The 70,104-nt window shown below is 37.8% G+C and overlaps 7 protein-coding genes and 1 long non-coding RNA gene across 13 annotated transcripts in view; 4 read left to right on the forward strand and 4 right to left on the reverse strand.

Annotated features, from left to right (window-relative positions):
• Positions 1–2,470, forward strand: part of LOC103716957 (GDSL esterase/lipase 5-like) — a 2,779-nt gene extending 309 nt beyond the window's left edge. The window contains exons 1-5 of the mRNA XM_008805176.5: positions 1–249; positions 621–739; positions 1,079–1,309; positions 1,436–1,691; positions 1,928–2,470. The exon at positions 1–249 is cut by the window's left edge and continues 309 nt beyond it. Coding sequence (XP_008803398.3) covers positions 1–249; positions 621–739; positions 1,079–1,309; positions 1,436–1,691; positions 1,928–2,292 — 1,220 coding nt within the window. The 3' untranslated portion in view covers positions 2,293–2,470. The remainder of the gene's footprint in view (positions 250–620; positions 740–1,078; positions 1,310–1,435; positions 1,692–1,927) is intronic.
• Positions 2,471–9,570: 7,100 nt separating this feature from the next.
• LOC103716956 (uncharacterized) lies at positions 9,571–10,356 on the reverse strand. The gene has a single exon (XM_008805175.5). The coding sequence runs from the start codon at positions 10,252–10,254 to the stop codon at positions 9,655–9,657; it is 600 nt and encodes a 199-aa protein (XP_008803397.2). The 5' UTR covers positions 10,255–10,356; the 3' UTR covers positions 9,571–9,654.
• A 2,237-nt stretch (positions 10,357–12,593) lies between these two features.
• LOC103716955 (putative ethanolamine kinase) lies at positions 12,594–26,602 on the forward strand. 4 transcript variants are annotated; one of them, XM_088721339.2, is made up of 12 exons: positions 12,598–12,966; positions 16,324–16,415; positions 17,030–17,136; positions 19,540–19,645; positions 20,414–20,536; positions 20,700–20,791; positions 21,363–21,447; positions 21,611–21,716; positions 21,824–21,890; positions 23,718–23,810; positions 23,897–23,989; positions 26,375–26,602. In XM_088721339.2, exons 1-12 carry the CDS (start codon positions 12,785–12,787, stop codon positions 26,600–26,602), a joined length of 1,374 nt encoding a protein of 457 aa, XP_088577465.1. In that variant the 5' UTR covers positions 12,598–12,784. The 4 variants fall into 4 exon arrangements, with proteins under 4 accessions (XP_088577468.1, XP_088577467.1, XP_088577465.1 ...); XM_088721340.2 differs by lacking the exon at positions 26,375–26,602 and adding an exon at positions 24,126–24,317 and having other exon boundaries at positions 12,599–12,966; XM_088721341.2 differs by lacking the exons at positions 23,718–23,810; positions 23,897–23,989 and having other exon boundaries at positions 12,595–12,966.
• LOC103716954 (peroxiredoxin Q, chloroplastic-like) lies at positions 25,249–29,447 on the reverse strand. Of its 2 annotated transcripts, none has more exons than XM_008805172.5 (4): positions 29,056–29,447; positions 27,909–28,046; positions 27,116–27,205; positions 25,249–25,617 (listed from the first exon to the last, which is right to left on the reverse strand). In XM_008805172.5, the coding sequence occupies exons 1-4, from the start codon at positions 29,248–29,250 to the stop codon at positions 25,399–25,401; spliced, it is 642 nt and encodes a 213-aa protein (XP_008803394.3). In that variant the 5' UTR covers positions 29,251–29,447; the 3' UTR covers positions 25,249–25,398. The 2 variants fall into 2 exon arrangements, with proteins under 2 accessions (XP_008803394.3, XP_088577469.1); XM_088721343.1 differs by lacking the exon at positions 25,249–25,617 and adding an exon at positions 26,594–26,752.
• A 4,568-nt stretch (positions 29,448–34,015) lies between these two features.
• Positions 34,016–38,542, reverse strand: LOC103716953 (uncharacterized). Of its 2 annotated transcripts, none has more exons than XM_008805171.4 (4): positions 37,434–38,542; positions 35,189–36,497; positions 34,480–34,563; positions 34,016–34,393 (listed from the first exon to the last, which is right to left on the reverse strand). In XM_008805171.4, exons 1-4 carry the CDS (start codon positions 38,052–38,054, stop codon positions 34,329–34,331), a joined length of 2,079 nt encoding a protein of 692 aa, XP_008803393.3. In that variant the 5' UTR covers positions 38,055–38,542; the 3' UTR covers positions 34,016–34,328. The 2 variants fall into 2 exon arrangements, with proteins under 2 accessions (XP_008803393.3, XP_088577470.1); XM_088721344.2 differs by having other exon boundaries at positions 35,189–36,494; positions 37,434–38,190.
• A 7,484-nt stretch (positions 38,543–46,026) lies between these two features.
• On the forward strand, positions 46,027–54,136 carry LOC103716952 (uncharacterized). Its single transcript, XM_008805169.5, has 8 exons — positions 46,027–46,484; positions 51,810–51,957; positions 52,043–52,193; positions 52,676–52,801; positions 52,887–52,967; positions 53,080–53,272; positions 53,354–53,621; positions 53,710–54,136. The coding sequence occupies exons 1-8, from the start codon at positions 46,260–46,262 to the stop codon at positions 53,949–53,951; spliced, it is 1,434 nt and encodes a 477-aa protein (XP_008803391.3). The 5' UTR covers positions 46,027–46,259; the 3' UTR covers positions 53,952–54,136.
• Positions 54,137–55,019: 883 nt separating this feature from the next.
• LOC103716951 (trihelix transcription factor ASIL2) lies at positions 55,020–56,508 on the reverse strand. The gene has a single exon (XM_008805168.6). It carries the CDS (start codon positions 56,378–56,380, stop codon positions 55,235–55,237), a length of 1,146 nt encoding a protein of 381 aa, XP_008803390.3. The 5' UTR covers positions 56,381–56,508; the 3' UTR covers positions 55,020–55,234.
• Positions 56,509–56,636: 128 nt separating this feature from the next.
• LOC148703309 (uncharacterized) lies at positions 56,637–56,978 on the forward strand. Its single transcript, XR_015986846.1, has 2 exons — positions 56,637–56,745; positions 56,851–56,978. It is a non-coding gene; the product is annotated as an uncharacterized LOC148703309 (long non-coding RNA).
• Positions 56,979–70,104: the final 13,126 nt, after the last annotated feature.

Below are 70,104 nucleotides of genomic sequence, written 5' to 3' on the forward strand. Positions count from 1 at the left end.
TCATCTTTCTAATCCTTCTCCTATCAATCAACTCCATTAGCTCATCCAGCGGCTCCCCGGAGGACTTGGCGGCGGCGGCGGCGGCGGCGTTGTTCATCTTTGGCGACTCCACTATTGATCCAGGCAACAACAACTACATCGAGACCACCTCGGATATGAAGGCGAACCACCAACCGTATGGGCAGAATGGGTTCTTTGACAAGCCCACCGGACGCTTCACTGATGGCCGGGTGATTGTAGATTTTATTGGTAAGAAACTTGAAAGAGATGCATATATATCTCAAGATTTATTCACATCAAGGACTTGCTTGACCCGATCCCAACTCGATCAGCAAGCAAACAAGTCTTGATCTCCTATTTCCACCTGAGCTATTTGAGATAAAGCCAGTTGAGATTGATTGAACTAACCTAGTAGTGTTTCCAGCTACCGGAGTCATATATATTTGTCGGTCGGTCCGATCATGTTAAGAGTTGAATCCGATGGTTCATGTGGGTCTAAATTTCAGGACTACATCTTGAATACTGGATTTTAGGTCATGCTTGTTTAGGATTCAAGCCAAATTTATATATGGTTCAGTTTGTGCTATTCTCCTAGGAAGTATCTTATTACTTTAATGCAGCTGAATTTGCAAAGCTTCCAATCATTCCTCCATTCTTGCAACCTTCTGCTTCGTTCGTTAATGGTGCTAATTTCGGATCTGGTGGAGCTGGGGTCCTGCCTGAAACCAATCAAGGCCTGGTAAGAACCATTTTAGCACTTGCACAATCTCATTATGCTACTCTTTATTGTAACAAGTAATGAATAAATATTCTCATCCCATATTTTGAATATTGTTTGGCCTGATCTCATTAGGCCTTCAATCAAATAACCATAATATTTCAATCCATTATTTATGCTTCATTCTATAATCATAGTCCAAAACTTTTCTTGCGCTTTGTTGATGGCAGAGATTGTGGAGAGAATAAATGAAATAACAATGGAGTATGCCCATATATGCATGATTGGCCTTCTAGATAAGTTACTTAGTAGTGAGATAACCCAATTGTCTTAATTTTTTGTTTTAATCCATTGCTATAGGTAATTGACCTTCAAACACAACTCAAGCAATTCGATGAGGTTCGGAGCAACTTAATAGAAGGGTTGGGTGATAAGAAAGCAAGAGAGCTTATCTCACAAGCTGTTTATTTTATTAGTATAGGCAGCAATGACTACATGGCAGGATACGTACTCAACCCTAAAATAAGTGAGGCATACCGTCCCGAGGAGTTTGTTAGTATGGTGATTGGCAACTTATCACAATCAATCCAAGTGGGTAATCTCAAATTCGTTGATTTTCTTATAATTTGATGACAATAACAATATATCTTTTGGCAATTCAGTGAGGTTATATGTATTTAATATTGCTAATGATTGTTATTTGGTAACTTTGAGCAGGCATTGTATGATAAAGGAGCAAGAAAGTTTTGTTTTCTGAGCTTATGCCCCTTGGGCTGCTTACCTATCCTTAGAGCAGCAAACCCTAAGGCAGATGGAGGATGTTTTGAGGATATCTCTGCACTCGCATCAGCTCATAACAATGCATTGGCAGCTGTGCTCACCAGCCTAGCACATATTCTTAAAGGGTTTAAGTATGCTAATTCTGATTTCTACAGTTGGCTCGATGATAGAATCCAACATCCATCCAAATACGGTAAATTCGTGTTTTACTCTTTTTTTAACTATCGTATATTTCATCATCATCATCGAAACCACCACCACCACCACCACCACCACCACCGTTATAATTTGTTTTAAGTAATAGTATTATCGCTACTATTGCTAGGAACCAGGAAACAAAATATCCAATGTCCTCAAATTTAACTCCATAATTTTGCTCAACTTGAGTTTTTTTTTTGGCTTGACTCGATCTATTTCTTTTGGTTAAAGGTTTCAAGGATGGAGTGAGTGCTTGCTGCGGGTCAGGGCCATATGGAGGAGTCTACAGTTGTGGGAGGACCAAAGAAGCGAGTGGCTACCAAGTATGCGAGAACCCGGAGGACTTCGTTTGGTGGGATTCCTTCCATGCATCCGAGAGGATCCATGAGCAAATCGCAAAGACACTATGGAGTGATCCACCCTCCTCAGTGGGGCCATACAATCTGGAGAAGCTATTCTTGGGTGAGGAGGAGCTCAGAATTGCTGATGTGGTCGACGTGGAAGATGGCTGGGGGGATTTTGGCACCACAGCAAATGGTGTGCCGTGTTTCTCTCTATATTATCAACTACTAGTAAGGTGTTTTAGCACCTCATAATAAAGATATAGAAACTCCTATTTAACTTCCAACGTGCTTTGATTGGATCATAGCATGGGGTTCTTATCAAAGAAATATGGTTGGAGTTTCCTATCTAGACCTTTACATTTTAAAAAGCTCAAAGTTTGAACAATCAAAAATTTCAAGACAAGGAGCTATCGTTGAGATTTTTGGTTCAGATCTCTATATTGTTCTTCTTCTATTTTCTTTTCATTATGTAAGATTTTTGGTTCGGATCTTGCACTGCTTGGGCTCGACAACATTGGAAATATATATAATCACTCACCACCATGGCAATATATTTTGCTGCATAGTTCCATTGAACCCATGGACATCTAGGTGCAATCTGAGATGAATCATTTTTAAAATCTAGAACCGATTAAACTGAAAGAAAATAAAATCAAATAGATCAACCGATCCTTGAACCGCAGCCATGATACAAATTTGGGTGCAGCTCATGTGTGACATAGCATGGTTCGGACACAAGTTGATATAATCATTTGGCTAGTTGAGACAGCATTTGTAGACATGAAATGTTAATATTGATAATAACATGAAAGGTCTATAGGTCATTGTCTAAAATGCATTCATTGATATAATTGAGACCGGTACCTAATCTATTTGACTACTGCTACACTAGAGGGTTGTTTGATAACACTAGTTTATAGAGTACATAAAACTTTCTTTTTGTTTAGGCTTGTGAATCATACATCAAATGTCAGTTTCTTGAAAAACAGGGCTCTCCCAATTTTTCACAAAATCCTTTTTGCAGGAAAAATATTGTGTTATAATTACTTGCCTCAAAAGAACTCACAGGCAGCCAAAGATCCCCTTAACCTACTCCGAAATCAATCACCTTATACCAACCCCAAGACCAATCAAAGTTTAGTCATGTGATGATTAAGCTTTTGGGTTACTCTGTAATTAACTTGTAGGCAAAATATCAATAGGTCCATTGGCCCAACTTGCAATGTCCAGGTCAAGGTGTAATGGTGCATTTATGTTATGGTTCCTATCAATTTTCAAGGAAACTTATGGCCTACCCACTGCAAAGACTAATGTGAACAAGCTTGTGCAGTGATTCAATTACTGGAGCTAAGAAACAGCTAGTGCTGAGTGCGAAGAGTGAAGACTGATGTCGGCAGCACTAGGAAAGTCACCATGTTTCAATATCCTACAGAGATCTCATCAAAAGTTAGGTACAGTATCCTACTGAGAAGTTGCTCCACTGAGGATCTGTTTGAATATTTCTGTAGAATTAGGCTAAAAATTCTACAGAAATTCGGCATGGCCCATCCAAAATATATCTTCTAAACAATGTGTGCAGATTACGTCTAATGTCACCGAATATGAAGCCTAGCCCAGCCCATGTCAATTACACCTCTTCCACTCTGTTTCTGAATGGTGTTAAAAAAAAGATCCAGAGAGATTTTTTTTTCTTCCCTATAGGATTCGGACCATCCTACTCTGAAAAGTTTACGTCAATACTAAACAATAAGCCTTGCTTGGTCTGTATTTATGTGAATCATGTTGGATTGCACAGGATTATCCAAACAAACCTTTAGTTTCTATGGCTCATTAATGTTGGTTTGGGATATGTGCAAAGTCTCCCTCTTGGGTCAAGATGAGTACTTTTCGATAGGGTTGATTAGTAACGAGAGAGATTTATTGGTCTCCCTTAGATAGATTAGCTAGCAGAATAACTCTTAGCATGATATCTTACGTGCCCCATTTTTAAATTAGATTTTTTGCATGTATACCCTCTAAAATATACAAAATTATATGAATACTCTCGTAAAATTGCTATTCGCATGTATACCCTCATAAATGCTTATTTTGCATGTATATTCTTTATTTTTTTTTTTATGTGTACTCATACCATCTAATGTTGTTAAAAAATAAATGATTTACATTTGAAATGATTGAAATATTCTTGCAGGTAGGCACACAAAAAGAAAACTTTATAAGGATACACATATAAATAACAACTTTGCAATGGTATTCACGCAATTACACATATTTAGGAGGGCATACACTAAAAAAAATTAATAAAAATGATCAAAATTCAGTAAAGATAATTCACTTGTTTTTAATTAAGAAAAGGTGGCAAAAAAAATTAATATCATCACATCACATGATCTCATAATGTCAACTTTTATAGAATAAATTATGTTGACTTTATGAAATTCTTGCTTCAAAAACAAACAACAGCTCAATATTACAAATCACTAAAAAATATTTTACTAATCTAAGCATATATAATTAATTTAAATTCGATATGCTTTAATGTTTTAAAAATAATGAAGAATATATAGATGTCATAGATTTAATAATGATAATTATATCAAAATCTAATAGAGAATATCATTACCAAAACGATCACCTAATATTCCAACTTGACCGAGACTTTAAAAAAGAAAATTGACAATGTGGCTCGATCTTTTTTTCACTTATCGATCCAACTAAATTATAAAAGACTTAGCAAGGTTCCAGCTGAATTTTGATCCTTTTCTTAACAAATTTTTTGAATGTATACCTTTCTAAATATGAGAAATTACATGAATACCCTCATAAAGTTGTTATTTGCTTGTATACTCTTTTTCTTTTTTTTTTTTGGCATATCTACCCATTAGGATATTTCAACCATTTTAGTTTTAAGCCATTTATTTTTTAACGATGTTAGATGGTACAGGTACATATGTTAAAAAACAAGAAAAATATACATGTAAATAATAATTTTACGAGAGTATTCATGCAATTTTATATATTGATGAGGGTATATATGCAAAAAAAAATTTAATTAAGCTCATCAGGACTTGAAAGCTGAGAAAATATTATATGATTTGTTGGGTTTGAATACCTAAACGAACCGCAAAAAGTGACTTTGTGATGCATAGGAAAGCTGATAAGTAGGATGGATTTGATTATAGAAATATTTGTTTGTAAAGTCTAGAAAATTTCGTACGTAATTAGAAGAAAACATATTCAGTACATATTCTCTCGGTAGAAAGAGTGACAATGGTTGCCTACAGACATAACTACATACACCCAGTCTTTTGGGTTTTTTTCTATTCTATTCTATTCTATTAGAAATGGTCATATAAATCTTGACTTTATGAGAAAATGTGATAGCAAGATCCTAGGGTAAAAATCTCACCACCATTATGAGGTTTTAAAATTTAAAAAATTTAGACATAGATGCTTCGATCATGAGTGGCATAGCCATCAAATATTACCAATATATTTGGGATAAAATATAAGAATAAATTTTCTTGGTAGTATATATGGTTGGATTGGCTGATAGGGTCTCCTTGTCGTAATAGTCTAAAATCTGGTTTAGGTTGTTGAATTTGGATAAGTTTAGATCTTTAGAGAGCTCTAAGGGTTACAAGAAGATTTTTATGGGAATTTTTGTTATTATACTGTATAAAATTATTGAATATGCATGGTGGATCTCACATATCTTCCTTTTTCTTGGGGCTTTTTCTTCTTTGAAATACTTATTCTGAAGAGCTTTTCATGCTTATTCTATGTTTGATCAATCATAGAGGATATCAGTTGTTGTACCTCGAACCTCACCTTTGTGTGAGAAGCACACACACCTACCTAATTCTGTAAACAATTGTAGAACTTTGGCGACTGCTACATTGTAATTTTTTTTATAAATATTATTTCCCTTCCAATTGCAAAAGAACACAATTAATTAAGCAACATATAGGCAACTTTTACTGTGTCTTATGTGGGCTCCACTCTAAACAAATAAAAAATAAAATAGCATAAAAAAGTTATGTGGATTTAAGTCAGCCTATTAGCACTGAGTTTAGTCATATCTCATATTTCATTGACAACTATTGTCTTACAAGGCTACTTGATGAACAAGGTCTTCCTTTCTCAAAAACAAAAAAATAAAAATAAAAATGGAAACTTGATGAATGAGCTAAAGTACAAAACTCTTGTTCACCTAGAGCTAATTAGGTAGTTAAAAAGAAACATAAAGTGAATAACTAGAGAAGGGAAGACAATCTGATAGAATGGGCCTTGGCTGTCTTCTAATTCCAGATACCGATCGACCAAAGGAAGGTTTTAAGCCAGAGCAAACTGGTGGTTGAAACGCATTCCATTCAGCATCTAGTGTTTTGTCTCCATGGCTGCTGCTTGGCCAACATGCTTGCAGATTGGTGGCAATGGGAAAACAAAAGGTCCATCTGGTTAAATCTCTTGGCTCTTTAGCTTCTAAAACTTTCATAACAAAGTCCTTTTCTCTTCCTTCTTCCTCTTATTGCATTACAGAATTCCAGAGTGCCGAGATATCGATTCAGGAGACTTGGACTAAGATGTTGTGATCAACCATTTATTAAAACACATAATTAGCAACCAAAGAAGTTGTACCAAACTAGTGGCATGAATGCATCAGTGTTGGATTGCAACTCCTCCATCGTTTGGAGCTAGTCCAGCTGGAGGGCTTGGAGACAATGTTATTCAGAATCCTTACAGCAGACAAAAGCCTAGCCATGAAACTCCTAGACATTTTAAGGGACAATGATTCTTGCATTTAAGCCCATGGGCAACTTGAACTTACCATGTATGGGTGAAATTTTCCTTTCAACTCCAAGTTAGATGATCAATAACTACAAAATAATTACATTTACCTTTCCCCTAGAGCTGTCTGTTGTATATTAATTTCAAGTTGCTAATATTGTTATAGTCAACTCAAGTATGATTACCCATTCACAAGTGCATGTAAATTGACTTTAAGGGAGTTGTTTGAAAATATTGACAAGTTGTATCATTCTAGTTCACATTTTTATAGCAAGTATGATGTGTAAAAACAGCAAGTTAAATGTAAAAGGTGCAGCTTATTTTTTATTTGAAAAATGCGAATTACACAAAAGTTTAATGGACAAGGTGATGGAGATAGCTTGAATTTTATCTATTATACAACAGATTGCTTAATCAGCATATTCTATCCTTGGAGAGAGGAATCGATGATCAAATAGTATTACCACTACATCAATTGTGAAGATGAATTTTCTCATTTTTATCATGTCTGGTTCCAAACATAAATCTCCATTAGTTGGAAAGTTTTCTCTAACAATGGATGGTTACAGAAGCTTGTGTATCACCAAACAAATTGTTATTTGGGCTCTTGTGCACTAACCTAAAGGGATCAATAACCAGATCTTGTCTCTATATTTTAAATAAACAACCACCCCTTCTCTCAAAAAATAAATAAATATCAACCATCCCATGGACCACATCTTACTACATAATGGCCTGATGAAACATCAATTTTGTAGGTAGTAGATGTCCCTTTGTTCAACAACAAATTTTTAATTCATGGTCTCATCAATTAGGGCTATGAGTTTGAGTTTGCATGGGAACTTAGCCAAATATTTATTGGTTGCAGAAGATTTAAGTGAATAAAAATTGCAGATAATGAGATCTCTATTGGCAAAAAGTAACTTCTACTTATCCTAACTCTCTCACCACTATTTCCAAACCAGCCCAAGCCTTTGCCTTCTCTTCCCTTCATGCAGAGACTTCCACTCAACTTTTACCAAAAACGCTACGTTAATTAGCTCCAAGTATCTGGGCCTCAGGCCTCCTTCCAACTAAGGCTCACATACCGGCTCCCACGAAATCAGATAGATGCCTTTGGATTCGATATTCCACTCCAAAAGAAATCTCCTCTAGATCTTCTCATACTGATATTAGCTTTCCTATGGTGTAATGCCGACTTAACAAGCTTCAGGTATTACTTGCTTGTAAGATTAGCTAAAGCATCATATTTTGAGGACCATAAAGGCTATTCTCCCATAAAACATTATTATCCTTTTCATTATGCTACAATTCAAATAAAATTTAAACCAATGTGGTAAGTGGGGACTTAGTCTTCACACAAGAATATCATGGTGATCCTTAATAATGAAAAAGAAAAAAAAAAAGAAGAAGGGAATCTCTAGCATCAGCCTTTTTTCTAGTAGTGGGACAATTCTTGGATAGGGACAGACATGAGTAGTGGTTACCAATAGTTGGTGCATTAATGAAACCTAGAACCGACCGATGATGCCCTAGTTTGGCAAGTTCCCACTTCATATTTCAGACCATTAATTATTTTGGCTTCTTTGGTTGGATTAAATATGCCAAATGGTGGCCACAGGTTATGATTGGGGTCTAGGCAAGTCTACCAAGCTAGCTGTTCCAAGCTGTAAAATTTCTCTTAAGATATGAGGCATGTTTAACTCATGCAAGTTCTTACAATTTATATCTTCAAGCCTCTCTCTTCATCAAGTTCAAAGTTCTCCACCTTCAATTTTATAAGACAAGTTAAGTGGACTAAAAATTAGTATAATTGCCATGTAATCATGCAAGGGACAAGCTTCTCTCTTATCCTCATTCCATTTATCTTTTCATTTTAAGTGAAAATTTTTCTAAACTTGCTAAGATTTTTTTTCTCTGCCTTTGGAATTCTGACCGGTCCATTCCAAAACTATTTTTGAGTACTTATGAAGATTTTGCTAGTTGTACTGTTCAAATCCATGATCTAATAGAATTTTCAGTCCATTCATGCAAACAAGCTTTAAAAGCCATTGATAGCCTCATGATGGGGATATAAAATGGTAGTACATATTATCACATGAACCCATCAAGCAAGTTACTACTATGTGTGCATAGAAATTATATCCATATGAGATATCATGAGAAAAAAAATACAAACGTAACATGGGGAAAAAATAAACTACTGGAACCAATAAACCCTTAAGCCTCAATCGGTGATGAAGCTTATATAACACAGACAAACATATACTACTTAGTTAAGAATAGATATGTATGTAAACTAAGAATGTCACAATAAATTATTCTTCCACCAAAGGATGTAAAATTAATCTAAAATAGCACTCGTATTAACATTTTAAAGAAAAAGAAGATACTAAACTTACATCAAGCATCTCGGTTTGATAATTTACGCATAGACCTATTGATAAAATTTTAAATTAATTGTGTAAGCATATAATTTTCTCTTGGTTGGTAACCTGATATTAATTAACAGGTGTGACATTATTTGCAACTTTTGTAACCACAATTGGGACAGATCACCAACCAAACAAACGCAAGACCATTTTCATCATGATACCCCTAAAATCTCCATAAATTTTATTTTTCTATTTACTGAAAACCCCCTTCTAGAAGTGCCCAGGAATTGAGTAAATTACCTCTATGTCCTACCACTCTAATTTGTTAGAAGGTAAGAAGCTTATCAGGAGAAGAAGAAAGATATGAGAAGAAGATAAAAGGGCAAAATTATAATTATATAAAAATTATATACATTTCGCAAATTCCCTCCAAATTCCCGTTATACCCCTACAGTCCCATCGGCGACCTCCTCCGTGACGTCGCCGTCCAAACACTGTCGCCGTCCCACAACCGGACGACGCTGCCGTTAAGGGCCGTCAGGTCCTGGTAACGGTACCACCCAAGGTCCCCCCGTCTCCTAACCATCAAACCCTCCCACCCAAATCCCTCCAACGGCGCTATCGGCGCCGTCAAACGAGCCCGAACGAGACTAGCGCCGTCATTCTTCCGTCCGTTATCGACCTCCGCTTGCTCGTCACCGTCATCCTCCACGTCGAACCGGTCGCAGGAGCCGTAGTACGCCGTGAACCGGGCCTTGGGAGTGCCGGCGTCCTCCACGTGGCAGTGCAGGGCCCGTGCGGTCGGCTCGGGAGACCTCGGCACCGGCGCCGGCGCCGGAGCCGGGGCTTGGGCCGGCTCGGGCTTGGGAGGAGTGGGGGAGTGAGGTAGAGAGACGTCGGATCGGGATCCCACGGCCCGGATGCGCCAGAGGCCGAGGGCAGCTGCGAGGACGGCGAGGCCGGCGCAGAGGGAGCCGGCAGCGACAGCGGCGGGGAGGGAGTGGAAGCGGAGCACGATATCCTCCAGGGGCATTTCGAGGAGGTCCATTTCGGGAAGAGAACCCCAAAAAGTTGGTGGGCGAAATGGGAACAATATTTCGAGAGCCAGAGACCTTTGGCCTTGGGAGTTGGAGCAGGAGGTGGGAACGGGTAGGATATATAAAGAGAGGAGTGAGTAAATATGGGCCGTTGGATATGAAGGGAATCTGATGGGAAGATGCCAGGAATCGAGGGCGGGAGAAGGGAGATGCCACGGTAGATCCTATTCATCGGGGGAATAACCTTGAACGTCGGTTTCACCCACGAGGTTCACGACGGCTGATATGGACGCGTCGACGGCTGAGATTTGGAGATCGAATCACTTAGTGTGCCAGCCAGAGGGGTCCACCGGTTTAGTGGTGAGGATTAGTTTATCTTGGGGACGGATGTGAGGTTACTCGGATAGGGGATAAGGGATGAGCTATTGAGGTTCTATCAGAGGTTGCACGTCAGGGTGGGGACAAGAGATGTAGGGCTATGATTCTGTGGTGGACGATTTACGAACGCTAGAAGTGGATTTAGTCGACGTAAGGTAATTATATTAACGGGTTCAATTCTTTCACGTTTCGGGGCCAAAAGAATTAAACTGAAGAACGTAACCTTGGGAACATCCTATCTTTAAGAAATGATGAAGTGCAAAGGATCTCTCGCTGCGGCGATTTAGCCAAGGACTTCTTAGATTTTGTCAGTCGCTATATTTTTTTAAGAAAACCACTGCTGCCGAGAATATAGAAAAAGAAATTCTTTGATGTAGATATCCGGACCACTTAAAAATGAGTCAGTATATTTGAATGAACAAAAATGATATGGGGTGGACATCGGAGAAGGAGATAGGCTTTTCTATTTTGCCATGTAAAGCAAGAAACTTTTTCTACCAATGGAGCAGTCAATTTCATGATTTAAAAAAATCAAAAAATAAAAAAAAATCACATACCACATCTTCTTGCCTCCTCGGCAAGTCTTTCATATGTCATTTTCCTCATCAAGCTATCTTTCTTGTCCACGGTTTTTTTTTCCTTTTCGAGCCTATTTTTCCTCTTTCAAATTCTTTTCCTTTTTAGGATTTTGTATTTAAGAGTTTATAAAACCTAAAAAATTATATATATATATATATATATATATATATATATATATATATATATATAATTTTTTATACTAGATAAAGCAAAAAAACTATATACCATGTATTGGCACTGATAAACGCAATATTTTGGAAATATGTATTAATTTATCTGCATATGTGCATTAGCTTGCTAAATAACTAATTTGCTTAGTGTGTATCATATAGTCATGTTTGTGTACTGGTAAAATGTATGTTTTAAAAATTATGTACCAATTTATTTGGAAGTGTATTAGATTATTGCTGAATGTGCATCAAAAAAGCTTACAATATGTATCAAAAAGTTAACAAGTGCGTACCACCTACCTACGTACTATATATTAGTAAATATGATGCTCTAGAAATTATGTATCAATTTAATTAAAGTTATGTATTGAATTGCTAAATGACTAATTTATTAAATATATATCATTTGGCTATATACTGTATACTAATAAACATTATGTTCTGAAAACTGCATATCATTTTACTTATATATATATATATATATATATATATATATAATATTTTATTAGATAATTAATTTACTTTATATATATATACATATATATATATTATTTTTTTAATCATGTGACCGACAATATTCTTAGAAGAAATCCGAATTTGTGGATTCTCTTCTACGGAAATGAGCCCAAATAGGAGCCCCTTCAACTTGTGGCCCATGTACCATGTATGCCCGCCTCCTGGCCGAACACCTGTCAGTGACTCAGTTTGCGAACGCTAAAATCAAGTGGGGCCCACCCGGGTGCTTTTGGTGCTCCTCCAGATGGAGCTTTCCTTTCTACCACCACACAAGGCCCAAACAAGAAGACAGAATGAGCGACATAAATGGCACGAGGGAAATCCGACGGTGGATCTGAAATCGTAGCATACGGCCACTCCTGTGTACCGCTCTACTTTACGCTGACGTGTTCAACGGTTATTGGAAGAAGCGGCAGAGATCTTCCGCCGAGACTTACAGACGGCTCTGGAGCCCAAACATGGTACCAAATGCGCTTTACGACACGCTTTACGATCTTGCGCGGTGGCATCTGTACCAATATTCACGTGCCACATGGCGTACAAGGCTGCGTTCCCCAACCGCCAGCTTTCGGAGCGGATCTTAGACGGTCAGCGATGCAACAAAAGACTGACATGGGCGGCCGATATTAGTCCTGTATATAAATTTTTATGCGACACGGACCACCAACGAAAAGCTGTTTCCTGTTCGAGATAATTAGCCGATCCGGAGTGACCCCACGAGGAGGAGCACGAGGGCTTGGGAAGCCAGATCTCCGGTGGGAGAAGCTCCGGTCCTATCGGACCTGGTCTCGCGCTTCCTTTTCTCTCTTGTTCTTCTCTTCCTTCTCCCAGCGGACAAGCTCTCTTCCTTCTCCCAGCGGACAAGCAACGAGAGAGATAAGGGCGAGGGAGGGAGGAGATGGGGGCCGAGGAGAAAGGCTGGAATCCGGCGGCGGCCATGGCGGAAGAGAGAGAAGTGGGAGGTGGAGCTCCGGAGGGGCGGCGGAAGGAGAAGGAGAAGGATGGCGTTACGGCGATCCCTTCGTCTACGAAGGAGATCGATATCTCCCTCCCGCTCCCCGAAATGAAGCCTCGGATCATGTTAGTCCCTTCCTCTCCGTCTCCTTTGGGTTCTTCCCTCCTTCTGAAGCATTTCTTTTCTTTTTCCTTTTTTTCCATGTGGCTTTCTTGAATGATTTTAGGTTTCCTTTCTTGTTGCACTCTTTTCTGTTCGCGACGAAGTTGGCATTTTTTTATTTATTTATTTTGGTTTTGATGCGGTGGATTATGTAAATTGTTAGGGGTTTCTTGGTATTGGCTGATTCGAACGAATGCTTTACTGCTTATATTGCGTCTGCTGTACTTTGATTTGATTTCCTCTCGATGATTCATTCGTATTGTTGTGTGATTTCTGAAGTGGGGCCTTCGATTTGGTTCTTTATTGGAAAAATGGATAAAAAGTGTCAAGTTGTACCCATAACTAACCACCGTAATTATTTTTTATTGGTACTAGATGCGAAACCTTGTGGATTGATCTCATTGTTTGATGAATTTATTGTAGTTATGTTGGACGATCAGCTAGCTAACGCTGGTTTGTTGATTATTGAATCACAACAGTGAGAAAATGCGCCTCCGACATGTTTAATTTATCGCTGATTAATATTCTACAGCTCGTGATTATCTGGTGGTAGTCGATGGAAATACTTTCTGTAACTGTGCTTATGATCTGGCTCTGAAACTTCATCTCTTCGTATTTATCTTTCTTAGTGTATGGGTACCCCAATGCATGTTTGTGTGTTTGTTTCCTTGTTTGATTCAAAAATATGCAATAACCTCGGTTAGATTTGCCCAGAGGCTCAGAGTAAAGTTATTTCTATTAACAACAGTAAGACTATCATCAGTGACCTGAGGACTTTTAACTAGGGCCGAAAATAGGTCGAATATGGATCGAATATTGATATATCCATATTTGTATCTATATTTTTTAACAAATATGGATACAAATATTAAACGGACATCAAAATTAGTATCTATATTTGTTCTAAATGGATACAGATACGAATTGTATATTAAATATACCCATATTTATTATAAATGGATACAGATACGAATTGGATATTAAACATATCCATATTTTTTTATCCGAATACAAATATAAATCGGATACTTTTTTGGATATTAATCAAATTTGAGCAAAATTCAATGATGAAAATTAGCAATAGAGGCATAATCATAAAGAAAAGGTTCAATTATAAAAATATAATTTTAACAAGCATTTATCAATAATAAAAACTAATAATTTCATGAAGGATATACTCTTCAAGGTTGCTCGTCATTGAAGTAGACAGGATCTATAGCATCTCCAAGGTATCTCACGGTGAACGTCGGTTGCAGCTGTCGGGTGGAAACTAGGAAATGGACGAATCTTCGAAACCCTAGAGGAAAGATGAACAAAACAGATGAACAAAAAGTTTGAGCCTTTTAGGCATGCGGGATAATTCGAAAGATTATATTCGAATCGGATATTCTGTATTTGGGTTACTATCTTAAGTAACGGTCATCCAATATCTAAGTTTCTTTTAGTTTAGGTTTGGTTAATCACTTAATTGGTTCCTTCATTTAACTTAACTTAAACTTCTTTTTTTCACTTATCCTTATTATACGGATATCCGAATCCAAAAAAATCAGGTATATCCGCATCCATATCTGTATCCGAGAGATTTTTGAACGGACTATTCAAATATGTATCCAAATCCGATCGGACCAAAAAAATAGTATACGACTCCGATCTGAATCAGATACGGAAACTGATATAGTCGGATATAATCCGACCCGCGTTCAGCCCTATTTTTAACTAGTAAATGAAATTTATAATTCTTTATGGGAGTCTCAGAATTGGACTACGCTGAGTGGTATCAGGTGTGTGGTCCTAGTTCTGCCCATTAGAATGACACCTACACTTATAAGAGACTGAGTTCTTATTTAATTTTTAAATGTGCTCTCTGGCAAATAAAATTTCAGGTGTCGTCATTCTACCCTTCATGGTAAAGCTGATCATGGGCCAAGTTTGGGCACAGAAAATGTCAAATTTTACATAGGCCCGACCCAAAGCTTGATTAAAAATGAATAGAGTTTAGGCCCGAGGCTCAGCCCATGATCAACTCTACTTTATGGTTGCCCACAAATAAATCACTTATGCTCACCTGTTAACATATGGTGGTTTTCTGCATGCCGTTATTTATTAGCAAAGTGCATCGTCATTGTTGTAGCATGCAGCCTACTATTTTGTTATCACAAAGATAAAGAGGACACTGATTGCCATTACAATATCACATGGTTAAAAAAAAGGTTTAAGATGACCAAAGGCCGAAGTGATGACAACAAGATTTGGAGAAATTGATTGTTATGCTGGATGAAAGAGGAATTTATTTAAAATAAATATAATGGAGTTGTTGATATTGGTGTATGCATCTTCATCAAAGAGGCATTTGAAAATAATTGATATAAGTGGCTAGGAGAAACTGGAAGTCCAACAATATTGAACATTCTAGATTGAATAATAGGAAAACTTGTAGTTTAAAGACTAACATTTTCCTGATAATCTGTTATCTGATAAAATGAATAAACAAAAGCGGAAGAATAATTTATACAATTCTCCAGTTGGATGGAGGAATTTCCTGATTGCCATAGTACATAAAAAATTGGTAATTAGATACCATATGTTATGTGCTGGTGCCTCAATATTAAGTAATGGTCTCCCTTTTGACTAATACAAATCCATTTAACTTTATTCTTTGTTGTTATCTGAGATAAGATCATATACTATTGGTTTGTCCAGACTCAAAATTTGGATTAAAAGATCTTTATGTCATATATTGGAGGAATGTATCGTTTAACATTGGCATCTGATTGGTTTTTATGAGTTTATTTCGGTTTCAGATTTCATCTAATTCCTGTTGATGATTTTTTCTGCTGCATCTATTTATTAATTCCACTGAATTTTACATTTATAGTGCCACTAATATCTTTGTTTCTTTTTGTTTATCTTTCTTGATGTATGTTATTTCTATTAAAGCTTATGCTTTCCCCTAAAAAATACAATGTCATATCTAACTTTAGGAAATGTCAGGACTCATAACACTTTGAATTATTTTTATCTCTCGGGCTGGTTTTCACATGCACTTTTGAATTCTGTGCATATTTGGATTCAAGTTTTGCTAGATGTGACATTCTTTTTGTTCCATTCAACAATTCATTTTCTTGATTCCCCTTGATATATCATATTATCACTTTTGTTTTGTTGCATGGATTTAAAAGTTCCAGTCTTCCAGTTCCATTTTTCCATGTAATGCTCTCAATGGACTTCACATATCAACATAATTATACTTTTAGTTTTGTAACAAAAAGGTTCTTTGGTTGTTTCATTCTAATCTGAGAATCCAATATTTTTCTTCCCAGAGATCTATGCAAGGATTTGTTTAGGAAATGGTCTTCTCTGGACAACTCATGTTTCTCCATTGAGACAGTTTCTGGCGGTATCACAAATCTCTGTGAGTTCTGCTGCCTAAAATTGCGGTGTCTCTCATTAGTGTCTTGCTATTCTTGTCAACAGTAAAAACCTACCATAAGATTACATGCCCTAATTTTTTTAGGTTCTTCTGGCTGCAGTATTTGCAACTACAGTAACATCTTATTGTTGATTAGATTTCTACAGGCTGGTGCTTTTCATTTTTTTTTCAGTTAATGCAATTTATCATTCCATAGAATGTGGATATCTAGGAAGTGGGTTCAGCATGATTAGGCTTGCGGCATGATGGTGGTACATTCTAATGAATCCACAATGACTAATTAATGTGCCTAAACATGAGCATATACTGATGCAAGCTGGTAACCAGGTTCTAGTTTACGCTGAAACACGTCTTTAATGTTAAGGGAACTACTTGCATGAAGTTGCAGTTTTAGCTAGGGAAAACAGCATGCTGCTACACAGTCACACCAAGCCTGTTCCTGAATGTCTAAATAATATTACAAGCTTCCAAAGTTCATTACTGAATAGCCATTTGTCATTTTATTTTGCTACAAAAATATGCACAATTTTGAAATGATTGCATATTATGCTTCCTGTATACTTAACTTTAGAACATTTGATCGTGATTTCTTGCAGTGCTCAAGGTCTCTGTGAGAGAAGAAAGTGGCAATTCTGTTTATCTGACTGTTCGATTGTATGGTCCAAATACGGACTTCGTGATTGACCGTGAGAGAGAACTGCAGGTAGATGTTACAATTTATAATTTCTGAAATCTCAGAGGTCCAAAGATAAATGCAAGACATCCACTGGAAAGGTTTACAATAAATTTGATTCATTTTACTAAAACAAACATCATTCTGCATGCTGTATTGTGATTCCTTTGATAATGAACTGCAATTGTTTCTTATTTTCTTCTTTTTTTGGTTGGTTAACTTTTAATGCAAGTGCAAATATGTGTTCAGTCATGTGACGTTAATGATTTTCCAGCCTTTTTGGCTACTGTCTTCATATATGTCTGGAAATGATCAAATGATACTAGAGCGGATGGTTTAACATCATTTGTCCTGAAAGGAAATTAAGGAGTAAATTCGATTTAAAGAAAGGAATATTATCATTATTTAATAGTTTTCATCTAACAGCACTTTGTTAATCAGATTTTGAGAACTTTCTAGATATCCTTATTTTGATGTCTTCTTGCATGGATGTTGTACCTCACAATCTAGAGTTCATTGTTCATGCAGTATATTTGGTTTTGACAGTATTAGATCCCCCATATGAAACAGAATTCCCAGAATTTAGGAGTTTTAAAGGTTAACTGTTCAACTAAGAACCAAATTTGTCCACCATTTAAAAAGACTGCAATCATCTGACTAGTATAATGCAAATGATTCTATGATCCTGTAGTGCAATTGGTTTATTATTTGATGCCTGAGACTCGGGTTTCAGTTCACTTGTCATAATGGAACTTTGATGTCTTCTTGCATCTATTCTGTCTCTGACAATCTTGACATCAAGTTTCTGTATGAATTGAATGTAACCCAAGTGGATACACATTTATGACTAGGTTTAATGTCTTAGTCTTGTACTGAAGGCTAAGTCATCCTCCATTTTAGCAAGATGTGATCAGATGCCCTGTACCATGCAGATTATTTCATGATTCTCCTTATATCATTGGGTAATGAGTTGATGCCTAGCATTTAGGCCTCAATTTAATTGTCACTTTTTACCTGTCAGCCAAAGCAGGTGGTGCGATATCATATAAGGACATTTTGATCCCCTTGGTTAATTCATCTAGGACAAAAATTCTTTCTTTTAGGTGCAATCAGATCTGGATTATTAATCTCGGGCTCAAGGCAAGCCAATGCTCTAAAATTTGTTGGGCCTAAACCCGTCCCGTGGCCTGATTGAGGCTGAATCTTTTTTTTCTTCCTCTGCCTCCTTCCTCTCTTCCTCTTCCTCCTCCATCTTCCTTCCTCTTCCTCTCTTCTTCTGTGTAGGCTGCAAGCGTCACCAACCGAATCAATATTTCATCTCTATCATCAAGAAAGATGGATGAAGGAACCATGAAGCCAAAGGTTTGAGGGAATTCTGATCACCATTCCCGATTCTCAATCTCCATCCTTTGGCCCTCTGATCTAAGAGGAGCAGAGGAGACTTTTCTCAAGGATTGTGGTTATTGCTTAAATCATTGGTGGTGGGACAGCTTAGGGGAGGAGAAGCGAGGGATCAACACTGCGCTAAAGGAGGATGTGAGCAAAAGTTGGAAGGATTAGGCTGTACAGGAGGAAAATTGGAATGGGTAAGGGGTGGTGGTTGTTGATAGAAGGAGCATATATCAGAGAGAAGAAAGCAGGTTAGGGCTAGGGAGTGGGACAAAGGTGCCACTTTAGAGGAGGATGGAAATGACTGGGAGAAATATGCAAAACACCGCTTATATGAATATAATATAATGTTTGGGCGTTACGTTGGGATGAGGAGTTGTAGAACCCAGCTCAAAATTCATTCAGGCCTGAATTTTAAGCCTGGATCTCACTGTAACCTGAAAAAATAAAGTCCATAGCCAGGCCAAAAGGTGGCTAGGCCAGCCTGGGCTAGTTGCAATGTTAATGTTTATCATAATAAATTAATAATCAAGTTATTAAATAACCCCATAACTCAGCAGTCAGAACCATATTCAATAAGGGAATTATGTTTCCTTTACCCTCTTGTTGGCTGTCCTCTAGTGTGGAACTCATCTGCTTGAAAGCATATATATTTTAAGTGCTAGAATTTGATCATGGCTTTCAAGCTCTTGGAAGGGAATTATCCCTTCTGTGTATTGCAAATTTTAGCAAGCCTAGACCTTCTGCTGGGTTTTTCAACACTTTGAATCAATAAAAGTGTTGATCCAATGGCTAGGATGTGCTTCCCTGTTTATGTCAATTCTCAGAAAGCTAGTAGCTAGTGTACTTCTGGACAAATGTTAAAAAAATTACTCTGCTAAAACATCAACTTTGATTTGAGTTTGGCTACTGTCTTTCTGTGTCTTTGCTATTTCATACAAAAATTTCAGTGAACTGTACAATATTAGCCAAATTATCTTTTCTAATTTAACTTTAATTCCATATCACAATTGATTGCTTACTAGTTACCAATATTGTGGTTAGGCCCTACCCTATCTCTCAGCCGCTGGATTTGGTGCTGAATTGCTAGGAATTTTTAAAAATGGCATGGTTCAGTCATTCATCAATGCTCGTACACTTTCACCCTCAGGTAGGCACATCCTGTTATCTGTTATGTGATGCCAATTAAATAGAAAAGCTATACTTATATGAAGTTTCCTGGACTTCAAATAAGGTACTTGGCTTATAGACATGAAATCATGCTCCATTTGATTCATTTGACCAATGGATTTCTTACATGGGTCATGTGGGAAGTATTTGATGATGATAGAGGTGCAGAGATTGATCAGGACTGATGAGATTGTTTCTGCGTTTTGTGTCTAAATGATACAAATAGCTTTGGGCAAAGGGGATGCTGGACTTTGGAGTATGTTCTAAATGTTCGTTCACTTAGTTGTTGCACAATTCATCAGGAGAGGTTGAAATGCTTTATCATGATAATCCAATGGAGGCCTTATTTTTAACAAGGTTTTCTGTTATTTATATTTGATGCCAGATCTAGCAGGATTGAGGAATTGTAGTTAAAATCAGCACATTAGGCTTCTATTATATCTCTTAAAAAGTTCTGAATAACTCCTCTTTGCTGATCCTTGTTTCCTTTATTGGTTAATATTATGAACTATGGAAGAGATGGTATCATTGTCATTACATACTGCGTACAGGTCAAAATTGTTGAACATGGTCTGCCCCTGTATTATAATGAGTAATGGCTAAAACAGTATGTATTGTCGAATACAGTTTTGGTGGAATGATACTTCCATCCTATCAGTATCTAATTTGTAGTTTTTCACCTTCTTTTCTGCTTAATAGATTTTTGTATCCTGTTTCTATGGACCTGAATTTACCTATCTGTTTACAGACATGAGTAACCCTAAAATAGCTGCTGGAATTGCTAAGCAACTTCAGAAATTCCATCAGGTGGAGATACCAAGTTCTCGAGAACCACAACTGTGGAATGATATTTTCAAGTTCTTAGAAAAAGGTCACTTAATCATGCTCATAGCCTTATGTTTGCCTTTAGGGGAACCAAATGAATAACTTATCTTGTACTCTGGATCACATTTTTGTTATGTTGCATGCCTTCTAGGTTCATTCTGTGTGCTTGTGTTAAAATCCATCCTAACTTGAAAAAAGTTTGGTTGCAGCTGCGGTATTAACATTTGATGACAGTGAGAAGCAGGCCAAGTATGAAAAAATTTCATTTAAAGAAATTCATGATGAAATTTATGTGCTCAAGGTACTCTTTCTAGGTATCTAATGCTTATGCATCACTGTTTCTCGTTGCCATTTTCCATATTCTTGAATTTGCATATTGTTAGTTTGTATGTTGTAGAATTAAAGGTGGTTTTTTTTGTTAGTTTTGCAGACCTAGGTGCAGTACTGCAGTTTCTTCTTTTATCAGTCAGATATTCTTGCACAAAGCGATCTCTATAACTATTGAATGCATACTTCTTTGACATTTTGACTGCAATTGTATGATGTTGGTTATGGAGAAAGAATTGTATATCCATACAGCTTCACTATTGCATTTGAGATACAGTATGTAGAATTTTATTAGTTAGATTTACTAACCTATCTCCCTGTATGATCAAGGCATAAATAGAATTGCACATTGACCTACCTTATGGAAAAAAAATTGCTCCATATAAAATGACTTGTATGCTCTGTGATTGCTTGTATTCTCATCAGGAATATATTTGGAATCCACCCAATCTATATTGTTTTCCTTGGGTGCACTCAGTATTTGAAGATCGTGGATTTTACTGGAGTCATATATTTAATTTTTATCCCTTGCTATTTACTGACAGGATCTGACGGACCTTCTAAGTGCCCCGGTGGTCTTCGCCCACAATGACTTACTTTCTGGGAATTTGATGCTAAACGATGAAGAAGGTAAATATTATCTTCAGTTCCTCAGTTTCTATATTTCTGGTAGTTGATGTTCAAATTTTTTCATTCATAAACTGCACATGACCAATTTCTTACTGTATTTCTATATTCTGAAACTTATTGCCACCTAAGTTGTGTTCTCTGTTTGATGCCATCACAATGCTAGAGAAACTTTACTTCATAGATTTCGAGTATGGGTCTTACAGCTACAGAGGCTACGACATTGCAAATCACTTCAACGAATATGCAGGCTTTGACTGTGACTACAGCTTGTATGCTCCCTCATTCTTGACAATCAGTTGGATTCTTCGTTCTATTCCTTCAAATAATAGACATTTCTGAGTAATGAGTTTCTTGTTGGAGATGTACTATGATACAGGTATCCAGATAAGAATGCACAATACCATTTCTTCAGGAGTTACTTGCAACCTAATAAACCGCATGAGGTATGTGTATTTGATGGTTACATTTACCTGTCACTGACAATATTAGAGATTATCACTAAGATGTGTTATTTATTGTGTTGAATCTTATAAAAAAAAAAAGAAAGAAAAGTTCCTTTTTGTGGTTAATTTATTTTGGAGGAGCCCATTTCTCACTTTTCTTGATACTTCCTTGAATTTATGAATTTATTCTTTTCTCCTTCACCCTGTTGATAATATCACTTTATTAGTCCATGATCCTTCATTTCTTTTTCAACCTGATATTATGTGCTAAATCAACTTCAATTACCTTGAGAAAATGCCATAAAGTTTTTTTCTTCTTTGGCCATTGTTACTATGTCATTTCTTTCCTTTTTTGACTTCGTTTGTCATCGTAGCCTTTCCATCTGCTAATTGGAAATTCAGGCAGCTTGATTTAGAGTGTGGACTTTTAGGTAATGTATCCAGACTGTTAATAAGAAAGCTTTAAGCTTTAATAAGTTTTCAATCCTCTGACAACTGTTTTAGTTATGGCAATATAAAGGGAGTCAAATAAAAACAAGGCTATGAATATTGCATGGCAGTGACCTATCTAGCATTCCAGAGTTAGTTTGGTTCCTCGCAAGCTAACATTACTCCAAAATAAAGGAAAATACTGCAGGTCTCAATGGAGAGGGAAATGTATCCTCTTTTTTTTCTCAATGAGACGATAAGAAAGTTCTGTCTTCTCTCTTTGCTTTATTTGTTGCACGAGGAGGGGAAGTGCCATCTTCTTTTAGCTCTTTTCTCTCTGAAAGATGAAAAGGAGAGAGACCACCTTTCTTCTCTCGTACACCCTTTCCCTTTCTCCTTTAGACTCAATTACTTTTGCTTGACTTCTAAGACCGATCTGCAGCAAGCAGACTAAAAAGCTACCAGGAAAGATGACGTCAAAGAGGTTATGTGAATGGAAAATGAATGGTCTGCTTTGTTTTCCTTTCTTTTTTTGGACCTATTGGATTTATAAATTGACCAATTAGGTTGGCCTCATACTATATGGACCTCCTTTGCAGCCCTCTTGAGCAATATGCCTTTTGCACTAAATCACCTCTATAATGTCTCTTACGGCATTTTGTTTGAATGTCTTTCCTTGTACACCTTATAATATTTTCCCTGGTCATTTTAGCATATTGGTTGCTTATCATCCGATGTCCACAACATAGTCAGCCTCTATGATTTTTCGAAGATGTGCAGACTGTGTCTTTTTATCTACTCCAAAGATCCAGTACCATGTTTAACTTGATCTTCATTTCTTTTGTTAAAGCTTTAAGAAGCATATCAAGTTCGGCTTCCACCGGTTGACCCAAAGGAAGCTATTTATAGTCATTGCACATGTATATATATGTATATATATCTGTATATATATGTATATCTATATATATATGTATATATATGTATATCTATATATGTATATATATGTATATATATATATGTATATATATGTATATGTATATATATGTATATATATGTATATGTATATATATGTATATATATGTATATGTATATATATGTATATATATGTATATGTATATATATGTATATGTATATATATGTATATATATGTATGTATATGTATGTATATATATGTATATTATGTGTGTGTATATATATGTATGTATATTATGTGTGTGTGTATATATGTATGTATATATATATGTGTGTATATATATATGTGTGACCCAAAGGAAGCTATTTATAGTCATTGCACATGATTTGCAGCATATATTTGTGTGTGTGTGTGTGTGTGTGTGTGCGCGCGCGCTTGCTTTCTACTTCATCTGTGTTACTCAGATAGCTTATTGTTCCTAACAGGTACACGACAAAGATCTTGAAACCCTTTACATTGAAACAAATACCTTTAGGTTAGCATCACACATTTACTGGGCTCTATGGGCTCTCATCCAGGTATTTTTCACTATCTTCATGCTGGGGCTCTGAAAGTACCCTGAAAATTTTATATCAAACTTACTTTTTCATCCTACAAAAAATAGGCGAAGGTGTCCCCAATTGATTTTGACTACCTCTGGTACTTCTTCCTTCGCTACAATGAGTACAAGAAACAGAAGGAAGGTTGCCTCTCGATGGTACGAAAATACCTCTCTGGATTGGGCATTTGTTGAAGCATCAGCTCCCCTCTATTGCATTCCTTGTTTAACCAATCGCAGAGAACTCACGGCTTCCTTGTTGTACTGTACAATATAATTTTTTTTTCTTTTGTAGCTGAAAGGGTGCGAGTTCAACAAGCCTATCATAGCTACAGATTCCTTTTAAATTCTTCTTGTATCCTGAAATAGAATGTGTCATGTCGGTGATAGGATCACCCATATTATTGGATCAATTAACATTAGAGTTCATTTCAATTATTGTATTCCTTTCCGTGATTATTCTCAGTAATATTTTTTTTCTGTTTTCCATGCAAAGATCAGTATGGTTTGTATATTACTGGTAAAACTGGAGGAGGCAACTGTTAAAGATGAAGACTGCTTTGAAATAGAATTTCTAATAGTATCCCTACTAGGTGAGGATCCACATGGATGGATTAATGCATCATCTTGCATCAATAACATGGATGGGGAAAAAATAATTCTTGGGAGAAATGTATACTATTTGTACGCTGAATTTGACCTCACTACAACTCTTTGGCTTTGAGATAATTACCTTTGCTCCCCAACTTCATGTATGTGAGGTACCGTGAGGAAGAATTTAACTGTTTTACTTCGATATAGCAGTTCGAGAAAAGGATGTGGAACTTAGATTTTGAAGACTCGATTTGATTCGGCGGATAAAAATCAAATATCCGCATGTAGTTTACATGCTTCCAGTTTTCTGCTAGATATGTTATTATTATTTTTTTTTGGTGAAATTCTGCTGAAGTATATTGATGACTTTAACAGAGAATGAATAAGAACGTCATCTTATCAAGTGCTGAGCACTGAAACCAGGTGGAAAAGAGAGAATCTAAATCACTTTTTTAATTATCCGAATCAAATAACCAATCAAAGTAAATCTAGTTCTGAACCAGCCAACGCACTCTTGGCTCCTCTTATAGACTTGGCCATGGTTCTAGGATTGTCATCGCCCTTTTCCTCTTTGGGGAAAAGGAGACAACCATGCTTCTCCCATCCCAAGAGCAATGAGAAGAGGAAATTGCAACCCTAGCCCTGCTTAAATCAATCAGGGCATTAGCTATGGCAAGTTTTGACCCTGCAAGGTCTGTCTCTAGATTAAGTGATAGCTATTTCATTTGTTGTTGCAATTCCCAACAACATTTTGGACTGAAAGTATACAGAATTTGGTGAGAAGGTGCAAGATGTGCAGCACCAATGAACTTAGCAAAAAGAGTTGGACATAGTTCAATATAACTGAACTTAAAGCAGTGATCATTAATGACACTAATACATGCCATGCTAAACATAAAATCTTTAACATTGTCATTAAATATGAGTAGGCAATAGATATACAAAAAGAATGAGAAGAATTGACAGAAAGGCTTTTATAGGCTTTGTAGTAGCTTCAAGGTCTCCTCTACATGCTTCTCTGGTTGAAATTGGTTGTTGTAAACCAATTGAACCGCCCCTTTTCTATCGATGACATAGGTCTGCCTCCCAGGCAATACTCCAAAAAGATCAGAAGGCACCCCCCACTCTTTCCTCACCTTATTCCCTTCGTCACTTAGTAAGGTGAATGGCAACCCATATTTTGTAGCAAATGCCTGTAGTCATCCAAAGTATATGATGTTAGTAGAAGGAAAGGGAACTTCAATAAGCAATCTTGCAGAATTCTGACATTTTGTTTTATGTTATTTTATTTTTTGTGATTATACATTGCTTCTGCTTCTCTGAAAAGGGCTTTCCATGTAGAACTTTACAAAAATACTTCAAAAACTAGCACATCTTGGCTCGTTTGCTTCTTGGTAAACACATAATATGCAAAAGCACTTTTAGCTCTATTTAGTTTTAACAGGTTCAGCTCTAATACAACTTCACTGAGACATGGGTCTATATTAAAGATTTGCACTCAAATCATCAGATCAAATTTGTTTTGGGGTTTGTTCCATGGCGAACCAAGTTAAATTTGAGTTTCCAAAATCCATTTACACCTCCCACGTCTGATTTAAGATAGGCAACTAAATTATTTAATGTTTATATGAAACCAATGAACACAAGAAAAAACCTATTTTTTCTAATTTCTCCTGAAAAACAGATTTTTGTTCACCTTTCTCACCAGCAGAAGGTTTGTTCCATGGTGAACCAAGTTAAATTGAATTTCCAAAATCCATTTACACTTCCCACATGTCTGATTTAAGACAGGCAACTAAATTAGTTAATGTTTATATGTAATCAATAAGCACAAGCAAAAACCTGTTTTTTTTCTAATTTCTCCTGATAAACAGACTATTTGTTCGCCTGTCTCACCTGCAGAACCTATCTAATTTCTTCTAAAAACAGACTTTTGTTGTTACCTTTTAGGTATCCTTCCACCGAAGGAACATTCCTCTGGCTACCAAGTACAAGCTATCACTTGAGCCCTCTCCTTGCGAAGCTTTGGATAACAAGCCTGTCCAACTCCCTCTCTTCATAGATCAGCGTCCGATGCATGTGCTAACTCCTTGTGGGCCGCTTTCTTTGTACTTTGGCTACGCCGATGGGTCGTTCCATGCAACAAAGGTGACTGCTTTTGTAATCATGCTATTGTAATGGGCAAGTTTCTGATTTCTTATAACTAATATCTGTCTTTTGATGCCAAAAATCCCGGGGTTTGATAAACTTTTTAGATTGTTCGGTCTCATTCACGGTCACTTTTTGTCCCCACATTTTCATTTTTGATATGGTGCACATGCTTTTGAACTGCAGATGAGATAGGTTCTTCTATTATCATCTTGTTGTTTTTTGGAAGAATTATCATAGTGCTGTTGATCAAACAACAGATGTGATTGTGTCTAAGGGAGTGTTTAGTGAGTCCTTCACAGAGCATTACTTGTGTCTCAAACCTTGATAGATAAAGGAGGAGCATAAATCATATGTGCCTTTTTTTATTCGAATCACTCAACAAATTGTATTTGTCTTTACTATTCTAGGAATGACCAGTACTTGGATTTCATTAGAGATCAACATAAAACGGATGCTAGATTCATTGCACGGATCAAGCTCTAAGTTCTCGTAAACTGGCAAATTAAACATAGAAAGCATAAAATCGTAAACCATGATTACCTTGTGAGAAGCAGGGTCATCACCACTAATTCCTACAACCTCAGCTCCGGCTTTCTTAAACTTCTCGTAGGAATCCCTGAAGGCACAGGCCTAATGCAAGCCAAAAATGGTAATAATTAAACCGTTCTCAAGTCATTTTTACAGATCATAATGTTACCATTAAGAAATATGATCCTTATACCTTTCACTTTTTCTCATGTTCAATTGACATTAATAGGCAGGATAGAGCTTGTTAGTAGTTTAACACACAGCATCATTCTGTAGGGTAGCCCCCAACTAAATTACTAGTGGATTTTCTAACATGATTCATTATTTCTGCCACAACAAAGAACTACCCAAGCTTTCAACATGATAGAAGGTGAGATTCAAAAGGAGTGGAAGTATTACATGGACTGAAAAGCAAGTTAGAATGGTGTCAATTGGCCTACCTTGGGACTAGCATGCCTGAAAAATATAACATAGCCTAGACTGAAAAAATAACATAATATCCAGAATGGTGGAGACCTACCATACAGACAGAGTAATGTCATAAATGAATTGCATCCTTGGAAACTTAGGTCATGCTCTGGTTTAATAAGATTTTCTGATAGTAATATTCTAATCTGGTTGAATAAAATTGAACCCCATAAACCTACCAGAACAGTCACAATTGGGCTAACTTGACAATATCCCAAGACAACAATAAGCAATCAAGGAGTGGAGCATAGATACCATATCAAACATAGCCTTAGCACATCTATACCACACAAAACATAGCATCAGCACACCTATGTTCTTGAACCCCAAAACTGACCTCTTTGGTGCACCCAGGGGTTTCGTCAGCGGGGTAGAAGTAGACCACGGCTGGCTTGCCTTTGAACCTGGTGAGAGATACATTCCTACCATTTTGGTCTTTCAATGTAAAAGGTGGTGGAACATCACCTTTGGACACCTACAAAATTCAGACCAACCAAATTTCCTTTTGAAGTTAGCTTTGCATTAGATTGCAACATAACACCGATCAACGACAATGTGCAGATAACATATCAAAGTCATATTCTTAAAGTAGCTATAGCTAATAATCCAAAAACATGGTTCATTTTACAAGCACTGAGCTTGGCATTTGAACAAATAGAGCACAGATCAACAAGGAACAAACAAAACTTGGAGTTCAAATTTCTTTGAGAAGTCAAGCTTGTGGTTCGAATCAATCGATTCTTCTTTTGAAATCTGTGTTTCTTGTTAAAATAATAAATCGCTAATTGACGATAAGGAACAAATGGCATATTGAATCCTAAGCTCTGGGAACAGCATATTGATAAGCTCTGCGAATCTTTATCTTACTGATGCAGTAAAAACACTGACCAACGAGAAAAAAATGACCGTTTTCTTTTTGTGAGAAAAGAAAAGTTGTCTTCAAACAAATCCATTCCCCTGTTAGAACTAAGCTTAGCATTGGGTTCCATTAAAGCACTAATCAACAACTAGGAACAGATGACAAGTGGAACGCTAAAGCCTCCAAGAAAAACATTGTCTATGGCTCAAAACAATCCAGTTATCCGTTGAAAACAAAGCATGCACACACACACACACACACACACACACAAAGCCCACTAAGCAACAACTTGAAATAAATTACATTTGGAATGCGAAGCATTCAGAAAAACATAGTTTCTGGCTCAAACCAATCCAATCTTCTGTGAAAAACTAAAGATGCCATCAGAATATGATAAAAAATAGCAAGCAAGCAACCATAGACATTTGCAAGCCGCACTCTTAGTTAAACAACAGTGACTCAAATCAACTCGAAGTTTAACATTTGTAAGCCATCCTTAGTTAAACCACAGTGATTCAGATCAATTCGACTCCCTCAGTGACAACAAAACTCAAGTATATAATGTAAATAACACATGGCAAATAAAGGGCATGGTGCTGGGGATTAAATAGCTTGTGTGGCAAACCTTTGCATGAATGGGAGTCCTTGGGGATAAAGGACGAGGGGAAGAAGAGGTGGCGAGGTTGGGAAGCCTAAGGCCATAGAATTGGGAGTTTGATGATTTGGAGAGGAATGAGATTATTTGTGAAGCCGGACTCTTAGACATTGTTGGTCGGACCAAGGGGAGCGGGTGCTTGGGAAGAGAGGTGCAAGAAGCCATTGAAATGAAATGGAAAGACTTGTTTCCCTTCTTGTGGGGGAAGGGGTGGGTTGGGATTGGCTCATATTGGATGGGTTTGAGGGAAACATGGATGAGATGGGATTGATGGAATTTGGACGTGGCCAAACGCAAACCTTAGTACAAAACCATGGCCACAAAAATCTTCTTGTTCTCTAAATTACTATAACTCTTTTTGTTGGACATTAATGGTGTGGCGACCACCAATTATATATTAATGTTTTTGTTGATGGTGATAAACCAGCTACTCTAGGATAAGCTCAGACGTTATCCGAATACCAATACCATCTTGGTCCTCTTTCTAGTACCTACCCACCTAACAGGATCTATACGTTTGCCTCCGCAGTTGGCCAACGCATCTAGATCATGCAGGGCTCTTCTTGAAATAAAGCTGAAGGTAAAATCTCAAGAGTTTCGGCAAGCTCTTTCAATTACATCGACAAATTGGTTATTACACTGCTGAGAGCCGACCCAAGTTGCGCCAAGTTGCATTATTCATCGGCAATTAAGCAGGATGGATGCTTTGTGATTGACTATTCTTAAAGTTCTTCTCTGCGAGGACCAATACGAACGTATATTTAGTCCCATATTAGTTATTTGCTGGATAGATCTTGGGTACTTATATAAAATCAAAAAAACTCAAATAATGCATTTTGGCTAGCTATTTTAAGTAAGATCTTGAAGCATTATAAATGGTATAATGCCTATAATTTATGTAGACTTGGGGACACTGCAGCACGAATCCATTAGGACTGACTATGGGCCGATCGTGGTGCTTGTGATTAAATTTGAATAGATTTGAATTCTTAGCCTCACGAATAGATCTTAGATACTTATATAGCATCAAAGAACCCAAATAATATCTTTTGGCTAGCCATTTTGGGTAAGGGTTACATCCTTGTTGCATATTTGTGAATCCCCTAATAAATTAGAAATGCATCCATGTCCATTAATTTCTGCCCCAAATTTTATAATCTATCCATGCTATCCAAATTATTAACAAAAACTCTAGTTATTCATGAATCCTCGGCTTAATAGCTTGGCGGTATAACCCAAATAAATCACAGATTTTTCATTTATAAATCTACAAGTTGTTTAGAAGTTATATGGATATTCGAATTAGTTAATATCAGTTCCTGCGGCATTTTTATGTTCTTGTTTCATCCTGTGTTACCTCTTATTTCAATAAACCATATGCAGATATTTTAATTATTTTATGTACTTTTTTTATAAAAGAATGTTTCTAAAGTTTTCGTAAATTTTTTTGCTAATTATTCATCCATTGCCCATGCTAACTTTAAATTCTAAGGCTCTGTTTGGAATTGCTGTTGGCAGTAGAGCTTTTAAAGTAGAACTTTAAGAAAGTAGAGCTTTTAGAAGTAGAGTTTTTTTATTAAAAGTTATTTGCTATTTGGTAACTGCATTTCTAAAGTGCTGTGAAACTTTAATATATGTTTGGTAATCAAAATGAGAAAGTGCTTCAGGCATGCCTGGATATTTGGAGAGAGCAGCCCTTCACCCAGGTTCATCATGGAGTGAGCTCGGGTTCAGGCGGCAGTGGTCACCCGTACTGGTCCATTGGATGGGCCTTTGATAGCTCGAGGCACCTGGGGCTCTACTTCTCTTGTACCACCTCTAAGTTTTCTTAAGGTCAACTTTGATGGATGTGTACTTGATGGTGGCAAGAGAAGTGGTGCAGGCTTCGTCATCAAATGCCCGGACTCCAAAGTGGTTGCTGCTGGCGGGTGTCAGATCTTCGACACCTCTATTCCGAAGGCAGAGTTGAGAGCGACGTAGGCTGGTCTGGGTTATACACGACATATTTTACGGGCCAGAGCAGTCCTGCTCGAGGATGACTTAGTTATGGTGATCGGCTGGATCCAGGAAGCATCGGTGGTGTGGGTGGGCGCCACCGCCTGCTCTAGAACATCCGGGCCATGGTGAGAGGTGATGTTGCATTTTAGGCTGGGTACGTTTACAAAGAGGCGAACGGGGGCGTAGATTAGGTGGCCTCGCACTTGGCCGATCACTCCAAGAGACCCTGTGGGGTCAAAAAAGGGGTTGCCTAGAGTACTCCGTGATGTGTTGTTTTTTAACTTTTTTGGATGTATCCATACTAGAAGTGTATGAGCCATCTGTTGTAGCACAAAAAAAATGAAAAAGTGCTTTTAATATGATAAAATAATAATAAAGAATATTGCATAGTATTGCATAGTGAAGTATAATACAATATAATATTATATATTATTATATATTAAAATAATACTATTTTCTTTAATATTATTATATTATAATATAGTATAATATTATAATATCGTCGCAGAATTGTGCTATGTATTTGGGACTACCATAAGTAGCACGATCTTGGGTTATAATTTTCAATGCTTACGGTGTGATTATCAACAATTGGGAACCCTGGTTGGGAGTGTTGAAAACAAATTAATATACCTCCATTCTGCAAAGTATTATCTTGAATGTAAGAATTAGAGAAGTATTTTTTTAATAATCCAGTCATTTATCTTTGATGAGTCAATCATGGCTTAGACGGATAAAATTTCTTTCGGACGCATGCGTGTTCACTGTTAAATGGTGCTTTACGTGAAGCATTGAATCATCAACCAAGAAGCGCACAGATTCCTCATTCTCATCATGGTCTTCAGATCAAATTAAACCATGAGCCCAATATCATGTTCAAGCCGCTGCTGCTATCCCTACTCACTGGTTTTGGTGCAACGAGATATTAGTCGCATTATAGATTGGATGCATGGTTATCATTGTTCCCACCTCCCTGAACTTTTTGTTAAAAAGCTCAATGAGATGTTCTAAATAGCCGTGGTCGGTGGTCCACCATTGATCAAAGTGTCTTTAAGGTAGTTGCAAGGTAGACAGCCATGGCCTCCTCCCACATTACCAGCAATCATAACCTCTCATCAACTTCACCTTTTTTAGGCATCCTAGCCCTTGTAAGTCACCTACATGACATGCCATGGTTACAAAGCTACAACTAGTTTTATAAGAGCTCTCATGTATAGATGGATAGAGGTGCAAATAGTCTTCCTTGTGATGTACCTTCTCTCCAACAAGAGAAGGGAATTTGGCCATGTTCGATGTCGAAGGAGAGAGAGGAAAGCATGTCAGGGCCTGAAGGTCAGTTGCCAGAGTTGAGGAGCTGAATGTTTTCTAAGTGGTGATGCACTGTGGCTTGTTTGCATATAATTCAGATGGCTTTAATATTTTTTATCTCAACATGGTGAGAAGATTTTTCACTTCTAATTATGAACTCATCAAAAACCGGTTCGCAATGACATATTTATATATCAATACAAAAAAATATTAAAGAATCGACTGGTAGATTACTGTCTCATCTGTTCTTTGAGATATTTCAGATCCTTATGATGAAATGGATTTCTTTTGTCTCTTCAGTTAAAGAAACTAGTATGCATTGTTCAGCAAGTGGAAGTAGCGAAGACATGCAAATAGAGAGCTTGTTCTGAATTCTTCTGTTTCATCTTTTTTTCATTTAAAAGCCTGTAACCATGTTTTAGAAGTCCCAAAATTAAAGTGCTTCACAGTTCATGAATTAAACTTTACCGCATAAATGCAGCAAACAAAATGATCAATTTAGTGTGTTAAATTTTATATCTCAAGTTACAGCACTCATGTAACCCTCTTTTTTATTTAAAAAAAAAAAGAGAAAAACATAAAGAAACATAAATATCCAAAACTCCAGATTTGATTGTCTGTTCACAAGGAAAATCTGAAATGCATGTTTTAGCGTACTTCTTAGATTGCAGCTCATATTTTTCCAAGTTTTATATAACTAAGAAAGCTAACATATTATACTAGGCTTATACCTTTAAAAAAACTGCAAAACTGACAATCTGATGATATAATTCAACAAAGTCCGATAACATCATGACTAAACAAACAAGCTACATCCATTTTTTGGGTTTTATCATCTGAAGCAAATAGGTAGTGAGATTTACATATTGGTGATGGTCCAATCCTCATATAACAACACCACTAGTTCTGGCACTCCCAGCACACCCAGGCCATGGACTTTCATTAACAGTCATCTGATAATTACTTAGCAGCCTCCAAAGCTTTGCCATTAGATGTTTCCTGATAATTACTTGATTCTTGATGACATAACATGGCACCACCACCAGACCGACCAATTGCCATTTATTTGTTTAATATTGCATGGTTCTTGTAAGTTTCAGCACCAAGCTTGATTCCATTAAACTCAACCCTCGCAGGACCGAGAAATATCAAGGCCAGTTACAACCAGCCAAAAGGAGTAAATAATATGCGCAGTACAGTGAGAATGGTGTTAAAACTAACAATAAATAATTGCAAGTTATTATGCCTCTTTACCAATGGACATTTCTATATTCTCTTATATTGTGATCTTTGGCATGTGTCAATAAAATGCAGTTTTGATCTCTCAGCTAGTCCACACACATCTTATCAAAATCTTTTTTCTGAAAGGAACTGTTTACCGAATTCTTAATAAGGACATCATGTTTCCCTGATCATGTTTTAATCACATTCTAGGGCTTTTAAAATTCAATTATCTGCTACCTCCAAGCAAAGGTTCGACGCATCAGATGCAACAGGTTTGCCTTCAAATAACTGATGTCTGACCATCATCTTACCATCATACGACCGAGAAAATTCATGTATTTTTTTATTTGAAAAAGCAATGAATTATACGATGGAACTAACAGATCAAAAAGCAGCCAAATAAGAAGAAGAAATCAAGCCCTTCTGATTTGTATAAATCAAATATCTGACAAGTGTATCATTTCCAACAGACAAATACAAGCTACAAAAGGATTTGCTCCAGTACACAAAACTTCCTGTTAAACTATACAAAACTGAGATATAACAGGGCGAAATTGATTTCCACGACCCTGAATCACACGATACTAACAAATCCTATGGAAGAATAATTTTTTCAGACTGTAACTGGCATGCTTAGCATATATGGAAGCCAGCATTAGTGTATTATGCTGCTTCACAGTTGGAATATGCTGATGCTGGAGACCGCCATTCTGTCACCTAAGCTTGGATTCACTTCCCTTGCTATGAAATGATGGAAGGGAGAAGATCGAGCGATGCACTGCAAAAATTCAGAATCACCAAGGAGACAAGGCCAAAGTACTTAAACATTATGAAGTTGCATGTAATTCATTATTAAGCAGTTACCTTTTGGAGAGTTTCCAGATGTGTGGCCATCCCTCAGTATGGAGTTTGTAGGAGCACCTGGACTGGAGCAATGTAATGATGGAACTGCAAAGAGTAAACATAGTTAATGTGGCTATAGAACTACAACAATGACTAATCTTTTCTCATTAGCATCCCTGATGATGTAATATGAAACTGAATACAGAAATAGATAGAAGAAAATCCAAGCACCTAAAAGTCAACTAGTTTAACAGTCTTGAATAAATTTCGAGCCATGACGTCTAGAATGCGACAGTAACTTGAAATTAGAGGCACTGAGCTTTCAGTCTAGATTACAATTAGGGGAACAGTTGCTCATAGGTACTTGGCATATCAACCCCCCGAAAAGTAATACGAAGACAGCTTCTTAATTGTGAAGATGTACATTAAGATCAACCAACAAAGCCTCCATCTTTTTTACAGAAGAAATGAAAGAAAAGAAAAAAGGCAGAATCCTTCCTAGTCCTGAATAAGCTTGACAGAGCGAATTTTTTTTTTCTAACTGCTTAGCAGGAGTTTGTTTGCATGCTAGCTTTAGAAAATTAAGGTGGTCAGAGGAATGATATAAGGATTGAATGCCAGAATTTTCTTTTTGGTCATCACAAAGAAAACCAAAAACTTAGCAGAACGATCAAAATAAGGAACTAGGGAAGAAACAATACAGAGACCAATCAATAGGAAATCAGGATACCTTGATCAGGAAAAACCTTGCCCTCATTTAGGCCATGGTAAGCTGGAGATGAGTAGTCCATTCTCAGCTTCCTTGGATCGTCCCATGATTGGCTTGCCAGATCACAGCCATTTTCTGTATCATCACCAGCTCCAGAAGCTGCTGAGACGGATTCCGAAACATTTATTATACTTTCTGCACCCTTGCGTTTCTTCCCAAATTTAAACAATCTCTTGAGCCCTTCTGCCATGCCATTTCGTGGTTGACGGGAAGCATTAGTGGCAAGAACAAGTGTCTCAGCTTTCCTCCATTTCTTCCTTACTCGAGCAGGATCGGCCTCCTGCATTTGGTTTGTAGCCACCGAAGCATTAGCATCCGATGCCTCATGAGAACTGGAAGGCAGATATCTGATGTGTGAGTTCCAAGGTCCAGGATTTTGTTCTGATAACTCTTCCATACTCCCTGCAGAGGCATTAATCTTGGAAGCAGTAGGTGAATCATCATCTGCATGAGATACAGCTGTAAAGACATCACCATTAGCAGGTCTGGGATCACCAATACTTCCTGATTCTTGGCTGGATCTTGATTTCTGACCATCTGAGTCAGAAGGAAAACCAGTTTCCCTGCCTTCACTGGATCTTCTTTCTAATTCTTCTTCATCTTTATATTTAACTGTGTCAGGAGACCATTCACAGTGATCTACCAACCCATCAGACTCCTCTCCAATGTTCTGCATCTCAGAAGCTTCGAGGGCCCTCGATCTAGCTATAGCAGCTCCGGCACCAGGTCCTATCCCATTGCCCCTTCTAAGAAATGGCTTTGACTCGCATATCTTTTGGAACCTGTTAGTGGTTTGCTCGCTGTGCTCCTTCGAAAGGTCTTTTAACTCACCAGAACTGATTGAGATATTTCTCAGAAACTTGGACCTTGGAGGCTTCTCTTCCTTGAAAATATGAATACCTTCACTGATGCTCATGCTTCGAGCATGCCTCCGCAACTGTGAGCGAGCAGTTATCTTGCTAGTTCCAGCCAGCGGTTTGATATCTTCCTTCCTGTGGTCGGAATTGTTGGAAACTGATTGTACTATAGGATTTTCAGGCTGAGTCCTTCGTCTTATGGAACCAGATTTGATAGGAGGTCTGGGAAGGGGTGCAACAGATTTTTGAGATGTGGAGGAAGACGCACTTCTACTGGAGAATTGCTTCTTAGAGTCAGTGCTGCTAGGAGAACCATCGCTAAGTAGTGTATCATCATAGAATTTAAATTGAACATACTGAACCTTCTGTTCAAGATTTTCTGCCTGCTTTGTCTGGATGAACTCTACCGTCTGCTGCAAAATGAAACCGAATCGCGTTATAAAGAATAAAGTCAAAATGAACAACTTTTGTTCTTTATCAAGTGTGAATGTTAAAGGGGCAAAAGATCTATCTATAGAAGAGCAGGTCAGTGTAGAAGAAGTCCAAGGTTATAAAAGAAAGGACCTTTTCCTTACACTTTGAAGGCTCTATGACCAGTATGAAATCAGGATTACATATAACAATGTGAAACAAATTAAATTCTTTCTTATAGAAGAGGCTATAAACTCATTGCAGCATGACATAAAGAGTGACCCATAAGTTAAAAACAATAATGATAATAATAATTATAGGTACAATATTTTTGTTCCTTTTTAACATAAAGGAAGACCGTAAAGTAATATTACCAATGAATACGTTTGTAAGTTTATGCATACCCAAGCAAATTTTGCACTTCGAAACATTCTTTATACTACCTATTTTGCACCATGTTTTTCATAAAGAAGCTAATAAAACTATCAGAAGATTGGCAAAGAAACTGAAGAATTACTACCATTTGGTAGGCAAAGAGGTTGAAATTTTTCAAAGTTCAAGCTGGCTAACAAATACACTTTGTCCTGTGGATTAAATAACTCATGTCAAATTCTCTTTCAGGTCAGAACAATCCTTTCTTAATGAATAAAAAATCCATCTTAAATAGTTTTCTTACTACAATCCTCAATTAATGGGGACTCATGCTGCTTGAAGCCGTCTGAGATCATGATTCATAACAAACAAGAGTACCCACACGAACAGAGCATACAATTCAGGTGTAAACTCTCAAACTTTCCAGTGATTCCTGAATCATTTGCACCCTCCAAAATACAACAGTAAACCAACTCCCTCAACTTCATTTTCTTTAGACTAAGCAGGATCCCAGGTTTAAAAATAGGCATCAAGGAGATAATTAGGAAAGAAGAATTTTTTAGTACCTGTTCTACATCCTTCATTGCAGAACGAACACCGAAGGATCTCAGCTTCTCTGCATACCGAAAATCCTGTGGAGTCAAATCTTTTCCCTCATCAGATGTTCCAAAACGAGCCTTCAACTCTGCCCAACTTTGTTCCAAGCTATCCCACATGGCCTTCATCTTAGCTTCCTTCTGGGTCCTCCTCAATCCCCACTCCTTCCTCAGCTTTGCATCTCTCTTCTCCATATATTTCTCATACAACCTTCCTCTCAAACCTTCCAACTTCTTTGTATTGCACCTGCAACCCCGATCATCCCTGCTGCTCAAAGCCAAACTGCTATCGAAATCCACCGCGCTACCGATCTCAGGCGATCGATCAGGATAAATCTGAGCCGGCCTTTTCTCCCTAGCCTTGTGCATGCGTTCTAACTGCAAGTCTCCGGCTGTAGTCCTCCATGATAAGGAGGCCATCTTATGAACAGTCAAGAGCTCTTCCAATTCATCCATCTTCATCAGCAGCTCCTCGTTCAATCCTCTATTCCCTCTCGACATCCGCCTCGCCGGCCGAACTTGCTCCATCGGAGAAGAACTCAAATCAGAAACTGTGTCATCTCCCCTGTCTTCCATCTCCAACTTCATCATCTGTTGAGGAGAAAAAGTTTCCTTCCGCAGCAACTTCTCTTGAAAACTTCACAAATATTCTTCTCCTTCTCCTCCTACTTGCGGAATCACAACTACTCAGCCTTGAACTGAGAATCCAAGAAGCTCTCCGGCCTCAGTATTAATAATATTACTGTCATGGCACTAGAATTAATTAGGGGCATTCATACCGCCGGACGTGGACGACTCCTCACCGCTGGCTTCCGCAGCGGTTGATCCGGTCCGGCACGCCAAGCCGGCGCGATGGCGTATGGACCCCTATCTCAGCCGGCCAGCAAGGACCCTCGGCAAGGCCAATGGGATTCGGCTGCTGCCACGTAGCACTTCGCGGGGCCGCCGGTGGGGAATAGGGCTTGGGACCCACCGGCGGTCGGTGGACGGAGCTCTGGGACCCACGTCTTCGCGTTGGCGTCCATTGCGGCGGCGGCGGCGGCGGCGCTTAAAAGCACGCCTCCGTTCACGACAGGATTATCCGAATCATCATTACGTTGAATAAAATATGAGAATTAATGGTTGTAATGATGAAAAATATATAATTATTGTCGATTAAAACCAAATCTTAGAAGGGTAATAACTGTCGTCACGCTTTCCGCGTTGTGCCCTGCGTACGAGTCGTTAATTAATACGCTGTCTGTTTGAATTATGGTCATTAATTTTGAAAAGGTCTTTGTTTTTTTTATAAAATAAAATATAAAGTAAGTTAAAAAAAAAAACATGACACGGGGTGACCGTGTTGGGGATTGAAAGGGTCGGGTCAAATTTCCCAAAAAGAAATAAAAAAGGAGGTCGGGTCAACGCTGGAACAGTCGGCGGACCCGTAGATCACGGAATCTCTATGAAGCGGTCCGTACCACGAGAGTTAACTAGGTCCTGGGAAGCAGGGAGACAAAGTTTGCCCATATGAAATCATAAATTCTGCATCAAGAGATGTGTTCTTCTGAGACTTGCACCCATTTAGAAAACCTTGTGGAAGTTGGTAAGAGCACATTGCGTTATGTGGCTTGTTTGGGTTTTTTTTTTTTTTTTCTTATTGGGAGAATTTCATTTTTGTGTTAGTCTGTTGATGGTCAAACAGCACTAGTGTTTCTGAAGTAAGTTGACGTGTTTTATTTTTCATAGTTCTTTCGGGTTAGGCACTTCAGATAGAAATGTTTGTGTCGGAAAAATTCAAAATTTGGTAAATAGGTTCTTTTCACCACAAATTCTCCAAAAGCAATGGGAAACATTAAAACGCGTAGCCAAAAGTCACAAAACTCTAGTGGGAACAGTATTCGAATAATGACGCCCAACAATTTTTTTATTATTATTATTAGAGAGAAGGGGACCAACCTATATCATGGTTATTTAGATGAATCATCCAAGAACTAAATTCAGAATCTCTAGTTACTAAGTAGAGAAAAGAAGGACAGGAACACCCGCAGTTGTGTGAATATAAAACATTTCCTTTTGCTTAACGCTTACAGCTCTTCTGTTTCGCTTCCAATGTTGATGTCATGAGCTTGTCAATGCTTTTGATATGGCCTTCACAGTAGAAGGCAATTTGGACTTGGATCTGTTGAGGAAATTTATAGATAACGAGGGCCGACTCGATTTTTAGGTAACTGAGGCGGTCGCCTAAGGCTCTGGTCTCCAAATGCATTTATTATAGTGAGTTTCAAGGTAGGCCTCCCCAATGCATTTAGCTATGTATCTTTATAGCTATAAATGCATTGAGGTCTCCAAATGCATTTATATTGGGACGTACCTCTTACATAAAGAAATTTATTATCTTTTTTCTTATTTATGCATTGAGGCCCCCAAATGCATTTATGTTGCGGCCTTTGAATTCGTCTTAGGCCCCCAAATGTATTGAGCCGCTCCAGCAGGTAACAAGATACCTATCTGCCAAGCCATCCCTACGTCAAAGTAAGATGCTCTTAAGGAAATACCAACTTAGTTGAGAGATCAGGGTTAGTTAATGATGATGTGCAACTCATAAGTGGCTGAGATTAGATACCGAAGGACCCCATCAAATTACCCTGTGAAAACCATCGAAAGATATATAAAGACCCAAACGATTGTTCACGTTTGAAAAGGACCTCAACCTGCAAAAGTTGAACTATTAAACATTGGCATACTCGGTCAAAAACAATTCAACAGTCCAAGAGTTCACAATGCAAATCAAGCAGGTCAAGGTTATGGCAATCTTGCAGCATCAAGAACAAGATGAACCAGTGAAAACAACTATAGCAAACCCCTACCTTAGACCAACTTGAGTTTTGGGGCATGACTTGACTCCACTTGTGACGCCACAGGTCGACCAGTGGACCAAGTTGACCAATTGTTCATTTCTGACCAATCGGAGCCAGAAACATACACCAAGTTTTCTGAACCCCATTGGAGTAGATTAAAAAAATCAAAACTGCTTGTGTTCCAAGCAGTTTGGAGTTTCTTTTCTGAATTATTATCCTACATTCCCCCCCACAAGAGTGTCAACAACCTGACAGCATGCAAGTATTTCATCTTTTGAACCACAAGATAATTATTAGACTGAAGATTCTTTAGTTTTTTTATTAATATTTTTGACTCTGTTCCTTTCCAAGTTCAAGAAAGAAATCCTGTACAATGGAATTGATTATACTTCTCTCAATAGTCAAATTTTGATATTTCAAAATCTTAAATCAAATAAAAGCAAGCATGTGAATTCAGAAACAAATTACGCAGCAGTTGCCAAATATGATCCAGCAATCAATTGATCATGATCCAGCCTCTATGATACATAGTTTAAGCCCACTGTTTATAATTTTCATGCTTGAAAATTGAATTCCAAAGCTTTTTTGAAGAACCTATGATTTGTGACTAGTTACAAGTGATGCAAATTGTCTCTCTGAAAGGAAGAGAACAGGAGTGCTTCTCAAGACAAATGGAAGATACAAGCAGATAAACAAATTGTCTCCAAATGTAGTGATTTCAAGAAGCTTTCTTGGTAGAATGCACTATTGTTGTGCAAAGAGGAGCCCAGAGATTGCTTTAAAGTGTGAAGCCAGTGACTGATGCTTTAGAAAGGGCCATGGCCAAATCCTGCCTTACCACAACAAGCCTCAAATAAATTGCCCTCTAAAGCTCTTTCCTTCATAGATACAGAAAAATGATGCCAACTTGAGGTAGTTCAAGATCGTAGAAAAAATTCAACCAACCAACTATTCTTTTCTATGTCAACTTGCTTATCAAGCTTAGAATTATTTAAGATCATAATCGTTTTATCTTTTCTGATGCAGACCATAATGGTTTTATCTTTTCTTACAGCTTCTTTCTCTTCAATTTATTGAGGAAGTTCACAGGTGCCTAAGTATATAATGTTTATGCAAACTACATGTGTGCCTAACCTCCTATGCCCTCTACTGAGACTTTGATGATAAGAAAAGAGTTCATGTACAAGTTGGAAAATTATTAGTTCATTTGTTGCTTCAGACATAAGGGTTTACATTATGTCAAGAGTAAGTCAGTTTTTCTGAATGCTGGAGCATCTTCTGTTTTAATGACATCCCTAAATAGGAATACATGCAAATGGGGATTCTTAAAGCCAACCTCAGATAGTAGGGAATAGGCTTGATGGTTTTGGTCATGGTAATTTAGTCCTGAATTAATGTAAAACAACAATAATGTGGTCATATCTATGAGTATTTGACTCAGTGACTAATTTTTCATAAAGTAGAACTCTAGTAATTTTGAAGGATCTACATAGCAAATAATTGCAATTGATAAGGGAATCAAGAAACAGCATTAGTAAATTTCTTCATGGAAGTTGCTGCTTAAACATAGAACATGAGAGGGGTTTCCTACGATACATATTTGCGTATAGCCTCACACATTTAGAAAGATGTTTATTGTCCGTAGATCTTCTATTCTTCCTACAAACCAAGAGCTAGACTGGGGCTAGATAGATCTATTTGAATACTTCTAGAGAAAATGAATCAACTGGCTTACCTAACCGCATCTTTCATGGGCCCATCAAAATCCCGTCTAGATTTCAGCATGTAAGCCTGTTGGCCTGTAGGAAAGAAAAAAAAATTGACCCATGGAGGTCTTTTGTTTCTTCACACAAAATTCGGACCAATAGAGTGCTGAATTGATATTGGTCGTGCTCAAATAAACTTTTGGGTCCACAAATCTAATAGGAAATTTAGTCCAAGTTGTGCAGGATTACCCAAATAGGCTCTTTGTTGTATTTCATTCCTGGTGGGTATGATAGTTGGATTGAAAGCTTGTGGGGAAAGAGCTCCGTTCCTTTAACTTTTTTGAGTGAGGATGTCTTGAAAATAGATGCGAAGATAGTAGGAGAGGGAGAGAGAAAAAGTTTTATTAAAGAGTGTTGGCCAGAAAAGGGATACGGACGTGCCACGAATGTCGTATAACCACAAAGAAGATAAGATAAAAGGGATAGTAACGTACATCCTAGTGCCTTGACCTTTAAGAACTTTTGCTCCTATAATACTCTGTCTGAAAGAGAAGAAGGTAGAGGGTAATAGAGGCTCCAAGCCTACACTACAGCTACAGATAAGCTAGAGTTCGACTAGGTAATTGAAAGTAGATAATTTAAAAGATAAGTACAATGATAAATTAAAGATAAAGACGAAGATAACAACTGGTTGTTTGATTGGTAGAAGAGTCTATAACACAATCCTAAACCCCTAAATAACCAGTGGTTTTGTGTACCTATAACCACTCACACCGGTTCATCGTGCATCTCTACTAAGTTCAGCAATTATGCCCCATGACTCTACTTTCTCCACTAACTAGCCACATGCCTCTCTCGCTACGCAACCATAAGTTAAAGTTTTAATTATTTATTAACTCCATGAAGCTTTAACATTGTTCGACCTATGTTGTTGATGCCTCTCTCTATTGTTTAGCCTATCATGATTGAACCCTCATTTAGTCTGATAGAAGTTTGGTGTACACTGTTTCACCTTGTCTTGGTCCTCAAACTTGTCCATGTGGTTCCTTTTCAGTTGATTATTTTGGTTGCTAGGATGGGGTGTAAACAAAAAAGAAGCCTTTTGTTTTATGAATGTCTCTCTTTGTTGATGAGCAGAGTGGAATGGCATGAGGATATGAAGAAGGTTCCATTGCCATTGGTGTTTTGTATTTGCTTTTGAAATTTTGTTATGGTACACTTTTAATATTTTATTTGAACAAAAGAGAGATTTTAGTTATTGATGTTAAGGATAGAAAAATAAACTTGTTTTGTAATTGCTTGCCTTTATCTTATCATTTAAAATTTACAAAAGAAAAAGAAAAATTCAAATCCTTCAATCTTTTGAGGATTTCCTCTTCGTTTTCATTTTTTTTTCTCAAGCTTCCAGAGGTGAAGGAGATGCCTCTCACCCAGAGGGTCCATTGAAACATACTTGAAAGAATGAAAGAAGAAGGGAGAAATAAGGTAAAAGGTGGACTTCTTTTGAAGCATTTACTAATTTGTCGTTCTCTTTTTTGAGAGAAATCCATCCATGGTAGCGATTTGGAGGTAAGAGTAGCGTAGATCGACTTTGTTGCAATTATATCGGTGTGTAACAATAAAAGGAAAAAAAAATGAGCTTCGGTTGTTTATTTTATCTAAAGTGAGTGGAAAGATTGGATTTTAAGGGAGAAATCCAAGGTTTTTGAGGCATAGATGGCTGCTGGTGACTGGTGAGAGCTGGGCAATGCAATTTCAGTTCTTTATGGACTTGGATCGCTTTGAGAGTTGGTCAGGAAATGAAGGGAAAGAAGAAAATGAAGAAAGAAAGAAAGGAATCTAGGGATAAAAGTATTTGATTTAAGAATTTTTTTTTGCATGAATATTCTTCTAAAAATTTAAATTTACGTGAATATTCTCTTAAAATTTATATTTATTTCTTTACCCTCATCAAACACTATTTTTGTATAAATACCTCTAATATAACGGTTTTTCTAACACCATTAATAAAAACTATATATATATTAATTAAAAATAAAATAGAATTTTGAAATTATTTTTTTATCCTCCATCACAATTGCTTTATAAATGTTTCTTTTTGTACATCTACCTATTAAGAATATTTTAGTCATTTTAATTCGAAACCATTAATATTTTAACGGCATTAGATGGCATGAATACATATGCAAAAAAACAAGGATAAAAAAAAGGGTAGAATAGCAAAACAAGCATTTTATGAGGGTATATGTGTAAATATAAAATTTAGAAAGATATTCACGTAAAATTCGATATTTAGGAGCATATTCATGCAAAAAAATATTTAATTGAATTACAAAAAAGCCCAAGCTTTGAAACCAATATTTCCGGTTATCTAGTTATTTATATTTAGCCTTTCAATTGCAAATAAATGGCCAAGATTACACGCGCGCACGCGCGCGCACACGAGTGTGTATTTGGCAAAGAGGGCCCTTGATTTTATGGTACTCCTTTAAATATTCGAATAGTTTCCATGCTATATTTGTCTAGCCTTATTCCTTCATTGAATGGCATGTGGTTCACTACAAAAAAATTGCATGGGTGAACTCTTTTTTAAATCTTTCCTAAATACAGTGTTAATTAATTTTATTTGGGATTTTAGGATTGAAACCTTTAGGAGATATAGGGACTATTGTTTAAAAACAAAGATCCATAAAAATATATGCTTCTCAATAATTTCATGTATGCTTGAAGATTTTGGTCGACATCTTAGTTGCATGTAAGTATATTCATTTAAATACAATAAGTCTAGAAAGGAGTGTGAATGAAAAAAATATTCATGAAAACATTTTACATTTAAATTCTTCACCACCATTTAAAGAACCAAAAGTGGAAATAAAGTATAAACGTTTGATAATTGCGTGATGAATATTTAATTAGAATAGAGTCAGCAAAAAAAATGCTTTTGTCCCTCCAAAAGCTTTTCCAAACAGAACCGAAATTGAAGTGATATGTGAACCAAATGATTAGGGTTGAGATGATGAAAGTACTACAGGAGAAGAAGGAGGTGATGCTACTTGGGGTGTCTATTAGTTGAGAAGAAGAGGGACATGTGAGGGTAAGCTAGGGAAAACTTAGGATACAATATAGCTAAGATGCTTGCTTATTTTTCATTATTGACAATCTACTATTATGGTGATTTTCAATAATGTAAACTTTACAATTACTTATGTACCGACCATGGTTTTTGGAAAATGTTTGTGTAAGTTGTTCATCATTTCAACATTTTTAGAAAGCCTCTTCCTTTTCTTAAGAAAGATATTTAGTTGTTCTAGAGCCTAATATTTTAATGATCTAGTTTTCACAATTCCAGACTAACTTAGTAAGTCCAAGCCTTAAAAAATCCAATTTAAGACTCAATAAGATGGCTTAATTTACTTGCACTCCTAAACTACCTCACAATACCATTAACCGGTGACACCAACTAATTTGAAACAGTGAATTATCGATCACTAATACTAAATAAGTGAATTAGTTCCACAACATTACACATGCAAATGAACCTACCTCTAAACAAACTAATCAATCATGCAAAGTTTGTGTTAATTCTTGATTAAATCTAAAGACAACCGCCTAGATAAGCCCCATGTAGCATGTTTGCATAGCAAATTTAAATTGATCCTTGCTAGAAGAGACAACTAAACAAAAGTAAAAAAGAAAAGTCAACATCAACTTGATTAATCCCGAAAAATCAAGATTGGCACTTAAAAGTTTTTGCTTATAGAAGTATTCGATCCATTATGCAAGTATGAACTGCAAAGCTCTTCCGCATTATATGAACATTGTCCCTGATTTTTCATTCTTGGTTATCAATATTCATATAAATTAAGATTATGTTCCAAAAACAAAAAGGAGAAAAAAAAAATAGAACCGGTTCAGTCATGGTTGGGTTATTTGGTTCGAAAAGGATCAAAGGACTCCGGTCTAAGCCGGCCGACCCCCCAAGGAAATATTTTATGTCCTCAGGGGGCAAACACAAATAGAAACTCACGCTTCCGACCAGCTTCAAATACCCACACTAAGCGAAAAGAGCGAGACGAAGCGAGAAGAGAGAGACGAAGCGAGGGAGCTTCTCCCCGGTAGCCATGGAGTTCGGGCAAACCCTAACCCTAGCTCCATGCCTTCCCCTCTCTACCCAGTGAGCTAACGTCACGTCTCCCCCGCGTCCCGGCCGTCGGAGTAGAGGTAGAAGGAGGCTGACGTGGGGCGCCGAGATGGAAAACCACAAGAAGTCGCTGCTGAGGGTCCGGCTCCGGGTGACGGCGAGGAAGCGCGGCACGGAGTCGAGCTCAAGCGTGGGATCCGCCCGGAAGCTCCGGGAGCGGGACTATGCCAACTCCGTGAGGAAGCTCCACCACCGCGAGATCGGTGGGTTCCCCCGGATGGCCCGGGGCACCGCCACCAACTCGCCAGAGAAGTTCCGCAACATGCAGCTTCAGGTTTATGCTTTAAAACCCTCAGAATTAGGATTTCTTGTTCTAGGGTTTTGGATTCCTTTTGGATTTGGCGTTTGATTTTTTTTCCTTTGTTACTGAAATCTTAGAAATCGTTCAGTGTTTCGTGGTTGATTTGTTTTTTCGTTTTTTGGGATTTAGTCCATGTTGCTCTTGATTAGGGTTTTGGGTAGCTAAATTGGAAGCTCGTTCACGGATTTGTGATCGTAATGCTGCAGAGATCAGTATTCGGACTAGGGTTCGTGCTTGAATGCTGAATTCTAGATTTAAAATTTAGCTTGGGGAACCATGAACTCGTTTCTGGATTTCAATTTTATTTAATTCTAACTGCTTTGGTAGATCAAGTGATGCGGATAAAACATGAATGACATGTCTTTTGCTATTATGGATGTTCTTATATTTTCGATTTATCAATCAAGCGTTTGATCTTCCATGTGTGCTCAAATTTTTCTTTTTCTTTTTTTTTTGTTCTTGAATTAAAGATTAGGGGTAGATCTCTTAGTGATAAAAATAGGTAAGAGTAGAGAGGTATGATAATGGTATTATTTTCCTCTTGTTAGATCGAGATTGACTAGATAAGCAGAGCATTGCCTTTTCTTGAATGTAGAGATAGACTGACTAGATGTATTTCTGGTTGAACTGAAAGTTTCAATTGGCATGTGACGAAACAAGTTGAGTACCACATGTTTGATGATCTTTTGGGCCAGTTGATTGCATTATATGATAGAGAATATAGTTTCATATTATCTCAGAAAAACTGTTTTTGCTTACATGTAAAAGGAGAGCAAATCTAGATTAGTTATAAAACCTTGAAAAAAAGATCACTATCATTTCCTCGAGTAAGTATTACATCCGGATCTGTCGAAAGAGAAATTCCTTATATTCATGTTAGATTTCAAATCCAATTGGACTTTCCTCTTATGAGATATCTCCCAACTTCACCTTATATATGATTTAGATCCTGATATATAAAATTTGTTAGAAGCATCTAACCAATTCATTGTGTGAAAGATGATGCCTAAATTTCTAATTACAATATCTCTGAAGCAACCGTGGAAGTTGAGGCGCTCTAATACTCATTAGAAATTACTTTTTTTAATTTGCACTATAGTGCCTTTGCCTTGGAGATTCAAACTTTATGCCTCCATGAAGATGCAGGATTAATGCCACAAACTATTCCACAAACCAAACAAAATTTTCAGCATTCATCATTAATGGATTGCATTCCAATTTGCTCTACACTATTAAAGGTTACCATTTTTCAGTTTCATCTAAACTCTTTGCAAACTTAGGGAAAGTTTGGACGGTTGTTCCTTGATCGCATGAGTTTAATTTGTGACCAATAAGGTACCTCCTTCCCTGCTGATTGACCATATAGGTTTCATGACAAGTCCCTCTCTTAAATCTTCTTTGGCTGGGAATTCAACAATAATAATTTTTTAGAAGTTCAATGTCGTTCGGACATTCAATCGTAAAATCTGCTCAATATTTTCATGGGATCATCTCTATTTTCAGTTGCTCTATGTAGCTAACCCCATATTTGATTGGAAGAAGCCTGGATGGTGATGATGTTCACTGTTGTTTGAGTGAGTGCTTAGCATTTGAGAATTGTTCCAATTTTCTGCTTTAATATTTTTTCTCTATAAAACTAAAAACAGTCCTCATGCATGGTAGACTCTTTACAAGGTTGCACTTAGGAATAGCTAGCTCAAGATCAACTATTGCGTGATGTCTCCTACAAGTTACAACTAGGGGTGCAATCGAGCCAAGCTGAGTCGAATAGCTCAACTAAGCTTTTGAGCCTTCAAACGAGTATTTTTCTACTCGAGTTCGATTTGAAAAACTGTTCGAGCTATACTCGAGCTCGGTAATAGTCTAGTAGCGTCGAGTTCAAGCAGCCATGAGCTGCTCGGCTCATTTGTGTTCCTAGTCACAACTCATCTTCTACAGTTTCTCTCCTTTTTTAACCTTTTTCCTAAATTGCTTGAAGATGAAGATGAATGAAAATGCATATGGGGGTTAAAAATGGAAACCAAACTTGTCTTATTTTATTTGTATGTGCATTGAATTTTTTTGACTTCGCAACTTAGGTCATTCTATTGTTTTCACCTTCCAAATATGTAGTTCCAATCTTTCTACCCCAGTCTGAATTGAAAAAGGGAGATTAGGGTAGCTTATAGATTGCTCTGAAAACCAAAAGTTTTAAGAGCTTTTGAGGTTCAAGCTAGAGTCGTATTTGCACAGACATTACCTATATAGTTTGCTTTTCAACCTTTTTTCCTCTAAAAGTTCCAACACATAAACACTTATATCCAAATCAAACATATATATGTACGTAGATACATATACGCATTAAGAGTTGAAGTGCCATAACTGATACTAAAGTTTAGAGTGCCTTATGAAAAAACTTTTCAAAAAGCCATGCCAAGAACTGATCCTTGCTCATTCTATTTCTTAGCTCTACATGAAATTATATGGAACAATTGAAGCATTATAAAACTGGTTCTTAAATTAAAGCATGCTGCACACTAGTTGAACAAGAGAAGCATATAACTCATCTCATTTATGCATCCATTATTTGGCTTGTGACTATCAAGATAAGTTTTTTGCTGGCATGAAAAAAATGTATTTGCATTTCACCATTTGTTTTGCAAATATAGCAGTAGTTATAATTGGAAGTTCTATTCACAGTTATAAATTGCTGATTTAAAAGTTTTGATGTCTTAAGGATTAAGTTGGGATTTGTTGTTGAGCATAGAAACTGGGTTTCAGCGGTTTCTTGCTCTTAATCAGTTGTCACTTTGGTCACATCTTATTTTACTGTACTAGTAAACTGGCTTCAAATTACGTGCAAGGATAAGTGTGTAATGGAAGGTCTAAGAAAACATAAATAGAAGTTATTTGAAATGATTTGGAATATTTTTGCCTTGTCAAAATCAGTAGTCCTTATTAGGAATAATTATGAAGAAGAATTCACAATATGAATCCCATATAAATTGACTTCATTTTCAAGTAAGGGCAAGCAGCATCATTCTCTCTCTTTGATTTGTCACTTATTTTGGACCATAAGATCCTAGCAGAAAGTAGTAATTTACTTTCTAGGCTTGTCAAGATGTATCAAGAAAAGAATGTTCTCCAGAAACCAAATGTTAGGGTTATTCCACACTGAAACAAAATGTGTTTCTTTTATTCTTTTTCGCTGCTTCTGACTGTTAGGTTCTGCTGCATAATAATACATCACTCTAGGGAAATATTTTCAAAACAGTATCTCATAATTAAATCACTTAATAAAAAGGATTGTGAGGAAAAGATATATCTTTGGTGCTACACTTTATAAGATACATTATGATCATTCTCGTCTGAGAAAGTATGTACAAGTAGAAAACACAATAATATTGCATGGTTCATAGGAAGAGACCAACCTTGAGGTTATGGGATAAGGCTACTTTTGTCGCTCTCCATTGTGACCTGATATTCATCATTGCTTCAGGCTTATTTCAAACCTGCAAGCTCAAAGTTGCAAATATCCCCATCAGCCACTGATCTGTTAGCCTTCATCTTATGCAATCCTTCTAATGAAGAGCTAAATATAAAGTTAATATGTGTACTTTTAGCATAAACCACATCTATAATCAAGGCATCATTAACATTTAGTTCATTTTGATATTTATAATATTTCGGTATCTTAATGTAGCAACCACCCACATGGTGACACATGGCATAAAATCAGATGGTTGCCATTCTTCCGAATCAGGCTATTGCAGTGTGGGTGCAGCATGAGCAAGCGTCTGTTCTGCGAGAATGTTGACCATTGAAATAAGAGAGCAACGTACCAGCTAGAATTCGAGATTGTAACTAACAAGCAGGATAATTTATTCAGTTCATGTTAGCATCTTTTACCTTTCCAGCACAACAGCTTACACTTGAGGTTTTAAGGACTCGCATTTTATAGGGTTGAGGGAAAGGTTTCAGTGTGCTGGCTTGCTACATTCCCTATATCATGAAGCAAAACGTGGCCACAGCATGATAAGGTATTTCTTTGTGAGGTGGTGGAGCTATAAAAACCTCCAAAGATAAATATGGAGGAGAAGAACATTCATTTCCACTTGAAACCAATGTCTATATGTATATATCATAGATGTGCTGTCACTGAAAGTGCTATCTTTTGAGGCAGAAGATCCATATTCTCTCATATCTCTCAGGTTGCAATTTAGGATATGTCATGGAAAGTGCAAGTGTAGTTTCTTTTCTTCTTTAATTAATTTCGTACTTTCTACGAAGAGATAAAGTCAATCTTTTTGTTATGGGATAGTAAAAAAGCATTAAAAAATGCACAAAGAGTAGGAACAATAGCTAATGAAGTCTTTGTTTAGTATCGCCTTTCAACAAATATCTCCTGCATGTTTATGCATACCTACTAAGATATAGTATATATTCAAAAAACTGTCTGAGCCTTGCACAAGTCAATGCCTCTACTGCTGAATCTCTTTTGAGCAAAAGTAAATTTCTCATGTTTATTCTTTTTTTCTGGTTAACCACCCTCAATTGCAATGGCTAGGTGAACATGCAAAATGTGTACTTAAAGTCCTTGGGAGATTTAGCATCTAGATAGAAGCCATAATGCTTGAGCAGCCAGAAAGCCTTCAGAATATGCATTTCTATGAGCCACTAATTTTAAGAGTTCCATATAGTTTTAAATCTTGATGTTCTTCCTTCCTGGCAATTATGAGAAGTTTTAAAGTCTTTTGCTATAGTGATATATCACTTGGTTTTGCAAATGATGCCTTGTCAGACATGTGAGTGCCCCCAGCATGTTAGAATCTTCCACATAGTATTTAGTTTTATATTATCTGAGCTTCGTTTTCCCCCAATTCTAGAATCTTAACCGAAATGCCCACTAAAACTTAGATTTTCAGCCTTGCTTTAGATACATGTATTGGAACCTGTTGTATTCCTCATTTTCTTAGCTCATCTTGGTACCTTTTTTATCTGTGCTTCTGACCAATCTTCTCAGGGTTTTATGTAACAAAGATTTATCTACCTAGGAAAGTCAGAACACCCTTTTTCTATTTTCTGTTTGGTTTATAAAACAAGATAGGGCTCTGGGCGTGTCTTATTGATTAAGCAATAGTGCTTAAGTATATTCTCAAAAAAAGTACTTTTCTATGAAATTCATTACTCACTGTGAATTGACAAGGTCTAATCTTCCTCAGTTCTAACCTTGCCTTATGCTAAATAAAGGCTGCATATTTGAAATGATTCCTTTGTTTGCTATCAGAAAAGAAATGATTTCTTTTTTGGGTAATGCAGGAGGAGTTTGATACCTATGATCACAATATCCATTTTTTTCTAAGACTGCAATTTCTAAAGAAGAGGTCCAAAATCATTGAGATTGTTGCAGCAAAAGATGTCATATTTGCTCTTGCACAATCGGGCCTCTGTGCTGCTTTTAGTCGGAGTAAGCCTGTTGATTTTACAGTTTTCTATCGACCCTTTTGTTTAATTTGATTGTCATTTGCGCTTCTTTCTTCTTTTGTTTACAGCGACAAACAAACGCATATGTTTCTTGAACATAAGCCCTGATGAAGTGATTAGAAGCTTGTTTTATAATAAGAATAATGAGTCACTTATCACAGTGTCGGTTTACGCATCGGACCATTTCAGTTCCTTGAAGTGCAGGACAACTCCAATAGAGTAAGAAATTTAATTTATGTCAGAATCTTAACTTTCCAAGATCGCTAATTTTTTATTGTTTTTCCTCTAGTTATTCTTGTATTTGTGAAAAAAAAACACTGTTTATCTCTCTGATTCTTGATATCTATAGAGTGATGGTAAAGTTGAAAATGTCTCCTTTTTTCTGAAGAGAATAAAAGTTGAAACTGTCAAAGTGGTTTATTACATAAAAGGTGGGATTCTCACCAATGCTTATGGCATACCCGCATTACAAAAAAGATAGGGTTCCCTGGGAGAGGTTATAGCTCATTGCATCTTTTATTGAGATTACATCTTGATTTTTTTCACAATTAGTTATAGGGTCAATTATGGTACAGCTAGTTAATAATCAAGTTATCCTAAATATTTAGGGTCAGCAATTCGTGGGTGAATAGTTCATATTGATATCTAAATTCGATAAGCTTTTCAACCTTCATTCATGACATTTTATGGAACTCTGACAGGTATATTAGGAGGAATCAATTGGATGCTGGCTATCCTCTTTTTGAGACTGAGTCACTAAAATGGCCTGGTTTTGTTGAATTTGATGATGTAAATGGCAAAGTACTAACTTATTCAGCTCAGGATGGGTAAGCAACCTTTTGTCCCTTCTGTGTATTGATATCACAATATGGCTATCTAGTTGTCTAATCAGATTCATGCAAACATTTGCAGCACTTACAAGGTGTTTGACCTGAAGAATTACTCCTATTTGTACTCAATATGTGATAAGAATATACAGGAGATCAAAATAAGGTTTTGATTCTTTTTTCAACTGACTCATAAATGCATCACTCATACTTTGATGCATCTGATTCTTTCCATGTTATGATGTCTGGTTCTCTCTCTCTTTCTCCCCTGATTTCAGTCCGGGAATCATGCTGCTAATATACCAGAGGACTCCTGGTTATGTACCACTGACAATCCTGTCAATTGAAGATGGAACAGTGTTGAAATCTTTCACTCATCTGTTACACCGCAACAAGAAGGTTGATTTCATCGAGCAGTTCAATGAGAAGCTTTTGGTCAAGCAAGAGAATGAGAACCTGCAGATTCTTGATGTCGAATGCTAAATCCTTTTCATCCTTAAATCTCTGTTGAATACTGTTCATTTGAGTTGTGACATTCTATAGCTGTTGCAGGTGCGGAATTCAGAGCTGATTGAAGTGAGCCGATCTGAGTTCATGACTCCCTCAGCATTCATCTTCCTCTATGAGAACCACCTCTTCTTAACGTTCCGGAACAGGACAGTTTCGGTGTGGAATTTCCGTGGAGAGCTCGTTACTTCCTTTGAAGACCACCTGCTGTGGCATCCGGACTGTAATACAAACAACATTTATATCACCAGTGACCAGGACCTGATCATCTCCTACTGCAAGGCTGAAGATGGAAGTGAAGATGAGGGAGAAGGTTTCTTCTTTGCTTTGAGATGGTTTAATTTTATTTGTTTCCCTTTTGTGTCACAATGATGTCTGATCCTATGATCTAACCTCTGCAGCTCCTCCAGTTGGGTCTATCAACATGAGCAACATCCTTAGCGGAAAGTGCATTGCCAAAATATGCCCGCTTGACCCTGCACTCCAGATTGCCCCTCGCAAGCGAGGTGCCCCTAATCGATCCACCATCAGGAGCACCATCAGGGAAGCTTTGGAGGATGTGACTGCCCTCTTCTATGATGAGGACAGGAATGAGATCTACACCGGCAACAAGCAAGGTCTCATTCATGTCTGGTCCAATTAGTAGTTATATGAACTCTGATTGTACATCCATCGATACATCAACTGCATCTCCCTACCATGCCATACTCTGAGATCTTGTGTATCACTTGGGGTCTTCTTTCATCCCCACCAACCGACTAGTTCTGTGGTCTGTAGATTCAATAATGTTATATGTATGATAATTAAGCTAAACAACCTTTTCATTTAGATTTTAGTTTACAAATTCTGTTCCTTTCTTTATTTTTTATGGTTAATTTTATATTTCTTTATTTTATAATATGTACTTACTCTAGTCTCTAGATGCTGTTTATGATAAGGGGACATCAAGCAGTCTCACCAACTCATGCATTCTGTTTGTAGCTTCGAATTATATAAATCTTAACGCTACCTGTTAAATGCTCCTAGGTTCACAAACTCCATATTATTTTTTCTTTGAATGCTCGTTCTAAATCTGGAGTCTCGTCTCTCATTGGATCTTCGGAAAAAAAGCATTCTACTGCTCTTTAAATTTTCAATTCTTAAGCATGTTAGCCGCCTTTATAATGTTAATAAATTGGATGGGGCGAACAATATTATGACAATTGAACTTAAGGCCCACTATTTATTGCTTTGGAGAAAAGGATCTCTTTCTTTTGGTTGTTTTTCAAACATGCTCACACTAAGACAATTAAAAGACACATGATCTATATAAAAAGATCATACCATCATCGAAATTATTACTAGTTTGCACAAGAGAAAAGAATGCAGTCCGATTCATTGGAATAACTGATGACTTCTTTGGATTTTGAGAAAAAAATTAGCTGTTTATACATTTCATAGTTGTCTTGCCTTAAAATTTGGTTTCCTAATCTCCTGCTACTCCGAACACAAATAGGTCTCTGAACCCATGTCTCCATAAAAAGAGAAAAATGTATCATTATCATAATCACCACCATAAGAAAAATTAAATTTGCCCGAAATCCACTGTGGATACGGTCCTAACAATTGGTTTCCATATTCCTGCTGCTGCTCAAAAGACAAATAGGTCCAAGACCTCTCCTTACTAATAATACATGAGATGCCAAAACTTCCAGAGAGCATCACATCCATGTAAGAAAAGGAGGACCATTTTTATAATTACCATCATCATAACATTAATAAATCAAATTTGCCCAAGAGAGAACAGAGTACAATTTCCTTCCACCATTTTCCGATTCAGTGAAGGGGTAGAGTCGTCTACGAAGTCCTATTCTCAGATCTAACACTGGGATCCAAATCCTTCCCACCATCTAAACGACAAATAAAAATCCCCTGCTCCTCCCCCATCTACCCACTGTTGTGGCTGGTATTACTGTTGCTGCTGTTGTTGTGGCGGCGGCCGTTGCCACTGGCACCAGCTCCATCCCTCCTCCTCCTCCTCCTCCTCCCAAGATGGCAGCTTTTCAGCTGAGTGAGCTCCATCTGGGTCTTCATGAAGAATTGCATCCTCTGGAGCTCCAGCTCTCTCGCAAACGCCATCCTCTGCTTCTCCATCTCCATGGCCTGTTGCAGCTTCGAGCTCTCCACTCTCTTGTACACCTTCCCGAACCTCAGTATCGCCCGCGTCAGCTCCCGCAGCCCCTCCTCCTCATCCTCCAGCTCAGCCTCCCGCTTCCGCCGCTTCTCGTGCACGGCCGGCTCCGGAGGGAGCCCATCAGACGAGGCGGCCGACAGCCCCGCCGACCGGGACGACACCGAGGGCGGCGATCTCCCCCTCTTGTTGCTATGGTGCGGGGTGCGGTGCCGCTGGGGGAATTGGGGTTGGATTGGAGGCCGGAGGGCGACTCCGGCCGGAAATTTCGAGGGATGGTGGGGGTTGCCGGGATTGGCAGGGGCAGGCAGGGCGGGGGTGGCGGTCAGGGTGGAGGTGGGCTTGTGGTTGGGGCCGAGGAGGACATCCAGGCGGCTGAAGAAGGGCCAGGAGGAGGTGTCGGCGGCGCCGGAGGCGATCTTCGATTTCTCGATCTTATACTTCTTCTTTAGAGTATCGATCCGGTTCTTGCACTGCATGTCGGTTTTGTGGGTCTTCGTGTAGCCGTCGCGGCTGGTGACGGCATCGGCCACCTCCTGCCAGTGCTTCTGCTTCAGGTTCCCCCGACTGAGCTCCAGGTACCGCTCCCCCCACGCGTCGATCAGGGTCGAGGTGGCGCCCTCGCTCCAGCAATCCTCGCGGCCGCCCCCGCCGCCGCCGCCGCCGCCGCCGGAGGGTCGCTGGATGGGGAGGGCCAGGGTTAGGGTGTGCTGGGGCGGGGCGGCGACGGTGACGGGCTCGACGGCGGCGCGACCGTTGGGGTGGGAGCTGGGGGCGGCGGCAGAGGAGGGCGCCACTACAGAGATGGGGTGCGTGGGCGGCGAGGGCGGCGGGGATTCGGATTGGGACTGCGACAGCGATTTGGACTGGGAATCGGAGCGGGCGTCGTCGTCGTCGTCCATGGGAAAGGGGAGGCGGTGGGAAGGGGAAAAGTGGGATTTTTTTTTCTTTTCCTTTGGAGAGGGGCGACGAGGGCGAGGGTTTCTGCCGACCGGCGATACGCTCTTGACGGGCGTTTTGATGGCTGATTTATTTATTAATAATATATATTGCTTTTATTTGATTTTTTATAATAAATAATTCTAAATTTCGTTCCAGTTGGGTGCTTCGAGTTTGACGGAGGAGGTTGACGGCGTCGGGCGTTATAGATCCGTGGCTGGCAACGGGCACGTGGACTGGGGCAGAGTAGGGCTACGTGGAGAGATCTGATTGGTGAGAGGCAGGAAGAGGAGCAGAGATTGGGGATGTGAATGCCGACGCGCACTCGGTATGTGGAGGACAGACAATAGGGCCCGCGCCTTCTGTGAGAGGGTGTCAAGTTTGGGTTTCGGTGCTGTGGTCTATTTTGATATTTGTTTTTTTTTTTTGGTAGGTTAAAGGGTTGGTGGTCGGTGGTTCGATCTGCCCTTTATCCTGCCCTTCAAGTTGCATGGGAAAACTTAGAATGGGGCTTGAGGAACGGAATTATGGAATCCTATTTGTTGTTGTTCTCTGCTTTTACTTGGGCATTTCCATCCCTAATGAGAGTGCAAAGGCCAGAGAGCTGCCTTGGCTTTTGGCGTAGATCTACGGTTTTAACCCCTACACATAAAATTCTACTCTTCTCTGAGTCACTCAAAGTGAATTGGTTTCAAGAGCATTCCACCCATTTTTGGCTCGAGTTTAGTTGTTTTAAGATTGTTACTGCTTCTCTGACAATGGACCGGAGGGCCCTAAATTGGCGACGGTTTCAGAGGAGTTGAGTAATAATTCTTGAACCAAACAGGCTCTTGTCCAATAACTATTTCGAGTGGTCCCCAGAAACAAAGCAAAAGTTGAAAATACAAACTTGAGACATTTAGTACAAGATGTCCCATGCCTTTCTTATGGTGAACCTCCTATTGCTTCTTCTAATTATGAAACTGGGACTGGCTTGTTGACTTTGCCCTTTTTTTAGACAAGGAGCCTCCAGTTTCATCAAAAGACCTCTGCATGTTCACATTCAACTCCACACAAGCTTGCCGTTGGGCTACTTGCATCTTCGGCAGATAGAAAGGAGAAGTAACGGCCGGTGATGTGGATGTTGGATACGCATGGGTCAGACAGTAGTTCGTAATTCTGGGTTTATATTTAGATTTGGATGCAAGGAAATGGTAGTTGAATCCATTAACATAATGTTTATTATTTGTAAATCCTCATGTTTGAGAATAGGAGGAAAGATTGAAACATATTTGGATTCTTATTTCCAAACCATATCTGTAGACTTGTAGACTTGTAGTGGATGCTTGGTTTTTTTTCTCTCTCTCTCTCTCTCTCCCTCTCTTTGTTGTTAGCATCAGTAGAGGATCTTTTTTTAGTTGGCTATTCCTCCATGGCACCTTTTAGTTGGAGACCTTTTCAGATTCACTAGTTGCCACATATGACCCCCTCTTCTCCCTCCAAAAAGAATTAATACAGCCTCCATGCTCTCTCTCTCTCTCTCCCCCCCCCCCAAACTAAAATATTTTTCTGTAACTCTCCTGTCATACTCCCATGTCACCCTAGTGTGCATGAGTTCTTTTCTCGCAAGCCACACGTTGGGAATAATGTCCCAAATTGGCCCACACGATAGGTGGAAGATCGTCTGTAGCTAGCGCGTCGGTCTCACACCGGCTGGCCAACGAAAAATATTATAAAAACACAAATCGCGCCCCGAAGAGTTCGACGGCCGGTGCGTAACTCTCCAATCGGATCCATCACTAACTATCTGTATCCTGTCAAAAGGTGGGAGGGGTTTTCGGACTTTTTGTATGCTCTTCTTAATATATTTATATTCGTATAATATGAAACATCCACTTTAGCAAATAAATAAATAAATAAATAAATATGGAAGGGGTTGCAGTATTTATATGCTATGCCGAAGTGATTGTGCCATCTGTACATTAATTTGCTATTGATACAGATTTAGCACCTTTTTTTTGGCTTCTGTCTTCTGAATATCCGATGATTAAGATCGCAAGGGGAAGAGGGTAGGAGCCTACCGAAGAGGCTCCAACTTATCCATCTCTAACCAAATAAAAATTGCTACATGTTTTAAATAAATGGCACTGTCAGATCATATGGAAAGGAAGGCACGTTCTGCCTATTTCCTCCCATTTTTCAAGTACATTATTTTTTTTTTCTTTATACAACCTTCCTTCAACTAGTTAGTCCTTTTTGTGACCCAATCCGTCAAAATCGGGTATACTCTAACACCATTGAGTTTTTTTTATTTTGGGGCACTTATTTTCTATGTGTACATAATCTCTAAGGCATTTTGGATGCATTGGATCCACTGATAGACTTAAATTCAGATAGTCTCAAATACATAGGGCACTCATTATTTTATATTGTTATTTTTTCAATTTAACGGTCACGCAACATAGGCCATCAAAGCTGCCAGAAAATAGATGCATTCTACTACGATCGACACGTGACCGTGGGCAAACCAGTCATGCATCGCCCATAGGCCTTATTTGGATCGCCCTTTAATCCTTGCACTACGGCCAGCATGTGACCATGGGCAAACCGGACGCGCGTCGCCCGCAAGCCTTCTTTGAATCGCCATTTAACGGAGAAGATAGATTTCTGTTTTCAAAAACCTAAAAAGAAAAATGTAGGGTCTGCTTGTTGTCAAACGGGCCCTTATGTAATTCAAGCTTGCAAGCTCAAAATTCTTTGAGAGCACCTGATCAGTAGATAAGTAGAATGAGATTAAATTGTACTAAAAGAAATTAGTCAATAAAACTTAGCACTTTTTTTTTGTGTAAAAACTAATCAATGTTTAACAAATAATCCATGCAAAGTTAAAGATACAGTATCTCTCAGAGTTCAATCGCAGGGGGCTGCATGCCTTCCACATAAACAAAAGCTTTTGTTGTCAAAACTTGGTTCACTAAAATGAAAAATGCCTACTTGCTGCAACTAAATTCTTTTTCCCCTCGATGTGGACCATTCTCCAGTCGAAACAAAACGCAAAAGAAAAACTATGATGGATCATGTACGGGCCCTTTCACAGTGGGCCTGGTCCAGCCTAGTTTGGCGTGGGCCAACAGTTTGGGCCACTCAACATGTGCCCGGCATGTGAGTCAAGAGAGGTAGACTCTCGATGGAAGTCTTCTTCTTCCCTAAGTACGATGAGAAAAGAGGTGTTTGAGGGCACATCAAATTTCGGCAAAGCCTAGGAAATTCATCTATACAAGCTTTCCCACTTCCTTCTAACGATCTCTTCCTCAAACCCCGATCAACCGCCGGCAAATAGTGTCGAGTTCTCCTTGATTTTCCATTGTAATTCCTCAGCAAGTTACCGGATAGACCCTAGGAGGGGTCTCGAACTGGCATTATACGACCAAGGGTTCAGACAGACAATGTTAAACTTTAATATCGTTCCTTCTATGTTTTTATAATAAAAATTAAAAATTAAGTTTTATAAAAAAATAGGTCTTTTCCTCTATTTGTTTGAGAACGCCAAAATGGTTGCCTCAGTAAAATCACTAATTCTGAATGTCAATGCTCTAGAGTTGATCATATCCTTGTCTAGATCTTGGTGATATTCTTTGTTATCCAAGTTTTCAAATTTTTTTTTAAAAAAAGTTATTTTTAAAAATTAAAGAGAAAGCTTAACCTTCTTCCTTCCTTCCTCCTTTTCTTTGTTTGAACAACCTAAACTATCTGCTTCAACGCTTGCACAAAATTTGGCAGAAAAAATTGAATAAGACTCAAATTTATTTGAAGAGCTTCAAGAACCAGCCATAAAATCAGCCAGTTGGCTTCCTCATGAAAGGGTGAGTAACAAGGGAGAAATTCACCGAGTACCAAAAAGATCTTGATGGAGACATCGGAGTTGATTATTTACCCGCCTAGTCCACCATCTTATTTGCATATTTATTTTATTTTATTTCTAGGCTTGTTTGCATTTTAGGGCTTATCTATGTTATTTTTGGACTTATTAGGAGTTATTTTTGTGTAAGGAGATTTTAAGTTAATTGTGTTTATTTGGGCCTTAGGACTATTTTAATGATTAGGATTTTAATGAAGGATTAAAGGTTTTCTCCCCCACCTCTCTTCCTCCCTTCCCGTCTCTCTCTTCCTGCCCTTTTCTTCTCTCTCTTCTCCTCCTCTCTGTCACTCTTCCTCTCTTCTTCTCCTCCTGTTCTTCCTCCCTCTTCCTCTGTTTCCTATTTTAAAGCCACAGCAGTCATCCCGAGTTGGACCCTTCACCGCAGCCGCTTTCCCCGTGTTTGGTGCGGCATCAGATCTTTACATAGAGCAGAGATAAAAGGTGATGTGAATCGCATGTAGGTCTTTCCTTGGTAAGTATTTGGGTTCAGATTGCATGCTATAGCTTGAGATCAACTCGCGGATGGAAATAAACCATAGACTCATTGCTGGAGTAAAATAAAGATGGGGAGTGAGTCCCAATTGGAGATTGTTGATGGGGTGGGAAAACCACCTTGGGTCCGCTATCGCTTTGGGTTGTTCAATACTTTAACCATTGACACCTAAGGTGAGAGGAACCTCCTGCCACACTAGGATGCCGTAGTTCCATGAAAGAAGGGGACTTTTCTCATTATTAGTTAGCACAAAAAAAAAAAAGACTATTGCATTAGAGTGCATGATGAATATATTTCTCTTTAAAATTTAATCAAAAAGATCAGTACTAAGTTACTTCGGGGAAAAGTAACTAAACCAATATACCTCTACCATTACAATGGCAGGAAGAGCTTTCCACATCAGGTTGGACTCGGGCTTAGGCCTGACCCAGCCCGTTGGATTTTAGCGAATGGGTTCGGGTTGTATCTTTCATGCGAAAGAATGATTGATCTTTTTCTACAATGTAGACTGTTGGATCGCATATTAACATACAGATGTCAAAGCACTTTAACCTCATTCTTCCATCTATTTGCATGGATTTCGAAATGATCGTCTTCGCGAAAGAAGGCAAATCATTATTTCGCGTAAAAGATGCAACCCAAACACTTAGCGAAGTTGGTCATAGCCTTGTATCTTTTTTTTGGAAAAAAATAGAGATGTTTTGATTAATCCAGGTATAATTTTCTCCTTCATCCATCAGATTTTATTTTTGAACTTCTTTTTTGAAACGATATCATTTGGCATCCTTCCTCTCAGAAAATAGATATTACTTGGCATCCTGGTGCAAGTAGGAGGAAGGGGAAGCGCTTGTAGTGCTTTCCTTATTCTAGGCATTTGTGGGATGCAAGAAACAAGAGGATTCCTATTGATAAAAGGTATTCTTCTTTTCTTCCTTGAGGAGTGTTTTCTTGTTTAAAGGATCATCTTTAGTTCTTTTTCTTTCTGAATCCCATTCAAATTGAATTTGATTCTTTCAGCAGATTATAACAATCTTTTTACCTAGAATCTTGCACGAACAACATAGCTTTGAACGCCCACCAACACATTATATTTAATCACTATAATCATGATCTAACATTTCCTAGTTCTGTTTTTTTTATATATGTGTGTGTGAAAATATATGTTAAATTCTAGCTGGTGGAATTAACTAAAGTTGCATTGAAAATGTCTTTAGTAGTGTTGGGGTGACAGACATCTTGTAGCATATACATCTGCATGTCCATTTTTAAAATCTTCATTGTCACAAATATGTGATCATCTAAATATTTAAGTATGATTCAAATATCACTACATGATATATTAATTAGTTCAAAACAAGGAGTCCATGCATATCGACAAGGCAAACCTTAACATTAAGCACATAAATGTTTAGAAGAAAAAGCATGGATGAAGCATGGTTGGCTGCATGATTAAGAACTTTTCCTTGAAAAGAAACTAAGATGTATATGAAATGGGTTAAAGTACCAATGACACTTTTGGCTTCACGGAGTATTGATTTAAAAACAAAAATGTTTTCCGTAAAAAATCCAATTTTCTATTTATTTATTTCAAAAATTAATAAATTTGAAAAAAAAATAATAATTGGTTTCTTGGGATTTTTATTTTCATGTTCTTCTATTTTTGTCTATTTTTTTGTAACCAAACATTCTCATATGTCATTGTAGGTGATGACTCATAACCTATTTTATCATTATATGAGACTCAGAAGTGAGCAGTTGGAGGGTTTTTTTCTTTTTTTAGTAAATCAGATTTAGTAAATACATAAATAAAATATCGAAAAATTTAACAAGAATATCCAACAAAGATGATGAAAAAAAAGATTTAGTGTGATTAGCCACATAAAGTAACTTCAGCTGTTCGACGCCTTTGGTATCACAGTAGTAGAGATTGCCGTTGGATCCGCTTGGCGATGGAACTGTGTTTCTTTTGTGTATAAACTTTGAGATTCACACAATGATGAAAAATAAGGCTGCTTTTGGCATCATGCCAAGTGCCTATTCGCCAAGCGCAAATCCTAAAATACACCATGCCAAATGGCTAATACATGATAACAAGCCCTCAAAAGCTTCGCGTTTCACGTGGCTCCTACAATTATAGGTCGTCCCCTCGATCATGAATTGCTATGATCTATAAGCAGGTCCTCTCCACGACTGCACACATTCCTCATCACCAACTTGGATCCAGTGGGACCCAACACGGGTTCTAGACCCTGCTCTCGTAGGCCACACATGTCTATAGAGAGGCGAAAAGCACAGCTGATTAGATGGCCTCATTTGCAGTTTAATATGCTGGAAGTTTCATTTGGGTTGACCACATGCTGGTGTCTCATTTTTTATATTATTATTATTTTTTAATTTTGCCGATTGTACCTATGTTTTTTTTTTTGCTAATGAAAAGAGGAAGGGGGGAGGAAGGGACAAGCCCACCCCCACGTAGCAGCCCCCACTGGGCCTCCACCCCACAGGGCAGAAATGACTGTGTGTTGGGCACCCCGGCCGGTTTTATTCATATGCTCTTCATCCGTGGGTCCGGCTCGGTTACCCCTCTGGGCTGCAGCATGAATACCACGTGTGAGTATGTCATACCTAGCATCATCGAGGCTACCAACAGAGCGATATGTCCTTCTAGATCTCGTGTCCGAGCAGGAAGCATCCGGCCTTCATAATTTAATCGACGTCCGTGCGTTTCGAACTCAGAACTACCACACTCCCACGTGTGATTGTACCTATGTTTGATAAGTGTAAGCTGTGGTGTTGAAATAAGAAAAAAAAAACTTAGGATCCAGTGACTTGCTAACGGTACTTTTTCGTACCCCGACAGAGTAACCTCCAAGGAGATTGTTGGTAAAGCGGTGGCTGGACGGGTATCTATCTCTTCACGCTAGCTGGGGGTTTGGTGTCACGTGCGGGTCATTATTTTTAAGGTCCCAAGCCATTTCCGTATTGGTGTCTCGCGGGGCCGCTTGCTGCGTGGGCCCCGCACGAAACAAGAGGCCATTCGTCCCGCGCTCGCTACCATGACGCTCTCGTCTCCCTGCACGTGGGTGGGCCCTCGTCCTTGGAGACAGCGGCGAGACGAGAATTTGGCCCGCGGGCGGCCCCACCCCATCCCACTCCCGGCCCACTAAGTCCAGCTTGACGAGAAGTCATCATCCTAACTCGATTTGCTATGCTATAATTTTTATAAAAAAACAACATTGGAGATACTTTAAATTTGTCAATTTTTTCCATACGTAAAATATTATTTTTAACAACGTTACCTTAACTCTATTCAAATCCCTCTTTAACAAGTTTATCGCCATTGATCTCTTCGAGACTTCGCCCAATTGGGCCCATTTCTGATTGAAGTCGGCAATGACTTCGCTTGGCTTCTAAGACAATGATGAAATTAATTATATTTTAATGATATTAAATAGATGAATCTGACCCATCTATCTGAAGTAAAATTTTAAAGTAAGAAGAAATAAGTAACTTAATGCTTTAAAGTGTGTTCTCCAAATTTTGGTAAATTGATAATTATTTTATTAAATATAATCGTGATATATATTTTATACTTGGTCAAATAGGTCAGACATATTATTGTTACAATAGTAAATTATTTTTAAATATGTTATGTGTTATATTATGAAATTTGAAAAATATGTCTGCATAAATTATGAAAGTTGTTTCATATGTATGTATTCTCAGTACGACTATGATCTGGCCCCGCCAATAGAAATTATTTGTTGGCCATATCGACTTATAATCTGAGAAACTAGTTTCGACACTAAGCCACCGGTGATTAGAATAGTGGTATCTGATACTTGGTTTATTATGTATCTGACCCACGCCACCGGATTACGTGGCTATAGCCTGATGCTGGGTCTCTAGTATCGATTATGAAAATAATAATATATAGAGTAGTAAATTATAAAACTTTCTTGAGGTTTACGTTTATTACACTTATACCCACTAGTTTGTAAAACCTATACTTACACTAGTTAAATTAATGGCATTGGTGAATCCATTTACCTCATACAAAAAATCAAAATTATCTCTGATAAGTAAATTACAAAATGCCCTTAAGATTAGGGATAAATTATATTTACATTTAATAGTTTAAAATATCTATGCTGATTTCTTTGAGGTTTTTTTTTATCTAACACTTTAACCCATAATTTAATACAATATTAGCTAAACTATTAATTTAAATGGGACCTAAATGCTATGTCAAAAAAATTAAAAAATGAACAAAGTAGTCTTAAGTGATATAACATCCACCCAAGGAGGAGAATAGTCGTGTGGTGCCATGGGTCTTAGTATGATCTTGATGAATTATCAGAAAAGAGCAATATGCCAAGAGAAAAGCAATCTAGATCTCTTAAGCAAGTGGATGCCTCTAAAATTTTCTGATGTAGGAAACTAACATCAAGAGTTTTATTGCTTCGCTAGCCTGTTCATAGTCCAAGGCAAGCTATGGTACTGTAACTGATACAACCTCCAAAAAGAAGAGTTCTCATGCACGTACTGATTTGGATCCTTTCAATGATAGGCTGCTAGAGCTATTATAGCTCATATATAAATATAGGAATCCTTACTCACAGCGACAATGTTAAGGAATCATATCTACAGTATTGGACAAATTAATTTCAAAATTAGCAAATAATATACTTGCATCCCCGATCTTTATGATGTGGTGGGCGAAGAAGCAAGAACAAAATCTTATCAAAAGGAGGGAGGCTGGTCGGAAAGGATGCTCGTCATCGGATGTCGGTTGGAAAGAATGTTTATAATTGGTTGCTCGACGGGAAGGGGCGCTCGTAGTAGGATGGCGAAGTGGAAAAGAATCCCTAGTCGCTTAATCTCGAAGAGAAAAAACTCTTAAAAATGTAATACTTTGAAGAGCTCTGATAGTCAGAAAAATGAAAGAGGAGCCTTTTTTTTCTTTTAGAGATAATTTTAACTTTTTACAATAGATAAATGGTTTTACTAATGTTGTCAATTTAAATGGGCGCAAGTGTAGTTTTTTACAAAATATTGGGTGTAAGTGTAATAAATATAAACATTAAAAGGTTTTGTAAGGTTATTTTGATCATTTTCAATTTTTTTTCTAATGTGGCATTTGGGTCCCATTAAAAGTTAACAAGTTGACTAGTATTATGTTAAGTTATAGGTTAAAGTATCGAATAAAAATAAACCTCAAAGAGGTAAATATAGGTTTTTCATACTATTAGGTGTAACTGTAATTTACTCCTAATTTGAGGAAGATTGTTATAATTTACTCTGATATATATTATTCAAAAATTGGTATATTCCCAATCAGTATTATGCTCTTTATTTATTTAGTGTACTTAGACCCCACTTTGATGTTATGCTGTTTATTGGACTAGTGTAGCTCATTATTGTTTTTTTTCTATTTTTCAGATCTTGAATTATAACTGCTCGGAACATGGAGGGTACGCTAGGTCTTCCAAAGATATTCATAATTATTGAAATTTTAGTTTAGACTATTTAGACTAGTTTAGTTAAATCATTTTATTTGATTTAAATAAATAATAATTAGCTAATATATTTTGGCTTATGTTACTTTGAAACAATTGATTATAAAAATGATTTGTGAAATTAATTTTCAAGAATCAAACAATTATTATTGCTTTATGATTATGATACGATCTGTAGCCATGTATGCTTATACGATCCTCCATACAGATATGCGGCATGACAATCTTTATTTTCGATATACTGATGTTTATTTATTTTTTTATTCTTCTTTTTTTTAATATAAATTTATGTGTTGATCAAGTTAAATTTTTACTAAAAGATAGGATACATAATATAAATTTATATTAAAAATAATATTAGAATAATTTTATTTTACTTTAGATGCGATACACTGGTCCGTATGCTAGTATTAATAATACTACCATCCCGGGTGGAGGGGATGCCAGGGCTTTCATGGGTCAGGTTCATGTACATGACCTGTCCACTCTGGCAGCAACATAGCTTTTTCTTAAAATAATTAACAGCAATGGATAGGTTGTCTCAAATCCAGAGCATCTGCCTTGTTTTCTTCGCCTGAACGGCTGAACCCATGCAACAATTTAACTATTCTCCTTTTAGCTCCTGTGGTAGCATTTTATGTACTTGATGTCATGCTCTGGGACATATGATGATAGAAGTGCCAAGTGACTCATGGACCAGTAAAGATGCAGCCTTGGGGATTTTGGAGGGCAAATGTAAATTTTTTTTAGCATGTACTAAAAAATAGTACAGATTTGGCAAGAAGGGACCTAATCTTAGACGTATAGCGCTCCTTTGGTTCGCGAAAAAAGAAGAAGAAAAAGTGTGGTCAACGAAAAAATAATAAGATACTTTTTGTTTGGTTGGAGTTTTCAAATGAGAGAGACGAAAAAGTTGTATTTCCATGAAAATATGATTCCTACATTTTATGGAAAAATTACTTTCCCATAAGGCGGGAATCACTTTATTTTTACTTTTTTCCAAAAAGACCCTTCAGCATTAAAGAAGCATTAAAAGGGTATTAAAAACCTAATTTTTACTAAGGGCATAATAAGAATTATACATAACTTTCCCAGAAAAGTGCATGACCAACCAAACATAAGCACTTTGAAAATTTGTCACTTTCCCATGGTCAATTAAACATGCCAAAAGTACTTTCCTAGGCATCCTCTTCCTGAAAATTTGTTTCTCAGGAATCATATTTCTAGAAGAGAAAATGCTTTCTGCGAACCAAACGAGCCCATAGTAAGTGCACTCATGGTTTAAAAAATCTCAAAACCCAACTCAACCTAACTCAATCCGGAAGTGAACCTAATTAAGTTGACTTGAATGCCTGATTGAATGCTTTGGTAGATCTTGAACATAAAAACTTAATAATTAAATAAATATATGATATTATTTTAAAATATTTTTGTTGGCAGTATCTTCATCTCAGATTCATATTAAGCTATATACCAAGAATTTATGATTCTAGAAATTTATAATTTTGAATTTCAAATAGCATAAATTTAAGATTGATCATAGAGATCCACTTATTATTTCTTTTTATCTTTGTATCATTTTACTTGTAATCTCTTGTACATTATCTTGGTTGTCAAGAAGTGACAAGTTTTGAAAAGCAAAGGAGGCAGGTTTTATGGTGGTTGTTGGGTGATCCCAGCGAGGAGTAGGAGGGGAAGGGGTGGCCTTGTGGTGGTGTTGTTTGCTACTCACATCCTGCAAAACTCCTCTAAGGGGCTCCTCAACCTTAAATGGGGATGTGGGATAGGGAGAAACCATGATCGTCATTGAGTTATGAAAACCCATCCACTCTTTCTTATATTTATCTCCATATCACTTGAATGGGGTAGGAATTTTTGGAAAACCAATAAAAAAGGAGGTATTTATATCAAGTGATCTGATCCAAGTTTTGATAATTCATTGTGTTCACTCAGTCAGATTCAATCTATAGATTGGATGTTACGCAAGCCAAGTCTATAGTCGAATCAATTCAAAAAGTTACCGTGAGTTAATTCCATCAAGTTTTAGTTGACACCATAGTATGTCATACCGTACCAGACGTACTGTACCAGATTGGTACCGATATCGGTACGGATGGCGTACTGATCCTCGCTACGCCAAAAAAATTTCGTATCATTTTTTTACCGATACTATGCCAGTATGACACCAGTACAACGAATCTTGGTTAACAGTTAATTTCAAAACTATGCCTGCATAGTAGGCTCCATCATGCTAGTAGGAAAAATCAAGTGATTTCGTAATGGTAAAGCAGTAGCACAAGCAAATAGATAATAAAATACGTATTCTCACTTAAGATGTACATCTAGAGGCATCATTGGGTCACTTTATAGGGATTGGAGTCTTGCTAAAGAATTATTATTATTATTACTATTAAGTATTAATTATAGTATCAAACTAGTGTTCCTAAACTAAAACTCAGTGTTGGACCCAAATACATTGTTGATAAGGTATATATAGATATGTTTTGACTATAAATAGATTCCCATTTTTGGTTGATAGACTTCTCTAGTTTCTTGTGTTAAAAGAGGGCAAGAGTTTGACTGAGACATGCATATAAAAGATAAAAATATGTATTGATATGTGGACAGTAGCGACAATTTTTAGGAAAGGATGTGGAAATACGTATGCAGGCCATATGTCTAGGGAGTTTTCATTATAGCAGGGCAACCACTTGCATTAATTATGGGCCCATTAAGTTGATACTAGTTTATAACAGCAGAGTAATACTTGGGTTTGTACATCTATTGAAGGTGTCCAAGAATGAAGCTGTGAATTCTAAAGTGCAATTATCAAGTCCTGATTGCCTATGTTCTCCAAGACTCCCTTGTTGGTATCGTGGGAGACAATTGTACATTATCCTCCCAATTTCTTAAGCTCTAAACACATGGAGAGGGTGAGAGATGAGTCATGCTTCTTTAAATTTCTAACATGAGGAGCAAGGGACCGAGATAGTAGAACATTTGCATGTGTATCAGTTTTATAAAATATTTAAATACCATTTAGTAGTTTTATGGTCTCTCTTCTCTAATTCATCTCTTACGGTAGGGCCGGTCCGACTCTTAGATAGTTGAGGCGGTTGTCTAAAACTCCGGTTCAAAGAAGATCCATCGCAGAAAAGATAAAATAGGAAGAAAAAAAAAAAAAAAAAAGTAAGCCCGTCTAAGGTCAGCTCATTGCAGAGAAAAATTTAAAGATAAAAAAAAAAAAATCTCTCTCAGCGAATTCAGTGGGAGAGAGCGCGAGCGCACCTTATTTTTATTTTTATTTATTTTTTTTTAAGGGCGAGGGGCTGGAAAGGAAGTAGGGAACCGAGGAGGAAACGAGTACTTCTACTCTCTCGGGGCCCGAATCCCAGCAGTCCTTTGGTAATGGGGCTGACCGTCGGTAATGTTACCCGTGGGTCCACTGCGGCGAGGCGGCAGTCCCCAGAAAAAAGGGAGAGCGCGGCGTAAAGCGGTCCGCGAGTTTCGAGGAGGTGAGGGGACCGCCGCGCCGCAACCCATCTCCCGTACCGAAAAAGTCCCCATGGATTTGAAATGATATTACTAGTTTGCCACTGGCCGTATCACGAACGACGGCATCACCGGGAGTCGAGTCAGAGTTTTCTCGCCCGGCAAAAGCTGCACCTGCCACGTTGGCTGGTCCTCTTTTTATCTCCAACTACGATACGTGCGGTCACCATTCCACCACTCGTTGCCTGGGGCCCACTTTTCTTTTCCCCACCTTTCTCTGTTTTT

The sequence above is a fragment of the Phoenix dactylifera genome, chromosome 5 (assembly GCF_051530095.1).
Source record: "Phoenix dactylifera cultivar Ajwa chromosome 5, Ajwa_hap1_PhDact_Kaust_v1.1, whole genome shotgun sequence".
NCBI classification, from domain to species: domain Eukaryota; kingdom Viridiplantae; phylum Streptophyta; class Magnoliopsida; order Arecales; family Arecaceae; genus Phoenix; species Phoenix dactylifera.

What these genes read in the sequence shown, in the direction of transcription:
- LOC103716956 (XM_008805175.5), bottom strand. Translation starts at nt 10,254, where the DNA reads ATGGACCTCCTCGAAATGCCCCTGGAGGATATCGTGCTCCGCTTCCAC.
- LOC103716955 (XM_088721339.2), top strand. Translation starts at nt 12,785, where the DNA reads ATGGGGGCCGAGGAGAAAGGCTGGAATCCGGCGGCGGCCATGGCGGAA. An exon ending in TGGCGGTATCACAAATCTCT is followed by an intron (nt 16,416 to 17,029) that starts GTGAGTTCTGCT and finishes GATTTCTTGCAG; the next exon opens with TGCTCAAGGTCTCTGTGAGA. An exon ending in TTTCAAGTTCTTAGAAAAAG is followed by an intron (nt 20,537 to 20,699) that starts GTCACTTAATCA and finishes GTTTGGTTGCAG; the next exon opens with CTGCGGTATTAACATTTGAT.
- LOC103716954 (XM_008805172.5), bottom strand. Translation starts at nt 29,250, where the DNA reads ATGGCTTCTTGCACCTCTCTTCCCAAGCACCCGCTCCCCTTGGTCCGA. An exon ending in CCCCTGGGTGCACCAAAGAG is followed by an intron (nt 27,206 to 27,908) that starts GTCAGTTTTGGG and finishes GGCTTGCATTAG; the next exon opens with GCCTGTGCCTTCAGGGATTC. An exon ending in ATGACCCTGCTTCTCACAAG is followed by an intron (nt 25,618 to 27,115) that starts GTAATCATGGTT and finishes GGATGACTACAG; the next exon opens with GCATTTGCTACAAAATATGG.
- LOC103716953 (XM_008805171.4), bottom strand. Translation starts at nt 38,054, where the DNA reads ATGATGAAGTTGGAGATGGAAGACAGGGGAGATGACACAGTTTCTGAT. An exon ending in CAATGAAGGATGTAGAACAG is followed by an intron (nt 36,498 to 37,433) that starts GTACTAAAAAAT and finishes TTCATTTTGCAG; the next exon opens with CAGACGGTAGAGTTCATCCA. An exon ending in CAAGGTTTTTCCTGATCAAG is followed by an intron (nt 34,564 to 35,188) that starts GTATCCTGATTT and finishes TACTCTTTGCAG; the next exon opens with TTCCATCATTACATTGCTCC.
- LOC103716952 (XM_008805169.5), top strand. Translation starts at nt 46,260, where the DNA reads ATGGAAAACCACAAGAAGTCGCTGCTGAGGGTCCGGCTCCGGGTGACG. An exon ending in CTGTGCTGCTTTTAGTCGGA is followed by an intron (nt 51,958 to 52,042) that starts GTAAGCCTGTTG and finishes TTTTGTTTACAG; the next exon opens with CGACAAACAAACGCATATGT. An exon ending in TGCAGGACAACTCCAATAGA is followed by an intron (nt 52,194 to 52,675) that starts GTAAGAAATTTA and finishes GAACTCTGACAG; the next exon opens with GTATATTAGGAGGAATCAAT.
- LOC103716951 (XM_008805168.6), bottom strand. Translation starts at nt 56,380, where the DNA reads ATGGACGACGACGACGACGCCCGCTCCGATTCCCAGTCCAAATCGCTG.